We start from the raw sequence: 71,848 nt of genomic DNA, 5'->3' as shown, positions 1-71,848 counted from the left end.
GTGGTGGGAAATCATGACATGGTGGGCAAATGGGTTGTCTTGAGTCTGTAGAGAATCATTGCCTCAGTCCCTCACTTCTTGCTTTAGCCATATCTTTAGCCAATCATTTGCATCTCCCTGGATGCCTAGGATGCAGCCAAGCCAACCTTCCTAGCTGTGCCCAAGATAGGAAGTGGCATGATTTTTTTTTTTTTTGAGAAAGGGATAATATGTGAAAATTGACCAGGCTTCTCTGTATTCTAAACTTTCTCCCATAATCCTCTAGCTAATTGTTGGTGACTTATTCTGATGTCCCCAAAGGAGATTCTTTCATCCAAACCCAGGACTTGGAGAGTGTTTGAGAAACCACTTTATATTGTAGCCAGTGCTGCCAACATGGTCAGTGGAGAAGGGCTGACCCTTCACACAGCTACTGACCAATAAGGATAAGGCAAGCAACAGGGATCCAGTTTGCAAAGGTGGGTGCCAGAGAAATCAGGTGTTGTGACCCCCTGTCTTCTCCCCAGGGGTCTGCTAGGATGGCCTTCTCCCAGCGTCCCTCCCCTGCCTCCTCCCTTTGTGGGCAGGGCTGTACCAGACCAAGAAGACACTGCCCCAGGGGCTTGTAATCTGAGTGAGACAGTCCAATTATCTACAATTTATGGAGCTCAATTGGAGTGAGTTCAGAAAAGAGCAACCTGAACAATTAAGGAACCGGAGGGCTCGGCTTCTGGGGCAAGATAAAAGGCAGGAGGTCTCAGGCAGTATCAGTGGTTTCAGGAGAGCCGGTGAAGGGGGAGGGCCTGCGAGGATGTCTGCCAGCAAAGGAGTGTTAACGGGGCCAACACCTGGGAGCGAGGGGGTGGACGAGCAGGAACAAGGCAAGGGATGTGAGCCCCCAGGAAGTGTGGCCAAGAGGCTTGGAGCACAGACCCAGGTGCTGGGAGCCAAGGCATGTTGAGCAAGTAGTAAATTTTGGCTTTCCTGGCCCAAGTCCTGGCTTGAGGGAATCCCAGGAAGCCCTGGAGAGTGGGAGCTGGCAGCAGGGTGGTGCCTTCACCGAAAGAAACCTAGATTGGGGCTTAGAAAATGCTCAGGCTCCAAAAGAAGGCTGCATGATGGAGAAAAATGATGATTAGGGTTGAAGGCCGAAGAGTTCTGGAATATCCGTTTCAGCCATGCAATCATCCTATAGGGAGAAAATCCTTAGGCCAACACAGTTCTGAACTGAGACATAAGACTCCCTAGGCCGGGAGGAAGGGGGCCTGTTTCAGTCCATCTGTGCCTCGGCCAGGCTGTGTGATCTTGGGAAAGTCCTTTTCTTTCCTATGAATTGGATTCCTCCTCACTGAAAAGGAGAGCATCTAAAGCAATTGAAGGCTCTCTTTTAATGAAATCTTCCATAGAATCCTACTCTGAAAAAAGAGAGAAAGCAATACTTGGTTAGTAGAAAAATGCATTGAGTTCAAATTTACATCATTTACCTTATTACAAAGTCAGCTGAGTCAACAGAATTATGGGGGCATTTGTACTAACTCAGTAGTTTGAAATCAACTGTTTCAGCTCTCACTTACTACCCAAAATCTCCCCTTGAAGCCCAAGGGCACCTTAGAACTCTGGGTGAAAGCCATTCACAAGGTTTATCTCTCTAGAGTGCTTCCATCACTGATGCGTCCATGATGAATACTGAGAATCCTGAAAGGGTAGCTACTGTCCTCTTTCCCTGTGTTCACAGTGCCTTGGGGCCTTTCACACCTGCCTTGGGGCTTGGCTCAACTGCATCCCATTGAACTGTGGGCCTCTGATCAGGCAAAAGAGGCATTGCCAGAGGCATACCATTTGGCTGTTTCAGTACACCCACCCCAGAAGGCTCTAGAAGTGTTTTGTAGGGGGAGGACTCACAGCAGCCTGGTCTCTGGGGGGGACAGCTCTTACCAGTCCCCTTTTCTCTTTGGTGACAGTCCCCAGAAGTCTTCACATCTGGGTGTCAACAAGGTGGCCCACACCACAAAGTTTTAGAGCTTGAGTAAAGCCAACCTGACCAAAGAGAAGAAGTTACCTAGACAAGAAGTTGAAGAGTGGGCCTGCTTTAAACACACGTGGGCACTGAGTACTGGCTGTGTGAATGGCACCACAAAGCAAAGCTCAGAATAGTACAGGTTCTTGGTTGTTTCTTGTGGGGCCTTCCTGGAATGGAAGGTAATTCCAGGTCCCCTTGCAAGAATATTGAAAAGGACTTATTAGAATGAGGTACATTTTTATTAGGTTAATAATACAAAATTCAAAAGGAATATGAAGGCGTATAATAAAAATGTACACGTGTATACATGATTATATTTTCCATTTATTTTCCTTGGAAATGTGAAAGTGTCTTGTCCACACTGCTGTTCATATCCTTTAAAGCGATTATATAATATGCCATGGTATATATTCACCAACATTCATCAAGCCTATCTTCTGTTGATTAAATCTAAGTTCCGGTTATTTATATGACTTACGATCTTACAACAGCGATTATTATGTACACATCATTCAACTGATGTCTAAGTCACAGAGTTCTTGTGCCACCTTTTAAAGTCAACTTGGAGGTGGCCGGGCAGAGTGCTCTGGAATGCTATGGCCTCATTTTGCTACCCTTTACCAGTTTTGATGCTCTCCAAGACCTTTGAGGCTAAATGACTTTCTGCAACATTATGGGAAAGGAATCCAAAAAGCTCAGACTGGCTAGGTAGAGCGGTTCTTGAGATGTACCCACTAACTAACAATTTCCTGTTGGTAAGTGTTTTGCTCCTTGAACCACTTGAAGCCGTGGCCAGAGATGACAGACTACTTTTAGAAGCCAGGCAGATAATGAAAATCCAGGAAGCCAGCTTCACGTAGGATGACAGATGGCAACTGACACCTAGCTCCAGTGAAGGACCAAAGGGGAAGGTGTGACAGTGGGGCTGGCTTCCAGAGCAGACTCAATTCTAGCTGCCAGCACTTCCAGCTATTAATGGAGAAGTCAGTAATTTGACTTTAAATGAACTCTCCCTGGCACGGACAGAAAAATAATAGAAAATGCATAAGCTCAGAGCACGTACTATGTGTCAGGCACTGTTCTAAGGATTTGGACATGGGTTTCACCCCTAAGCAAAAAACTATTTGGAATTGGCACCTGCTGGGAAAATCAATTTTCTCCAATGAGGTGTCATTGGGTGTACCAGCCTTACTTCAGGATAGGTCCCATGCCCAGAAGTAATTGGTAAACATAAAATAAACTCCCATTTAGGCATTTTTTGTCTTGCTGTCTTTTTGTTTGATTTTCTTTCCTTTTTTGTGGAGAGAAAGAGAGAACATAAAGTTGGGTGGTAGGAGGACCTGGGAAGAGTTAGAGAAAAAACATGATCAAAATATATAATAGTATTGATTGTAACCCAGGGAGATAAGAGCACTGTTGTTTAACTCCATATTACAGACAAGCTAGAGAAAGCTCAGATAATTTAAGTAAGCTCCCAAGAGCCATACAGATCAAGTGGCAGAGTCTTGCTACAACCCTAGGCTGTGCTCTTAACAATTATACTATACAACCACTTACTGCAGAGCCCTAACTGAAACCTGAGGGCTACTGAGATCAACACTGCCAAACCATCTATATGTTGCTGGAAGCTTCCTAGGGAGGTCTCTACTTACTCTGGAAAGAGGCTGGCTGTCAGTGATGGTCCTAAAAACCTCAACACTGGCCAAGTTTACTTGCTAGCACTCCTGCCTGCAAGGTCTGTTTCAGGAGCAAGCCTTTTTACCTGGCAGTAGCCTGCAGTTTCAATTGCTCTTGGGAACAAGGTGAGGACATAGAGCTGGGTCAGTTGGCCAAGCCTTGGGACCACAAGAGGCCTCTAAAAGATGATAACACTTGGAGTTACTTTCTTATTCTCATCTTCTTCTTCCTCTTCCTCCTCTTTCTCCTCCTCCTCCTCCTCCTCTTTTTTGGCTGTGCTGCGGATGGACCCCAGAGCTTTGAACATGCTAGGCAAATGCACTCCCATCGAGCTACATCCTTAGCCCTTGAGTTTGGGGGAGAGAGTTTTACCAGGTAGCCCAGTCTGGCATGAACCTCACTAGGTAACCCAGGCTGACCTCAAATTTGCAGTGATCCTCCTGCCTCCCAAGTACTGGGATTAGAGACATGTACCACCATGCCTGGCTAGTTCTGACTCTGTTGGCTTGTTTGTTTGGAGTGGGTGGTGGATCTTTCCGTGTCTGTCAGTCTGTTTTCTCACCTGTAAACCCCGACGAGTAGTCTGTCCTGCACAGACTTATTGTGAGGACCAGCAGGATGTTGTGTGCACATGAACAGTACAAATAGGATATTCTTAGCATTAGGGCTTGTTTATAGACAAGATGCCATTTCCTGGGGAAAGCTACCCAGAAATGAAACCAGGGATGATGAGCTGTCTTCTTCTGTCATTGAGTACTTCCCAGCGCTCTATCTTTGATTCCAAGCCCTTTCATCCACCAGGCCATCTCTATGGCTATATTTGAGCATGGGCACTGATCTCTGGAGTTGGAGGGCTTAGAGTATTTTGAAACTTACCGCAAGTGCTTGTTTGCCAACAAATCGCCCTTTGTCGCTTTTGTTCACTCTCTGTTTCTAAATCTTTATTACATTTATCTGTGTGTGCTTACATGAACACACACACATTCCACAATGCATGCATACAAGGTTTTTCCTTCCACCAAGTGTGTGTTGATCGAACTCAGGTTTGGGAGCAAGAGCCTTCACCCTCTGAGCTATCTTGAGGACTCTACTTGTACAATTTTTTTCATATTAATTTACAGATTTATGTTCTGAGTTCAACAAGGCAAAGCATACACACACAGAGAGAATATATCTTTTCATCATGGAGAACTATCAGTTGTCTTAGAATCTGTAAATATTAGGCTTCGTAAGAATAATAAAACAAAAGCAGCCTACAGAAAGTGAGGCTCAACATGGTGGCGAAACTTGACCATGCACGCCATCAGCAACTTTGTGATAAGATCAATGTATGCTTGCTGAGAATCAGCCCCCACTAAGCAACAGGAAGGGCAGGAGGGGAAGGTGTGGGATGGTCGAGATAACCAAGTCCAGTAGTTCAGGAGGGCAGGAGAGGACAATGCAGAGAACAGAGATGTAACTCTGCTGCTCTGGGGAGACAGGTACGTGTTCTTGGCTTCTGGTGTCCAGTTTTGTCACGACGTACTCCTGAGAAAGGAGTGCCTTGGAACCCCTTCACAGAGTTCCATTGAATAATCTCACTGTTCTGGTCCTACTCGGAGCAGCCCACCAAAGTAGGTAGGTCACCCGGCCAAAATGGTGTGGTCAGAGTGTGGTGGGCTTTGAATGTCAGCTTTTGCTTTTTCCAACCAGTGGGAACCATTTGCAGGGGCAGGAAGCCGGACCGGAGCTCTAGAAGGCTCCTGGCCCTGTTCCAGGGCGTCTTTTCGTCAAGTGCTGGAGGCTGGAGGCAGGTGCGGAAAGAATGAGTGTCTGGGGACAAAATAGCAGACGTGAGGATGGATCAGTAGGAGAGAGGAGGGAGGGAGAGGGGACTGAGAGGAAGGAAGCTAGGGCAAATGGAGAGAGAGAGAGAGAGAGAGAGAGAGAGAGAGAGAGAGAGAGAGAGAGAGAGGGGGGGGGGGAAGAAGGGAGAGAGGGAGGTGGGGAGAGGCGGGGGGGGGGGGCGCGAAACAGAGACAGACAGACACCCAGACACCATCTGGGTCATGTGATGGGAGAGTGGAAGGCGCCAAAGGAATCCCAGATGATGACTGGCTGGCTTCTTGCTCTAATCGCCAGGGGGGAAAGGCAGGCTATTAGCACAAAATTAGTGGCTCTCTTCCTTCTGCACCAGAAGGCTACCCATGCGGCCCGGTATATCTTTTTATTCCAGCCTGGCTGGACGGGGCGGCCGGCTCCCAGGCTGAGGCTGAGGCTGAGGCTCTGAGACTCAGAGCTGCATTGCATGGCATGGGTTCCGGGAGGCCCCAGCCTTCAGGGACTTCGAGGCCGGCGCTCCCGCCCAGCCTCCTGCGCCCCGCCCATGCCCCAGCTCGGCCTGCCTTTGGCCTGACAGGGCGGTGGGAAAGCCAAGGCCGTCAGAGGCGGAGGGGAGCAGGCAACCGAGGGTCTGGGTATGGATGGAGGCGGGAAATGGCCCAGACGTGAGGAAAGCACGAAGAAGGAGAAAGAGGCCAACTAGAGAAGGCCGGCAGGGCGGGCTGCAGCGGACCCCAGCTCCTGGGCCTTGTTCAGCGGCTGGGCCTCCGCCTCCCTGGCGCCTCCCGCCTGGGTAGGAGGAACCACAGCGCCACCCAGCGGTCGGTGTCCGGGAAAGGCAGTTAGGGCTTTTCCGTTGCCCCGAAGAGCTGGGAGCTGGGTGGTACAGAACCCAAGGGAAGCGCCTGTAGGAAAAGTCTGTGCAAAGACTGGACAATTTGTGGTTGATGAGCTTTCTAAACCAGACCCTCCGTTCGCTTCATCCACCAATCCATCCAGAATATGGCACGACTTGAGGCTTACTTCAGGTCAGCTGACAATCTTCTTCTCAGGCTCAACAATCTTCCATGGCTCCCACTGGGCCACGATGTGAAGCCAGCCCAGATTTCCTGGTCTGACTGGCCTTCAAGGCCTTCCATGTTTTTACCTTAGGTAATCTTTCAAGCTCATCTCTTGCCGCCCACTCTACACATCCTAAAGCACTCTCTTGCCCAAATGAACTACTCTTACCACCTCCGCATTGATTCATTCTGTGGGTGTTGACTAAAGCAGTAAAGAAAAGACGAAAAAATGACAACAAGGTCCTTGTCTGCCTTAGAGCTTCCATTCAAATACAGAAACAACAGACAAGATGTAGAAACCAGCAAAGCAGATGCAAAAAACCATTGTCCCGTGTCCATTAGCATTTAACATGCTCCATGCGGTCTAGATGGCATAAGAAGCAGGGTGGCACGTTAGAATATTGGGTTAAGAAAGGCACTATTATGCACTGAGTAGTCAAGAGAAGCCCTCTGGGAAACTGACATGTGGGATGAAACCTGATCATGAAGAGTTAGCCTTGCAGAACTCCCAGGAAGAACATTTGAGCCTGAGGAACTCAAAGATAAGCTCAGCATAGCAGAGAAAAAGAAAATGGGTGGGGTGACTGGAAGTGGGGGGGGGAGTGATGAGGAAGGAGCAGACAGACAGTTGCCTCTGGCTGATGAACCACCGAAAGGAGTTTAGATTTTATTCTGTGTGTGATGTGAAACAACGGGAGTGGTTAGCAGGGAAATATGAGATAGTTTTCATCTTTAGAAGATTTCTGAGGGAAGGATACAAGCTCAGAAACTGAAAGACAACTTCCCCACACCCCCTCCAGCATTTGTTGTCAGTTATTTTGTTGGTCTTTGCCATTCTGACTGGGATTGGATGAAATTCCAAATTTGTTTTGATCTTCATTTCTATATTCACTAAGGATGATGAACAATTTTCTAGCTATTTCTTAGCTATATTTTTTTTGTCTTTTGAGAACTCTCTGTTCCGACATCAGGTCCATTTTTTTTTTTGAATGAGTCATTTGTGAGACGTGTTTGACTCTGGACTAAGAGTCACTAGTGACCTGAACTAGGTGACACCAATGGGCATAGAAGACGTTCTCAGAATCTAAAGGCATTTTGAGAGACTTCTCTTCAAGGCTTTCTCCCTATCCACGCCTGGAGCTCTTGAGGGAAGATGCCATGTCAGAATAACCTGTTGACACTCATCCTATGCTTCAAGGCACTTAGTCTCATGGCATTCAGTACTAAGTGAATAGATTTCTGTGCTACCCACCACACTGCGTGCCACAAGACATAGTAGCAGTGGGACAGACTTTGCGCCTGTTGCTGTGGTGGACTTCTGTCATTTTATTTCTTTATCTCCCAGTGTCTTCTGTGCTAGCAACTGGACCCAAGGCTTCACTTATGCTACTTTGAGTTGCTCTTTATTTGATGTTTAATCTCATCCCTTTGTTTTAGAGACCAAACCCAAAAGGAGAAAAAGGAGTCTATGGCTGTTGGGTAGAAAGTCAAAGTCATCATAGCACAGAATAGTTACTTTTTTGAGTCTACATAAGCTCTTCTTCCTGCTTACCCCAATTGTTTATCTATATCAATTGTGCTAAGATTATGTTTTTAATTGTTGTGTTGCACTGTATAGCACAGTGCGAGTGAATCTCGGGGTGAAGTTGCAAGTCTTAAAGAAGATTCAAGATTTCGTGATGTCAAGGAAAGTGATAATGGAGACCATTTCTAATGTCACACAAAATCCTTGCTAAATGGAGGCTTGGCAGAGATAGACCCGTTAGCTCCCACTGGTAAACTACCTGGGTAATGACAGGATCAAGGTTTCAAAGAGAACAACAACTCAACTCTCAAAGGAATAGAAGCGGTCCTTTGGATAATTGAGGAAGCGCTCTAATTTTAGAAAAACAAAACCTTGCTTATGACTGTGACGCAAAAGTCAACATTGTGCACTTCAGCCTGAAAATTGTACTATCCCGCAACATTTGAGCCATTTTTTATTCACTCTAAGAATTAGTACCCATTTTCAATTGTGTACACATTTTAAGTAAGAAGTTAAGAGCTTTTCAACATGTTCAAGCTAATTTCCCCAGTTCAAGTTCCAATCAAGGCTTTCCCTTTTCTCTGACTCTGCTGTGAAATATCCATCCCCACGTCAAGCAGCTTCATTGTGACCTTTACCTAGCACCACTGCTCCTGAGATAGCAGGGACTTCACGGACCTGCACAAACACCTCTTCTCCGAGGATGGCCAGGCCTGCTTGCACCGCTTGTGGAGTTTGTTAAATATGCTAAAGCTGGGCCCCTCACCCCACACTAATTAAATCAGACTTTTTGCTGATGGGGTCTGTGCTAACATTTTCCAGGTGACCATGGCGCATTGCCAGGGCTTCAGACCACTGAAGTCCTCCCTGCCCCAACCCTTCGTGCTGTGCCAAGAGATGGAGGCAGGCTGTAGTTGCACTGACCAGAGGGAGGGTGTCAGAGTCTGGGTCGAGATAGAGGGGTGCACAGAGAGAGGTAGTTGCAGGGTGATGTGAGCTTGTTTCAGGAGTCAAAGGGTAGTATACAGCTTGTCGAGCTACTTGTTTGGCACAGCCATTGTACCCTGTACTCCCTTTATGCATATTCCCTACCCCTTGACTTTTTGTGGGCTAATAGAGAGTCCATCTCTCTGTCCTATGCCCAAGGCCATTAGAGCTTGGACATGTGTGTGGTCAATGCATAGTGAGCATATTATGGTTTAGATAAAAACATCATGTTGTGCGTCTAGAATGTATCTATCCTGCTACTGCCAGCGTCCAACACAGTCGACAAACATATTGTAATTCCTCCAAAGGTCTATTTTGAACCAATGTATGAGTTGAACACAGGCAGAATGTAATACGCACTATGATTAAAGTACAAAGTGTTATTGAAGTACAGGGAAAGATTACTTCCTGCTGGAGAAAAGAAAGGATGTGAAAATGTTCATGGCAGAGAATCCGTAAACTGGATTTTGAAATCTAGCTTAAGGGAGAAGATATTCCAAGAAGAAACAGAGGAGAGCAAAGGGCAGGAGGTGAGAAGGTGGAGGGCTCATTCAGAGAACAACCTGTGGTGATATTTTGTTTGTGCTGTAACAAATAAAGCTTACCTGGAGATCAGAGTGTGGAGCTAGCCACTAGTTAACCACAGAGGCCAGGCGGTGCTGGCACGTATCTTTAATCCCAGCACTTGTGAGATGAGATGACAGACAGATCTCTGTGAGTTCAAGGCCACCCTTGAGCTCCTGTCTTAATAATAAAAACCCAGAGTCAGATATTAGGGGTTGAAAGCTGAAAGATCAGAGAAGCAGAGCAGCCAGCCACTAGTTCTTACCTCTATGAAATCCTCAGACCAAATGGGGTATCCTGTCTCTACAAGTCCTCTGACTGAATGCCTTCTCTACAAAACCTCTCTCCACCCAGCCATATCCCTTCCTGTCTCCACCTTCCTAGTGCTGGGATTAAAGGCGTGTGACTCCCAAACACTGGGATTAAAGGCATGAGCCACCACCACCTGGCTCTGTTTCTCTTTTAGACTGGATCAATCTCACATAGCCCAGGGTGGCGCTAGTGGGATTCAGGGTGGAAAGAAGGATGGCTTGCTACATAGAACAGAGATGACAGAACTTGGTGACTGAGATGGGAGTGAAAGGAAATGGAATGATCAACGATGGCCGGCTGCTGTGTCAAGTGATTATGTACATCGCCCTATTCTCACAATAAGGTGCTGAGTTGACTTCTGAGTGTCACGTTCTGTAGATTTAAAGGAAACTGGGTGTGGGGTTTATGTGCCCTTAAAGAGTAACCTGGAAGCTCAGCCCAATGCTCGCCTTTTCTCCATTGAAAGCAGCTTGGTGGCATAGGCTGTTCTTTCATCAGCAAGTACTGGGTGTTTCTTACCCTTGCAGAGAGAAGAGGAGCCTGTTGCAGTGTCCCATAGGAAATTAGGTAGGGTGGCTGATTAGCTTTTAGGAATTACGGGACATTATATCAAAATCTCGAGTCGCAGATTCCCTTGCATTCAAAATAAGGCTGGCCACACACCTCACATTCCCACAGCAAAGCCCTGGACTTGAGCTCTGGCCTTCCCACATGCCCTGAAGTTCTTACCACTCCAGGCTGAGCCTGTGCTTTTCCTCAGCTTTGCCCATGTTACAGTTACCAGCTTGACCACTGCCAGGCAGGGAGAGCTTTGTGACCTTCTTGCCTAGAATGGTACACTACAGAAATCTGCACCCACCCCCTGAGATTCAAACCACCTAGAGTGTTGGCATCCTCTGGCCCATTGTCTGCCTCGGACTTTAGACTGCTTTCTAGGGCAGCGAGCTCGATTCCACGGTGTAAATTCATGAAGAGAGACTCACCAAGTTTTACACCATTTATTTCTTTAAGGGGGATAAACAAGAGCAGAGAGCTCCCTGCCCCACAGCGCAACAAAACACAAAGCAGTACACACACAGACACTCTCACTGAAACACAGAGGCAGGGAAGAGGGCAGAGACAACTGAACCATAGCCAGGGGAAGGAGGAAGGGCTGGGAGACTACTAGGGAACCAGCTTGGAGACTCACTTAGAGGAACTAGTGCAAGAAGATCCTACTAATGAAGCACAGTGTAGAAAATGGCATAAGAAAAGCCGCCCAGCTCTGCTTCCTGTGACGGAGGGCAGGGGCAGCTGGGGAGGTGGAGGAAGGTCGGGGGTTGGGGAGATGGGGACAGTCAAATGACTTTGAGGTGGAGTGTGGTGCCCCTTTCCCCTGCCACTGGGCAAGGCCTTGGGCTGGTCTGAGCCAGGGGTCTCCAGGGCACTTGGTGAGGGGGGAGAGAGGGTGGGAGTCTCCAAGGGTCCACTCCCTGGGACCATGTTGTCCCCCTTTGCTGCCCAGTCCTGTTTCCCCTCCTGAGGATGCAGGAGTTAGAAGGCAGTCCTGGGTCTCTCTGGAGCTCAAGCCTCTGCCTTTCTCTAATACATAAGCTCATCTGGGAAGGGTCCAGCACCTCTTACCCTCCCCAGCTGAAAAGAGCACTCTAGGGATGGGGCATGTGGCCAGACCCCAAGTGCTGAGGGCCCAAAGATGGAGGACACAGGGTCCAGGCAGAGGACAGGCTGTGAGATATGAGTAAACCGGCAGAGAAGGGCTCCGTAGGCTCATGAAGCTGAATTGGGATCCAACCACTGCCCTCAGATGAAGGAACCCTTTTTGACTAGGGAGGCATCCGTCCATCTTAAAGCTGGCAAGGTGCAGCTCCTCCTTCCCTTGCCCTCGCTTGTTTTTCTGTAATGCTGCCCTTCGACTGTCCTCCCTTACTCATCCTTTTGATCTCTGAAAGCCCCTGGCCTGCCCCATAAAGAATCCAGTTCGTGTTCTTGTCAGCTTTCATTGGCTTTTCAGTGACCAGGCAATGTGGCCTACCTTTTCCTCAGATCAGTGCAGGCCAAGGGCTTCTGAGCCTCATCTCACTCACCCTTCGAGACTGACTGAAGGTTCTCAGGCAAGGGTCAGCAGCAGCACATTAAATATTATCTCCAGGCAGAGGCCTCTTGCCAGTCTCTGAACTTTGTCCAGCAAGGGCAAGGGGTGGCTAGAGAAAGGGACCCGCTAAAGGGTAAGAAGGAGTCTAGCTGTCCCTTGGTGGGACAATAGGCCACAAGGTTAGGGATGGAAAAGGATGAATACTCTTTGGTAGGCTGGGGATGGACACGGGTTGGTTTAGGGGAGGCTCATCTCTGGAGAGCTCTGGGGTAACACCACCAGGTTCTCCTTCATGGAGGCCTGGGCTAGGACAAGATGGGGGAGTATGGGGACCCAGGCCAGGCCTGACGCACTTGGGCTCAAGTCCCTCCTCCCTGTGGGGATTGGAAATGAAAGGTCTGTGGCCACAAGGCCAAGATTTCCAGGGCAAGGGCAGCCCTAGGGAGTATGTGCACCTTCTGTAAGATATGGCCCTCCAGACAGTGGCAGTCCAACATGTGCCCTCAGCCTTCTGGGTTTTGGCTCCTGGGCTCTTTCCCCAGGGGGCCTCTTTATGCACCTCATTCTGATTTGGGGGGCCTTTCTTGAGCCTGCCTCAATGCTAATTACCCACCTTCCCAAAGACAGGTAGCAGTATTCAACCATCTCCTCATGTTCTCTGTCCACCTCTCTCCACTGTCTTCCCTTCCCTATCTTCCTTCTCTTTTACCACCCATTCCATATCCAGTTCCAATCCCTCATTGCCTAGGATGGTGGGGGCAGCTTAACAGGGGCATCTTCCTAGCTGTGGCCCTGTGGGCCTCAGGCCCCCAGTTGATGCTTCTCACTGTGACGGCCCCACACTCAGGGTGTGCTGAAGTGGCAGGAGGGCGACCACACTGTCTGCCATCACCTGTAGGGATACGGGCAGGAGGGAATTAAGGATCTTGGCAAAGAAAGGAATGTGGAGGGGGGAGAACTACTCCCCTCTGTGTCCCCAACATTCCATGCAGAGATGAGGCTGGGGTAGGCAGCCTCCTCCCCTGGGGTCAGGGCTCTTGGCAGGAGTGGGCAATTCCAGCCCTCACCTCCCCTTTTTCCACTAAGCCCTATGGGCGGGGCTTGGGAGGGGACACCTGCTGCTCCTACCTTTTTCTCCAGGGTGAGTTTTGCAGCCCCTTGTGGGCCTTCAGGCCATTCTGTTGGAGCTGCTTTCAGGAAAGGGGTAGACTGGGGACAATATATGGTCCCACATTTCTCCCCCAACCTCCACCTGGTCCTACGTTTCCCGTGGGAGGTGCTCCTTCCCCCCCCCCCAACCTGGGGCAGGGCTGAAGCTGATGTCAGTATGTGGTGGAGGTCACTCTTCCTCTAGGGCAGGCAGTGTCTCCAGCCCCAGTCCCCCGCCACCCTGGCCGCTAGAGAAGGACACTACGGTATGGAGGAGTATAAGAACAAGGACACAGAGCCGGATCCTGCTGGGACTGAGGCAGGAGCCCCCAGAGACCAGCAGCAGGTCGGGTTTGTTGCTGGCACGGTTGGGGGGATCATGGCGGGGGTGGTAGTGTTGGTACGGTTGGTGATAGTGGAAAAAGGAATGGTGAAATTGCTGGTGGTGGGTTTTGGGGGACTCAGAGTCCTTGAACTTCTTCTTCTCCGACTCACAGGAGACCCACTGCACGTCACAGCACTTGGTTTCCGGCCGCTTTGGTGAAGTATCAACCAACCCTGCCAAGGGATAAGGAAAGTGTGTGTGTTGGGGGGCTGCTTTGGGGGATCATGGCTCTGCCTTATCTGAAAGGGGATGTTCAAAGCTGAGGCTCAGGTAGCCCTACTCAAGAAACCCTCCCTTCCAGCCCTCGCATCTTCCCTTCTAAGTTCTCTTCTTCCAGGGACTACACCAGTTTCTCCAGAGTGACTTGTGGTTCAGTATATTCTGAATAGACATGGTCACTCTGCTCTCTTTATCCTGTTCCATTTGGCCCTATCTCAAACTGGGGACCTGATTGCCCACTGCTCTTGCCACTGACCTCCATCTAGCCTGACTCCCCTTAATGCCTTTCTGTCCCCATGCCCCTAACCTCTTTCACTTCCTCCTTCTTCCCCAGGGCCCTGAGTTTACCTGTACAGACAAAGCCAGGGAGGCCTCCATACACCATTTCTTCATTGTCAGGGAGGAAAAAGGGGCACCGGGTCTGCACCTCCAAGCAGTATTGCTTGCAAGGCACCCAGCTCTGGCATTCCTGTTGGGTCACACTGAAGTATTCTGAGCATAGCCAGGCCTTGTAGACAGCCTGTGGAGGAAAGAAAACAGCATCAGCCCCTGTGCCATGTCGGGGAGGGATTCTTGTGTTTCCCATGGGGCTAAGCCAACTTAATCCCAGAGTTTGGAGGAGGCCTTGTTAGAACTGTCTACATCCCACCCTAAGATGACCCATTTCAAAGCCAGGGCTCCTGAATTCTCTAATTCACCACCATCGAAGATTTAGAATTGTTGGCCCAAATCACAAAATTAATCCTATGTCAGAATAGAAGGAATGTTCCTAACCAATTCATCCAGCTCTATCATTTTACACTTGGTTCAAAGAGGCGTTTTGACCCCTCTGAGGTTCCCTATATATAAAATGAAGCAAATCTCAGTTCCATTCAACTTTATAAACATTTCCTTTGCTGATGGCAGTAAGCATCTAAGTTCAAGAAAGAGATGATAACAATTCATGCTCTACCTCATTGGACTACTTTGGTCTACAAAGTATGGCACATACGAAAATGTTTTATAAATGCTAAAGGGCAATACAAATGCGAGGGGTTATTTTTAATAAAAACTGGAATCTGCCTTTCCAGGGACCACATGTGTCTTTGAGCTCTACTTAATCCAGGCTCTGTCTTGTTGGCTTCAGCCCTGGTCTGGAGCAGACATCATGGCCACTGCTCCATTGCTCCTGGAATCTTTCCTTGTGGCTTCCCTCCATCTGTACTCTCTTTCCTTTATCTAGGCTACTCTCACCCCAGGCCAGTTCTAGTGAGAAAGCTCCCCTGCTCCATACCTTGTCTCTCTTCAAGTTTATGCTTCCTCAGAAAAACTTGAGGCACTTAGGGACAGATAATCATTTATCTTAGGGGTTGTGCTGTGCATTGGTGGGTACTGAGTAGCACTCCTGGCATCCACACATTAGATACCAGTAGCAGTGTCTCCTCTTAAAGAATGTCCCCAGCTTTAGTCCAATGTCTCCTGGAGGAAGCCAAAGGCCACCTTTTTGAAGATCACCATAATCTCTCACCTGGATAACAGATGCCTCCCACCCCTGCTTTTACTTGTTCCAATCTACTGTGCGAGAATAAGAGTGGAATCAAGCTGCTATCAAATTATGTTACTCCGGTGCTCCAGGCCCTGAGATGCATTTAGACTAAAAGCCTAATATCTAAGCACAGACTTCAAAGCCCTGCACACCTCTGCCCATCTCTCTCCAACCTCATTTTCTATCTCTCTTCAAGCCCATCATGCCGCACAAAGCAGGTTTTCTTTTTCTTGAACATGCCCTACTTCTTTCTACCTCTGGGCTTGGCACACACGATCTCCTGGCTTAGAATGTTCCTCACCCGACTGTTGATATACATGAACCCTTTACATCTTTCGGGGCTCAGGATAAATATCCCTTCTGCCGAGTGTCTCTTTCAGTACTCTCATCAAAGGACACAGCCCTAATTATTCTTAACTGTTTATTCACCACGAATGCTACTTGGTCTGCATCCTTGCTTTAGTTTCTGTTGGCTCCACTAAACTGTGAGCTGCATATAAGATCATGAGCTTCTTTATTAACCACTATGCATTCAGCACAATATATATTTTAAAAATCTCATGACTGAATGAACAGGATAAGTAAATGAGGACAGGTCCCTTCCCCCATGAAAATTCCAGTTTCATAAGTAGACATACCTAACAATCTGTGACATATGATTTATTCCAGAACAAGGGTTGGATGGTGGTTCCTGGTGGCTAAGATAATAGTAAAGTGGGAAAACTTTCAATGAGGAGACAGCAGTTGAGATTGGGTGCTATGAATATGGTTTAATTAGTAGAGTCCTTGCACAGAATGCACAAAGTTCTTGGCTGGATCCCCTAGCAAGCCATAAGGTAGGTTTTGGTGGTACACTCTCGTAATCCATCCTGTATTCAGTCCCTAGAACTGTATAAAGTAGCTATGGCGGTGTGCTTGTAATCCCCACATTTGGGAGGTAGAGGCCAAAGGATCAAGAGTTCAAGATCATCTCTCTCTACATAGTGAGTTTTGAGCTCCTGTATCAAAAAAAGCGGTCAAGATTGGGCTCAAAGAAGGATTTTTTGATAAGATGTGCCAACAAGGCGACGGTTTGCGCGAAGATATAGAGATGAATGAGTACACATGGGCTAGGACAAGAGAATGGCTTCAGATGAATGTCATGGACATCTGAGAGTTTCTTCTAAATGGTGACCATAATAAACAGCGCTTCACCGGATATCTTTGCAGACATTTCTAAGTCTAATGCACACGTCTTCGGTTTTATTTATACAAACTCCTAAAGGCGAAACAACTGAGATGAGACATATATCCAAAAGGAGGAAAATGGAATAAAAAAGAGAGTGAAAATGAACAGGCAAAGGTAAGAAGCAGGGAAGGAGCTGGAAGGGTAAAAGAGGGCTGTAAGGAAGGCGCTTAGGGGGTAACAGGAAGTGGCAGTGGTAAATGTAGTAAAAGAGAAGATTGTAAGGAAAAGGATAATAAAAAGTAGGGGTGCACAGGATGAGAGATGATAGCAATCACCAAGGTAAGATGACAGCTGTGATGAAAAAGAGACGGAGAGACAGAGATGGAGGGTGTACATGGGGTACACAGAATAAGAGTGAGGTGAATGTGAGAAAAGTGTAAAAAAGAGCAGGAAGGTGAGCTCGGGCAGGGGCAGAAGGAGTAAGATGGAGGCAAGGGGGGTTGCTAAGAGAAGGGGTCACTAAAAAGATAGGAGCAAGAGAGCATGGGGATGGATAAACAAGGACAGGAATAAACGAGAAAGATACATGTTAAAAGAAGGATCGACAGCCGAGAGGAGGTGATTCCAGCTTTCAACCCCAGCGCTCAGGAGGCAAAGGCAGGCGGATCTCTGTGAGTTCGAGGCCAGCCTGGTCTACAGAGTGAGTTCCAGGACAGCTAGGGCTGTGACAGAGAGAAACCCTGTCTCAACAAAACCAAACCAAACCAAAACCAAAACAAACAAACGAAAAAAGGGTGGACAATTGGACAGAGGAAAGGAGAAGCAGAAGTGAGACAGAAAAGAAACTAAAATCTCGAGAGCCAAGGGCCTCAGCACCCAAGAACTCCCTCCATCCCTCCATCTTCTGGGTCGCTAAGTGCCAAGGTGCGTTTCTGTCCACAGCTGCAATCCCACTGCAGCAGCCTAGACCAAGAGCCCACCTTGGTCTCTCTCTCCCTAAACTGTGTAATCAGCCCCCTGCTCTGTGCTCATCAGTGGAGCTGGGGCTCAGAGGACCCTGGGGGAGTCTCCTTGGCTCTTCCAGTCCAGTGTTTCTGCCTCTGGACAAGGAGTTCCCAGTGACCGGGCCTGCTCTCCTCAGGGGTGACTGCAATTAGCTCAGTAACAAACTACAGAGTCTGGGCGCTCCCTTCATCTGAGAGGGGAGGGGAGGGAGAAGGGGTGGCCTGACAGTGGGAGTATGGCCTTTCTCCTTAATTAGCCGACCCCCCTTCAGTCCTCACACCCCCAGTTGGAGTCACCATGGCAACAAGTGGGTGAGCAGATTGCCTGGGGAGGACACCAGGCCTGTGGGTGGTGAGGCAGGAACAGGCAAGAAGCTAATGAGGGGAATAGAAGTAGAAGAGCCACAGTGAGCTCAGAGGTAATCTAATTCCTAAGCCCCACAGCTGGCCAGCTGAGACACTGCTGGCCCATATGCTTTAAGGTGGACTGGGGACTGTTTCAGGTGATAGTCTGGCGTCCAATGCTACCACCTGGCAATAAGGCCACCTTAGACTCTGAAACTCTGTTCCCAGGATCGTCTTATATTCCTTGTCCTGTCTCACCAGTGTGCTTGATGCCCGTGCCAGGTGGCTGGCTGGTCGGGGCTGGGACAGAAGGCCAGAGCACTGCTCAGGAAGAATAGGAAAGGGCTATATGGGCTTGTTGAGGTGAGCATTGTAGGAAGAGGAGGAAGTGCCTTAGAACCAGATAAAGGAAGTTGGGAGAACCCTGGAGAGCTTTTGCTCTCAGATTATTAACTCTGGCTGTATACCAGGACCACTAGGGAGTTTAAAAATATATATACCCGCCTGGTTCACACGGCATTCAGACCAACAAAGTCAAAATCCCTGCAGGCAGAAGCCCGCACATCTGTAATTAGAAAATGACCGCAAGCAATTTTCACCATGCAGCCAGGGTTGAGAATGTCAGTTTTACCATGATATAGGTGGAGAAACTGAGGTCTAGCAAGGGGAGAAGAACTTGAGTATAACCACATAAAACAATGGTAGAGAAAAGAACTGGAAACCCGCTTTCATAATTCCAACTCCAGGAATCTTCTTCCTACTGAAAAATTCTGTTGGCAACTGGATCCTCAGCTAGGGGCCAGACACCAGGGGCTGGATAGGAGAGGACATCTGACAAGAACAGGCCTATTCTAGAATTTCAGAATCTTCAAACTCAACCCATCAGAATGCTCTCTCCATTATGCCCTGTTCTCTGAGTGGACCCATCCTAGGTCCTTGAGGGAGTAGGGATAGGGAACAACAGGTAGTTAGGAAACCGTGAACTACCAATATCCCCTTTCCCCACCTCAGTAGGGCCACCACAGGTCTCAATCAAGTTCTAGCTGCTACAGCCCAGTTGCTATGGGAACTGGGAGGGGAAGGAAATAGGGAATAACTAGAGGGAACACCAATTAACCCAAAAAGGAAGCTAGGAAGTCTGTCTCACCCCTCCTCCTAGCTGGGCAAGAGAACCACCCCTCAAACAGGAGGGGTGAGACAAAGGAGATCTCCACCCCTCCAGGGCCCTGTAATTGTCAGTTTAGGGAGGAGTGGAATGACCCAGCTAGCCTTATCCTCAACTTACTGGCTTGTAGCCCTGGCCAGAGCATTTTTGTTCTACATTCCTTTACAAAGAAATGTCTGGTTTCATACAAGACTGTGTAAACGCACAGCCACATCCCAAAGTCAGGCCTCAGGGCCAGAAGGTTTAGAGAGAGGAAGCCATTGGCAGCTCCAAGATTTGGGGCTGGAAAGCCCTCCAAGGGGAAAGCTTCAGTTATTTTACAACCAGGAAGCAAGCAGTTTCCTTCCTGATTTCCAGCTCACTTCTCTCCCTAGGGTCTGTTTCCCCATCCAAATCTTCCCCACAGACCCTTTCTTCATGGCTGCTTATTTTCTTAATGTACCCGTGGGACCCCTGGCCAGGAGCCGCAGCTGCAGTGCTTGTAAAAGCAACTCAGCAAGGAGGGCTGAGCTTCGGACAAAAATCTACGGTCTGCAAAAGCTACAGAATACAAGCTACCAACCTAACCTCAGTTTTTACCCCCAGGGAAACTGAGGTCCATAAAAAGGGAATGACTGAGTTAGAGATTTGAGAGACACCCTTACTCCTAACTTGATGCCTTCTTGCACAGAAGAATCTAGGAGCGAACATCGGATTATGAGAGGGGCTCTACTGGGCAGGAGAAAGTGCTTTCCTACTCTCGACTCCAACAGAGTGGGACCAGACCAGAGAAAAGCCAGTGTCAGAGCATGGATGTTATTCTGCAGTAGTCCGCTGAGATTGGTAAAGTCAGAGTCGGATTAGAGGCATTACAAGGCAAATCCAGGTTGTGACAGAGCTTTGCTTTAGGGTCTATAAGCAACAGCTGTTCTTCTTAGTATGAGCAGTTATGAGTCACAGTGGCCTGGTCTGGCCTGAAGGAAAGGTGGGGGAAATAGCTGGAGAGGTGGCCTAAAGCTAGTCCGGTCTAGAGGGTCCTTATATTCCCACGCCTCTTCCACCATCTGCTTGAAGGCCGGATGTGCCCAGTCTGGCCAAGGGTGGACTAATGGAGGAGTATTATCCCTAATCTGGGGACAGTTCGGAAAGGGCCTAGATGAGTGATAGCAATTAGATGAGCAGAGGAGGCGAGTTCCTAACTATTCTGTAATGGAAAGGACTGTGAGAGTCATCGCTCCACCAAATTATCCACCCCATCATCGCAGTAAAGTACCACGCAGCTTTTAATCGTAAACACTGTCACAGAGTGCTCCTGCTTTCATAGGTAGCCCTTAGCTTCAGAGAACTCTGGTGATTCATGAAGCTCTTCCTTCTTTGGCGTCAAAAGAAATGCCTTTCTGTGACTTCACCCATGTATCTTACTAGCTCTTCTGAGGCCATATATAACACTTACAGCCCTGCTCCTCGCTTGAGCCAGCTCTTAGGAATTTGTAAACTCTGAATCTAGTCTCCTCATTCATTTGTTCATTCGATAAGCACACCCTGGATACCCAAGTGCCTGGCTCTATGCTAGGAGTTGCAGATAAAGGGGATGAATAGGACAAGATTCCTGTCTCGAGCAAGGGAAACAGCCATGTGAATTAATCAGTATACGCTTCTGTGTGAAATCGCATGTACTTGCCACCATGGTAGGATAAAGGGAAGAATGATTAACTGTGTTTTGGAAGCTGAAGGACAGAAAACACATTTCCATGTGGGGAAGGCTTGAATTAGAACTTGAAGGGGGTGGGGTAGATGCTCAATAGGTGAACTAGAGAGGGAATAAAGTACTCTTCAGGCACGGGAATCAGCAGGCATAATAACCTGCAAGTAGGAAATAATTCTGGGTTCAGACAATGCAGGTAGCTCAGTGTAATTAGAGGGTGCAGAGAGGTGGTTATGAAGGAACAGGGGCTGCACAGGAAGGACATGGTCATACCAACACGCCTTGGATTCTGGGGAGGAACTAGGATCCTTCCTATAGGCAGTGGAGAGCTTTTAATGGGCCAGAATAACCGCTTATTTAAATATGTTTACTCCTAGCCTGATGTAATCCCTGCTGCTTGGTAGGCTGAGGCAGGCCTACCACAAATTTGAGCCAATCTGGGCAATTTAGTATGACCTTGTTTCAGGGTTTTGAGGAGGTTGCTTATCACTTTTGTAACTAACTTTTCCGACATTTGTCTGCAAGTGCGGAGGACTGAGTGTTAATGTTAAGACTGGAGGCAGGGAGACGAGCTAGACTATTGCAAACGTCTGAATAAAATACTGCGAGGGCCTCGATTAAGACATCAGTGGCACAATGTAAAATTTGAGAGTACAAAAATGTAAGTACTAAAATAAGGTGAAGGTAATAATGGATAAATATATTTTATGAGTGTAGGAACCTCTCCTAACACTGAGGTTGGCAATAATGCACACTAAATGAATGAATGTTAAGATACAATATTAAGGTTTTTTTGTGAGACTTTGGTTTCACAATGGTTATGAGAACGATCCAACAAAATTTAAAATTTTCTTGCCTGAGGGAAAAAAATTGCAAGGAAGAAGTGGACGTGAGAAAAAATGTTAATGAAGTGAAACCGAGAGGATTACTCAGAGATGGAGAAAACAGCCAAGGTAGACGGGTCTGGGGTACCTACTAGACTTCCAGATTGTGTGGTAAGATAAATACGATTTCATTTTAGTCTTTTAAAAATTGTTCTTTTGAGACAGAGTCTCATGTAGACCAGCTGCTCTCAAACTCTCTAAGTAGCCAAGGTTAGCCTTGAAGTCTTGTGATCCTCTCCCCTCTACATCTTTAGTGCTAGGATCGAAGGCATGTGCCACCACACCTGCTGGTTTTGTTTATTAAGGAAAGAGATGCAGGAGGGGTATATCTGAGAATGAAGATGAAGTCAACTCGGAGACATGTGGCTTTGAGGTATATGAGGGTCTACTAAATGGAAATGTTAGGGATGCAGCTGGACGAATGGCCTGAGCTCTAAAAGAAGGATCTGAAAGTGATGTGGTAGCACATGCCAATCAATAATCCTAGCATGTACTTAGGAGCCAGAACAAGGGGGGCTTGCTGCAAATTCAAGGCTAGCCTTGTCTACATGGTAGACTCAAGGAAAATCTGAGCTACATGGGACAATATCTCAAAAAACTTAAGTAAAAAATAAAAGATGGGGATCTTGACAAAGAGCTCCAAGTCATGGGGAGCTAAGGGGTTGGTCATTAGGAACACAGTAGGACTATACTTTCTTTTGGTAGTTGGGCATGGTCATAAGCCTTACACAGGCAATCAAACCTGACTTGAAGTTACACAGATTACTTCTGAGGAGACAGTTGAAGGGCTGACACATGCTTGCCATATTCTTTTTTCTGCTTCTAACTGTGGAAGCAAAGTTGAGATAGATGATTCCTCTTCCCTATACAGTGATCATTATAAAAAGATGCGTCATCCCTGATGACCTGTCTTGGGCATGAATCATGGAAAGAAATAATCATTTGTTGTATTAAAGCCTCTGATATTTGGTGGTTACTTCTTATGACAGTGTAACCTAGTGCGCCCCAGGTGCTAAGGCAATATAGAAGCCTAGGGAGGAGACAAAGAGCTCCTTTGTAGACAGCAGCCTTGGGGAAACACTAACTTGAGTTCAGGTGGGGGAAAGAAATAAGATGGAGATGGAGGAGTGGTTTAAGAGCTTGGAGGAGAACTGGGGGTGTAGCTCAGTGGTAGAATATTTGCCTAACATGCACAAGGCTCTGCTTTGAACCTCCAAAGCAATTAGAGGAGAAAAGAAAGAGAGTGGCATTCTGTAAATTAAGAGAAAAGAGAATGTCAAAGACCGGGGGGGGGGGGGGGGAGGGAGGCGCCAGCAGATAAGGATTTCTGTAGGTGAGAACACATTCGTTTGGGTAATTAAGATCCAGTCTCCTCACAGTGAGAACAGTTCCAGTGGAGCAGCAGGGGAAGGAAGAAGACTGGAGGAATCTGAAAAGGGGATGCAAGAAAAGAAAAGGAGAGGTAAGTATGTGTACACAAAGCTTCCAAGAAGCCAAACATCTCTCCAGGTTTTCCAGCCGTTTCAAAAGATGGAGTTTTTAGTTGCCTCTTCTGTATGGTCATTCAGCCACAAGAGCCACTATTGTCTTTTTTTTTTCTGCAACTGAATACAGTCCCCAGATATGTTTATTGACACAAAGTGGAAGAGCTATCAGGCTTCCTGTCCTAGAAACTGTTTCTGTTACTGTAGCCTGAGATACCCTTTGCTCTCTGGGGGAATATATCTTAATCTATGGATAACTCATTGCAGAAGGAAGGGGGGAAACTTGCCTCAAGTATAAGACCAAAGAGATAACCTAATTCAAAGTCACAGGATAGAGTCCAAGCTTTCCAGTGAGACATAGCTAAGACTTTAGGCTTGTTGAGAACAGAGATCATATCTTACTTTCATGTACAGTCTTTTCAGGGTCTCACAAGGTCTCTTGATATAGACTGGAGGATGTATGCGTAAGAAGCTGTTGGCCAAATACCTGAAAACTAAGCTCCCAGCAGCTAGACCAATGTGAAGAACTCCAAGAAAGGGAAAAATGAAGATAATGGGTTATGAATATGTCTTCATGGATTTTTACAGTGAATGAAGAAATTGGCAATATGTTAGCAAAATGTCAAAGAAAACCAAGCAAAGGGGAAACAAGTGGTTATTGTTAACTGGAAGAAATCAAGTTGACCAAGGAATGAAATATTAATCATACAGTCTTACATTGGTAGATGTAAACAATAGTTATAAAATTAACAATGTAAATAAGTTAAACTGCTAGAATCAGAAATTTGAATGCACACATATTAGATGTATGAAAGGAGGAAAAGTGTGTGCACACATATGGTGCTGCCCGTAGTAAGAGAGCGAAATCTTCCTCTAAACAGATTTTTTTTAAAAAAGTAAATAGATAATTTAAAACAGAAAAAAGAAATAGCATATTGACGTGCCATTTAGAAATGTGAAGAAATATTAGCAAAACAACAACAAAAACAGTCAGAAGAATCATAAGTATTTAACACTCAAGAGTGAGCTGAAGGGTGAAACATAGGCTACTGTTTCAATGACAAGCATTCATATTTACCTATTATTAAAAAGACATATACATGCACAAATATACACATGTTGTGGACTTTTGTCTGCTTTTGTTTTCTGTGTATGTACACAGGAAAAATCAAGTAGCATTGCAATATTGGCATAGCATTTAATACTGTGGTGGCAAAACCAAACACAACCAGGAAAGTTTCAACTCTTTAACTCTGAAGAGCAAATTCAGGAGCAACTGGAGACATATACACATGCATGTGCATATGTGTATCATGTGTATCGTGGCAGTAACTGAAAATTATGAACATGTATTACTTCGATAAAATGAAAAAATAAATAGAAAGAAACTCATCTGCAGTCAAGAGCCTCAAAAACAACAAAGCAAAATACCAAAGACTTTGATATAACCAACGTTGCCAGACTCAGTCCACATGGCCCTTCCCCAGAGGCCCTGGGACATCATCTAGTCCATCACGAGTGTCTGGGCTCCATCCAGGTGCACTTAACAAACTAAAGAGCAAACAAGGAGTCTTATAGACAAAGAGGGAAGCTAAGATGGGGGAGGGAAGTTTCTGAGGTTTTTTTGCACAGTGGTTGTGCTGGCTACCACAGGACTGACATTAGTGTGACACGGGCACGTACAGTATCTTTTGAGTTGCACACAGTCCTCTCTCTGCAGCACACTTGTTTTTTTTTTCCAGAAAGCCATCTTCACCATCACTTAGACCACTGAAAAACCAGCTCCCTTCTCCTTCCTCCCTACCCTCCTCCAGGTAGATGACAGGCTGGGAAGAACAGAAACCTGGTCAAAGGTGACTATGGCCATTCTTTTGCTATAATGAGAATCACGGACTTTGGGAGACCCTTTTCTCTCTCTCCACCTGCTACCTCACCCACTTAAATGGGTCTTTATGCACTTACTAAAATGTCTCCAATTGCCTTCTAGCTTCTAATTCCCACCCCCACCCCAGACACTTTACTTCTTCAAACACTACTTTTTCCTCCTCCTCAGCAGCCCACCTCAGTGTTGGGAATTTCGACTGGGTATTAAGCAATTGTTTGGACTAAGCACATCTAATTAAGATGAGAAAATAGCTACCATTTATTAAGTGCTTACTGTATGCCAAACTCTATTCTAAGCATTTACTCCTGACATTTATTAACTCATTGATTCCCCATAATCACCCACTGAGAGACAAACAAATCTTTACAGATAAGGACAGAGAGGACCAGAGAGTTTAAATAACTTATCCAAGGCTCATAACCAATGATAATCTTAATGGTGGTTTGCATTTCTTGAGCACCTTCTACCACAAAGACACTGTAAGTAGTTAGGATGATGTCTGTCCTTCAAGCCTCACAATGACTCCATTTCTTCGTTTTGAAGGTTAAAAGTGGGGTTCCAAGTGAGAGCAAAGATTACATTAAAGGCTAGCAAAGAGGGTGGCCTGAGGAGAGAGCTCAAACTCCAGGATCCATTTTGCGGAAGAAGATAACTGGCCCCCGGAAGTTTCCCTTGTGTGCTGTTGGATGCGCAATCCCCATTCACACAAATCAATACGATCTTGAAATGTAAAACGCACAATGCAACGACTGGTACTGCAGCTGCTCTACAGAGAACCCCTGCACTGCAGTGTGCCAGCTCTTCTCTACCAACCATACTGCCCTGGGGGCAGTCCCTTCAAACTCTCTTACTCAAATTTCTTTTTGGTGTAATTTCAGGCCCTGTTGAGGAGAGGTTTCTAGACTTGGATAGAGAATGATTTTCCAAAATCAATCTATCCATCCCACTTCCTGTAGAAGTAGAGTTTGATCTGTAAGTGGGTGCAAGGGAAATGACATTCGGATTCTACAAGTGATCACTTCTGCTCCCTATCAAAGCACTCCAGTCAGACTGGAGATGTAGTGCAATGGTAGAGCACTTGTCTAGCCAATGCAAGGCCAGAATTCTGGCTCCAGCGCTGCAAACCAATAAACAAGAAGCAAAACAAAGTCCCAAAGCATTCCTTGTTCCTCTTCCCCTACACATACGCACAATTAGTTCAGGCCTGGAAGCTGTCTCTAGTAGAAATGTTTTGTTGCCCTGAGGGCATGAGTTCTGTCCCCAGTCCTACCATCTGAGGGCTTCTGGGAATCTGGAATAGCCTTGTCCTGGAACACTCAAATGTCAAAGACCAGAGAAAAGGTGACATCTTATGCACCGCACCCCACATAATTGCTCCTTTCCCACAAATATTCTTCATCAAGAAGCCTTGACTCTAACAGATGGGCAGTCAAAACTTGGTTCTGGTTCTGCCTCTGCCTCTGCCAATAACTAGCTTGTCATCTTAGACATATCACTGGAAATGAGCTGTGACCATTAAGTTGCTTATGACTATGAGCCAACTACATCCCCGCCCCAACCCCTGAGCTGCAACTTGAATCCGAGAAGATGGTTGTTAAGTAAGCTGCACGGGTGGTGGGAAGTTGGAGTCAAACATCTTTATCTCAAACAGGCCTGCACTTAAAATCCCAGGTGTGCTCTCGCCAGTAATAAAAGCACAGGCAAGGTTGTGGACCTCCCCGACCCACTTTCCTGATAAACAAGCTGGGTCCTGCTAAAAACAACAGCCCTACCCTCGCCTCTGTGTAAATGATGTCTCCAACACCGAAGTAGAAAGCTTTATCCATATGCACACTAGCACAGATTGAGTAGAAGTGCTGTCTGCCAACATGCAGCTTCCAGCTCCAACTCCATGAGCTAGATGACTCCAAGCCATTTGACTACTCTGCCACTGTAGTGCCCACTGCAAAATGGCAACAGTATGTGCACACTTCACAAGGCCTGCATAAGAATTAAGGAAGATGAAGGACGTGACATGATTGGGATGGCACCCTTCCATTTCATTCTCTCCTTTCAGCTCTAAGACCCAAGCAGCAAGTTCTGCAAATCTGCGACAAATATCATCAGAAAAAGGGTAATATCATTAATCCATATGAAGGGGAGCAAACAAATTGTTAATAAAAACAGAAAACATGAACTAGCAATTCACAAACAAGCATTACAAATGACTTCTAAACAAGAGAAACAAATGTCGAACCAAAGGAATGCCAACGAGAAGCTGAGGTTAGATCATTTTTCAAGCAAATTAGCCTCACATTTTTTGTTGAGGGTATAAACTAGAATAATCTAGTAATTTGAAAGAGATTTAGTAATGTATGCCCGTAGCATTAAAGAGGTTAATAATGTGATTCTGTAAGTCTAGTTTCAAACTTCATTCCGCAGAATGGATGTTTATACTTCCATTTGTATGCAAAACAAAGACAGAGTCATTTTGTGTAGTTGTTTATGTAAGCTTACAGAGAAGAAGAGGATATACACAAAATTGTTAACATTCACGACCTTAGGGCAATGGAACTAGGAAAGACTGAATAGGATTATTAACGTTCTCGTTCTAAATCTCCATATTGTTAGGTTTGATAAAATAAGCATGCATCATTTGTGATTCAAAAAACTCAGCAAAGAACAGGAATAAGGTAAAAGAATTGAAAGTCTTTATTAGCAAAAATCATAGATTGGAAACAAGTCTATGACCAAAGATATCCATCAGAGGATTATATATAATCGTAAAAAATAGGCAGTAATGTAAATATCTAATGGTACATGGCCTGCTAAATCAATTATGTAACTTGTGACCGAATATCATCCACTCATCAAGGATGGAGCTTATGAATATTTAAGTACATGGAAAGGTACTCAGAGTGCCAGCAAGTTAAAAAGACCTACAATAAAATATTAGGAGACCATGTGGCCACATCAATATGGGTATTATCAAAAGAGCCCAGAAAATCCTAAGTGTTAACAGAGATGTAGAGATTTGGACCCTTGCTCACATCACTCCTGGTATGTATGTAAAATGGTGCAGATCGCAAACTGTAAGAACGGAAAGTGACACCGATGCTCTAGAGACCTGGGAGGCGGCCACTCAAAAAGTTAACTATAAGCTGGACACAGTGGTGCATGCCTGTCACGTCAGCACTTGAGGCTAAGGAGGGTGGATCCGAGTTCAGGGATGGTCTAGGCTACATAGCAAGACCCTGTCTCAAAAACAAACCAATACCATTTCAGCATGGAATTATCGTGTGGCCAAGTAATTCTTCTCCTAAATATACTCAAAAGAAGAGAAAACAAGTACTCCAATATTAGTACAACAGTGTTCATAACACACATTACTCATAATAGTCAAAAAGTAGAATAGTTGAAATATCTACTAAGAAATAAATGGATAAACAAAATGTGGCATATGTACACAATGGAATATTATTCAGCCATAAGAAGAAATAAAATACTGATAGATGCTAAAACTTCGAAGAACCTTAAAAGCATCATATAATATAATAAGCCATGCACAAGGACAAATAATGTATGATTCCACTTCTGTATGTTATGCAGAACAGTCAAGTTAAAAGAGATAGAAAGCAGATTGTTGGTTGCCAGGGAATAGAGTGAAGGAGAAAAGAGGAATTATTGTTTAACAGGTAGAAAATTTGTGTTTGGGAGAATGAAAATGCTTTAAAAGTAGTAATGAAATGGAAATGTACTCAATGCCATTGAATTATATCCTTGAAATGCTAAGTTCTGTTACGTATACTTTATAACAATGAAAAACCCCTTTTCTCTATAATAGTTCTTGTTTCTAACAGTTCTCAAAGACCGCATTTTTAATAAGCAAGGAAAAATAAAGATTTTGAGTCTATTATTTGAAGAACCAACTAATTTTGAAGAATTAACTTGGGTTGAAAACTGAACCGACATGCTTCAGAAGTTAGCTGGGTAGATGTGCTAACTTCTTGCCTCAAACCAAGTAAGATGGAGATACCGGCAATGTTCACATTACCACACGCCCTTGTCTCACGCAGAATGTTATGGGCCACCTCTTCCTTTCTGTTTCCAAGGCAAAGACACGGCATCTCCGACTGGGGACTCAACAAAATCCTGGCATGGGAACTGGACATCGAGAGTCCAGGCAAGACATCATCTGGCTTTTAGGTGACAAGATCTCCCTGCGTTTGTTTTCCCTTTCGGTTCTACCAGCTCCCACTGTGTGCTGGGGATGGGGCAGGGCTCCAGCGGGCATTAGGCCTGTGTAGGGCACCTTCTTTTCTCTTCTCTGGCGGATACTTCCAGTAGACTGAGACTGAGAAACTAACAGATATACCTTTTCTTAAGATATGTGTAGCCATGCTCTTCCCTTCTTCTTTGCTAAGCCTGCAGACGAGGAAGGCACAAACCTCCCCTCTTCCGATCTTCCTGTTACTATCCTAAGAGGATACCTCAGTGATTGCCACTGGGTCTTCCTTTGAAATCAAATTTTAATTGATTTTTTTTGAGAACTTCCTACACATGTACTGTATTTACATCACTTCTACCCCTCCTTCATCCTATAACTCCTCCCATGCTATCCCTACTCCCCAATTTATGACCTCTTTAATTATTATTGGCACACACATACACATATAGAAATCTGCTAAGCCCATTTAATGTTGTTCCTATGTTTATGTGTTTAAGGCTGACCACTTGGGATTGGATAGCCTATCATGAGGCAAAATATGGCTGCCAAGAGAGGGAGAAACCTGTTGCTGGATCTTAAGGACAACAAACAGGTACCTTGAACAAAGAGGTTGCTGGGGAATCTGAGCTACTCCGGAGGGTTCCCTAAGTTTCCAATAGCCTCCCATCTAGCCAGCCCAGCTTCTCACCACAGTCTGTTCATAGCTAGCAGGCCATTGCCCCCAACAGCTGACAGACACTATTAACGTCTTCTTTATACATTTGTGCACTGGGGAAAGAACGAGTTTTTTTAACCCAGCTCCCTGTCCTATGTAACTTAAGGAGGTCATTTCTTCTTGCTGAACCTTGACTATTACATTTGTAAAATGGGGATAGTAATGGTGCTTTCCTGCTAGGAACATTGTCAAGATTGAGTTCACACACACACACACACACACACACACACACACACGCACGCACGCACGCACGCACGCACGCACACGCACATGCACACACACACAACATCGTCTAGGTTTTCAAAAGCTTGATTTTTGTTTTTTTTAACTTCCTTTTCTTATCCCTTTCTTCTTTGGAGCCAGCTGGATTCATCTTTTGGCCCAAAAACTTGTGGCTCAGATTCCAGATCTCATTTCCAGAATCCATTTGAACAAGAACTTTGGCTGTGGGAACCCTTCTTCTTTTGTAGTAGCTCCTTCTTGCCACAAGCCTAGCCCACTGAATGCCCTCGCTCTTCCCTCTAAACCCTGCCTGACAAGGTCTCAAATTCAGGCTTCTCTGAACTCTTTCTTCTGAGCATGAACAGAACACTGATATGTCATTCCTTGAATAGATCCTAGTCTGTACCCTGTAACCACAGGGATGCAGACGTACCCATTTTCCAGGGTCCTACCTGACCATTGTTGAAGAAATGTGTTTGTGCAGACTCCCCAAAAGGAGGGGTGGCTCCTAGTATTCAACACACACCTGCAGCTGGCATGCCACGTGACTGAGAGGAGCTGAGGGTCCGGTTAGATGGCCACGCTACAGAAGCATGACGCAGGTAATTAGCCTTGGCGCATGAGGCTCACAGAAGACCTGCCCCAACAGTGAAGTTTTTCTAAGACAACTCCAAACCCCTGAGTCTCAGGTGTTGACCTACATCCCCAACCACATACAGTAGAGCGGGTGTACTTTTTCTCTCAGGTACTAATGTCTACAGAGGATAACAGCACACATTCCCATAGTTTGGGAGCATCCTTACAGCCTTCTCGATGTAGTCAAAGATCCTTGACTCTCTTTTGATCTTGGTCCCATCCACTTCTTTTCTTTCCTCATCCCCACCCCATATTCAGTGGATACTTCCAGCCAGAACAATATTGGGTGGCGGGTTGCTGGGCACCTTTCCTCCCTCTTTACTTCCCACAACCCCATCTTCTGGAGATACCAGTACACCCTTCCTGAAGGTTCCCGTTGCTATGGTGACTATAGTAGTCAGGCCACTAGCTTGTAGGAAAGATGGGAAGTAGCCATGAAGACTAGGGGATGTGTGTACCTGTGTGTGTAGTGTGACGCGGCGGATTTAAAAGAATACAGTTTCCGTGTAATTATTTCGGGTGTAAAGCTAGCCGGTGGCGGGACGCAGCCCCTCTGCTTCACACTACATGTGTGTCTATGTATATGAGTGTGTTTGCATGCCCTGTATATGTATGTATGTATATGTATGTATGCCATGTATATGTCTGCCCTGCTTAGGCTGGAGAAAGGGAAAAGGATAAGAAAGATCAGAGGAGAGGATGGACGGGGAAAGGGGCAAAAGAAGAGAAGATTGGAAGATGAAAGAAAATCGGGGCAGGAAGAGAAATGGAGCGAGGGAGATTAAGTGTGAGTAGAATGTGAGGGATGTAAGGGGCAAGGGGACATGGAGGTGCCAAGGGCAAGAAGTATGGTGCCAAGGAGGGGAGGCAGGGGAGGCAGAGAAGGGTGTGAAACCCACAGTAGAAGTCGGTATGGTTGGAAGTTGGAGGTAAATGGAGAGTGGGCTGGTGCCATTCAGCTGTTGGAGATGAACAAAGTGGGGCAGGAGGTAGTTGGGCCAGGAAGACAAGGGGTAAGTTCTGGGATAATGCAGAAGTGTGCAGATACATGGATGAGGGTTAGTGTGGTGTGGGATGTGATCTGGGAAGGGCCAAGGGTCATAAAACACTGTCCGGTTAGTGCTCACTGAAATCTGGATAGGAATGTCGAGCCTGGACTACAGTGTAGGCAGAGCATGAGGGTTGGAGTAGAGGGCGTGGTCAGGATCTAGAGGTGTATTTCAACAGGTGACTACTTTGTCACTCCCAGCTGTAATTTACTAGCCCTTGGCCCAGCTGTAAGCATTGCCTCTTCTCTGTGCCTGCTCTGAGATGCTGTGCCCCTGACCTCTCCTAGATCACCATGTGTGCAGTCCTTAGTGATGATGAGACGAACTGCTCTGGATCTGGAGGCCCCGCCCCTAGGGCCAGCTTTGCTGCGAATCCCAGGAGGCTGCTTATTAATGGCTTCCGTTTCCCTCTGCCTCCAAACAGGGGCCGGGGGCCCCCTTTCTGGCTTTAAGAGTTCTGGGTCAGAGAGAATGCCTGGGCAGTAACAAGAACTACCACTCGACTTAAGACTCCTGCCCTTTGCCCAGTACTTCAAGCCCCTTGCCTTTAGTTCCTATTATCTCCAGTGTTAGCCCGACAGTCCTGCTTGGAAGGAAAGCTGTGGCAGGTGGGAGGAGAGAAGGCAGTGAGGCAGAAACAGCTGCCAGGCCGGACTGGAGGAAGAGCAGGGCCCCAGTGGGTATGGGCAGAAGGCAAGGTGCTGGCTTTGGCAGTCCCCGCCCTCTCCCTCAGTTGGGGTGTTGAGGCCAAACCTCTTTCCCTAGCCTCTCCCATCCAACGCTGTTGATCAGGGAGCAGGCTCTACTTTAACGTCTAACCTCTGTTCTGAAGCAGACCTCTGAGGTCACCTGATCCAATTCCTTCCTCTATGCAAATAGAGTCCTCAGGTCATCGCCTTGGTTTTTCACCCAGCAGTGCACTTGCATTGGGCCAGATACCTCCTGGGGATGGGAGCTCTAAAGCAGTCTCTTTTCACAACGAAAACCAGAAGGGAGAGTGTCTGATGTGCTAAGCCCAGATGCTGTACAGATTTCTCATTAATACTGAATTTACCGAGCTTTCCTGATGAATAAGCCCCATTTGACAGATGAAAAAGTGAGGCTCAGAGACTTGAGGTTCATAGGTTCAAGGTTACATTTGTAAGAAGGGAAATCTAGGTTGGAATGCAGGACTTTCTGTGAAGTCCCTCGGGGCTAATCAAGACATGCATATAAGGACAACCCCTTTGAGGCGTTAAATCTGAGATCACACCTTCCCGAGCCCCCTCTTTCCCAAGTCAAACTCCTTTAACTCTCTCCGGGAACTCAGGCTCTAGCCTCCTTCTCAACCTCATCAGTTGATCCGTCCCAGTATCAAAGGAGCAGGCTGCCAGGTGGGTGTCAGACAGTCTGGAGTGGATCAGCACTAGCCCATCCGTCCTCAACTAGCTGATTAGTGCAGCTAATGGCTGCCAAAAGAACTGACGATGTCTCTCCTTTTGGGCCTCTCGGGCTTCTTGGAGGAAGAGCTCTGAGAAAAGAAGCCAGAGTTTGCTCCCATGCCCTCATTCTCCTCACCCTGAGTGTTCTGAACAGAGAGGAGGAAAGAGACAGAAGTGAGAGAAGCAATCAGCAGCAGGCAGGGGCATGGCAAGATTAGGAGGATGGAGATGTGGGAGGGGATTTGTATGGTAACCCTGGGCAAGGCCCAAGGGAGTGACAGTGTGTGTGTGTGTGTGTGTGTGTGTGTGTGTGTGTGTGTGTGTGGAGGAGGAGGAGGAGGGGATTCACAGGGAAATAAGGAAGTAACGTATCATCCTTAGACCTAGGAGAGGCCAGTATGGGGATGGGCATTGGCTCGGGTTAGCCTCATCTCTGTTATGTGAGAGGAAGTCAGTCGCACATTAAGGAAATGTTGCAGCTGGTACTAAATTGGGAGGTGTCACAGGCAGCAGCGAGGACAGGTATGATTCCTGGGGCCCTCTGTGGCCCAAAACAGGGGCAGACATCTCAGACGCAGAGAAAGGGGTTTCTAGGGTCACATAGGAAGGATCTGACCAAGGCACTTAGAACAAGGGCCCTGGGAATAGGGGGTCACTTGGCTCAAGAACCAGTCTCCAGATTTGGTTTACAGACATAGAAGAAAACTTCTTATCCTCCTGGGATTTCAGTTTGTCACTTAAGAGAATTGTGGGTGTGGGGCATTATACCCATGAGATCCCACTTGGGGTGTGGGCTGGAAAGGAGGGCTCTGAGCTCAGGGGAAGGCTTAGTATAGATGAAGAAGGCCTGTGAGAAGTGGGGTGAGTGGCTGAGGAAATGGGGACCAGAACTGCCTTTTCCTTTCATGCCATCAGAAAACGGGACTAAAGACTACAGGTTTGGGCCTCAGCTGGAGGAGAAAGCTTTGGAAGAGGTGGAAAACACAGAGGAATCGAGGAGTTGCCACAGCCCAGGTGCCAGCATAAGACAGGAAGAGCCTGAGAACTCTCACTCTGGAAAGGAACGAGCCAGGAGAGAGGGCCTGGGGAACTTGATAGGAAGCGAGGGCAAAAGCAAGGGATTAGCATGAGGACAGGGAGCTGGAGTGCTGGAATTCCTGTTCATTACTGTGGAGCAAACCGTACGACCCTTATGTACCTCAGTTTCCTCATCTGTAAATGGAGTAACCTAGGCAGTTGTACTCTCATAACGTATGCAAATGCCTGAAACATTTACATCTATGCCAGGTGTTAAATTCTTAGCACAAAATGCTATTAGCCATGCATTCCCATGCAAATATCACAAAACACTCGGGACTTTGGCAGGGCAAGGATATTTTTCCTGCATTACAAACGAGGAAACAAAAGATTAGAGGAAGTGAAGTAATGCGCCCCAAAGCAAGCTGCTAACTAGCCCTCGACAGCAGTGATAAGACCCCGAGAATCAGAGAGAACCACTGCCTCCTCGGACACCAAGCTGCTTTGCATCAGCAACCAATGTGAGGGATTTTAATTCAGTGTGAGGTCAGATGGAGATTGGAGCCAACTATAACAGGGAGAAAACCCCATAGAAAAGTTGTGCCATGGTTTTCATTCATTTTGGAGATTGAAAAAGAACGGTTGTGGCTATAGGCTTGGAAAGAGGACTGCAAGATATCATTTATTCTGTCTGCTAGGGGACAATATCTCTCTGCTCTCACCGAGGGTATGTCGGTGGCAGGCAATTAGAGTTCGTGTCTCTAGCTCTGTATGACAAAATGTGTCTTTCCTCATGTGATTGTATGCATGTCTCTGACACCATAGGGAGATGTATGTGGCATGGTGCCTGCTTTGACAGCACTGCTTCTGAAAGTGACAACCTCACCGTTTCTCTGGATGACTTAGTCTGGAGTATTGCTGGTGGTGCATGGCTGTGTATGTTTGTCTCTCTGTCTGTACACCTTTAAGAAGTGGAATATCTCATTTGGTAGTGTGAGTGAGGCAGTGAGTCAGCTGAGGCTGAGAGAGGCGGGAGGAGACTGCTAGGTTACGAGAATAGGAAAAGGGAGAAGGAGAAAGTGAAGTCAGGATCTAGGAGCTACTCCTTCCCTCCCCAGCCCTCCACCCCAAATCCCTAGGGGGCCCACAGAGAACAGCAGAACCTTGCACAAGTCCACAGGAGCAATGCTTGCGGGAAGTGCTTGCTGCCCCTTCTCAAAGCCTGGGGAGGAGACGATCTAGACCAGGGGGCAACTGCCTTACTCTCCAGCTGGTGGTCCCCAGCTCCAGAATGTGTGAGACCCACCTGGTCTTGTTGTCACTTGACCTTTTTGACCTTGCTGTGCTCTTTCTTTTCAAAGCAGGCCACCTGGCCAGGCAGGAAAAAAAAAACCAGGAAGCAGCTTCAGGCCCCAAATTTGCACAGCCCCACCTACCTACTATAGAGAAAAACCCGATTGAGGGTCAAGAAATTTCTCAACACCCAGTTATTCCGGAGGAAAGTCCCTTCCCTTCTACAGTTGTTTCCCCCTGGTTTCCTCTAGATGCCCATCCCTAGCAGCCAGAAACCCAGCTTTTCTAGTCACTAGCCAGGAGCCCTGGGAGTTTTGCTTTGTGTTGCACCAATCTTTCATGGCCCCTCCACAAGCTGAAAAGCCCTGTTCCCCGTGCGTTCTCTCATCAGAATTCAGAAGCCTACAGGTTCTCTCCTTAAGAGAAGACAAGCATCCCTGGGCTCCCCTGCCTAGGATCTGGCCAGATATCTCAGGTTGTATAAGGTCAACAGTGTGGTGTACCCTGTCACCAGGCGTGGCCTGGCCTCTCATCCATTGGCAGGAACCAAAGGGTGAGGATTAGGTAGTCAAATATTCTTCCTCTTGCTGTACACCCCCCTCCTTCACGGACAGTACCAGAATTAATCTAGTCGAGGAATGGGGTTCAGGGCCAACCAGGATGCTGGAGACTGGGGAGCACACTCTCAATCTCCCCTCAACCACTTTGTCAGTCCAGGGCCCCGCTCCCCACTCATGCAGGAAGGGGAGCAGTGTATCAGAAGCTCCAGCCTTAAAAGGTTCAAACCTTAAACTCGAAGAAGTTGACCTGAATCCCTATGGGTCCCTCTCTAGGGAGGGGTTCCAGGTGACACAGTGCTACACTGGGAACGGTGGGAGTGGTGCGATGGATAGAGAGGGAGACCCTTTCCCCCCCCCCAGTCCCACGGCCACAGAAACTGCCTCTAGCCAGGTAGCTGTTGTGGCATGGGTCGTCAATCCCTACCTTGCAGCCTTTTGTGCAGGACCGGATAGAGTACTCTTTTGCCTGCAAGTATTTATGCAGCACGAGTTCGAACTCGTCATATTTTTCCTGAGCATGTCGGTCCAGTCGCTGGTACGCCTCGATGCAGTTGCTACATACCTCCCAGGTCCCGGAGCCCGGGCTGGCCATAAAGGCCAGCAGGTCCCCCAGCAGGGTGTCCAGACTGCAGTCCAGTCTTTCTGGGCGGTCCATGCCAAGCAGCAAGTCCCAGACCGTGTAGGTGTCGCAAAAAGAGAGAGTAAAGTTCCGAAAGTGGCCTTTGAGCAAGTTCTTTTTGGCGGAGGGGAACTCAGCCGGGGTACGGAAAGGGGCGTCGGGGGGCCGCAGAGGGGGAGCTGGGGTGGTCGGTTCAAAAAGTGTCTGCAAATATTCCAATTTGGTGCAAGCTGCGTCCAGCCCCGTGGGCTCTGGGACGGCGCCGCAGACCGGCCCGGGGCCGACGGCTGGGGCGGCTTTGGTCAGGTTGCTGTATCGCGGGCCGCAGGTGCCCGAGGACGCGCCGGGCTCGCCCGGCGACGGCGGTGACAGCGGCTGCACCGCGCGAGGAGGCACCGGCTGCCGCTCGCGGCCGGCCCCCCAGGGCGGCCGCATGGCGCCGCTCAGCTCCCTGCCCTGGGGCCGGTCCCCCGCGCACAGCCACAGATGGTCAGCGAGCAGCACGGTGAAAAAGAGCAGGGACGCCAGGGACAGTCGCCATCGCTGCGCCCGCTCAGAATCGGCGCAAGGTTTGTCGCTCGGCCTGGGAGCCCAGGAGCAGCAGCAGCAGCAGATACTCAGCGCGGCGGCGTCTTTCCCGGGCCACATCCAAGCGCCCCTGAACATATTTCAGGGGGGTCCGGGTTGGAGGGAGTAGGCAGGCGCGAGGCCGGACGGCCGTCTCGGGAGGGCGGGCTGCGCACCGCTCCGCGCTCCTCAGCGCCGTCCAGGCTCTACCTCGGGGGCTGCATGGCGAGGCAGGCCAGCCAGCCCGGGGGACCCCGCTCAGACCGGAGTCGCGGGGCGCTCTCGGGTTGTCTCCGCGCCCCTCCCGCGCTCCCTCGCTGGCAGTCGGGGCGCTACCGCCGGACCCGCTAAGCGCAGCCCGCCGTCCCGGCGGGGGGCGGTGCTGGGCACTGGGGCGGTGGTGGCTGCGGCGGCAGAGCCGCACTCCTCATAGTGTCGGGCCCCTCGGCTGCCCCGGGCTCCGCGCCACTTCACTCCGTGCCACTGGTGCCCTCCCCGGCTCGCACTCCGTCCCGGCCGTCTCGGCTCAGCAGCGCGGCTCTGCGCCCCTGAGCGCCGCCGTGCGGGCCCCGCCGCGCTCCGCTCCGCTCCACTCCGCTCCCGTCGCCCGCGCCACTCCTCTCCCGCCCGTCTGCCCGCTGCCCGCTGCCCGCTCAGTGCAGCTCCCTGCCTCGCTCGCTCGCTCGCGCTTCTCCTAGGCCGGCCCTTCGGGCTTCGCTCGTGCTCCAGCCGTCCGCCGGGGGCCGGTCCCGGGTCGCCTCTGCTCCTGCCTCGGCACCCGCGGCTCCCGGGAGTTCCGGCTCGGGCGGGCCACCTGGCTCCCCGCAGCGCCCCAGACGCCCGGACGCGGACGCCCCGGCTTTACTTAGTGCGCCTCTCGCTTCCGCCTCTGCTTCGCACCGCTGTGGCGGCCGCCCAAAGGCATGGCCCCGTGGCTCCCGATGGCCATGCCCCCTCAGTCTGTCGCCATCTTCCGCTGTGCGGAGAACACCTTGAGAGCCCGTGTGCGAGTGTGTTTGGAGGGGAGCAGGGCGGAGAAAGAGGCACCGGGAGGAGGAGGGAACGGGACTGGGGCCCCGACTGCGCCTGCGCCTCAGGACTCCCCCCTCCCCAACCCCAGCCCCCGCCGGCCGCAGCCTGTGCTGTTTGGGGATGTTTCCAGTCCACCCCCAACTCCATTCACTTCAGCGCCTCCGTTCATCCGACCGCTCCCCGCGTGCACACGCCACACGCTGAGTCCCAGGCCTGGCGCTCCCCTTCCCCCCACCAAGCCGGCGCCCGCCTCCCTCCCCAGGACCGCCCCTCGCTCCCCCCGAGGGCTAGGGGACTTCTGAGGGTGATTCTAAGAAGCAGGAGGCATCTCCTTAGGTTCTTGCTACCTCTCTGGGTAGCTTTGCCCTCGTCCTCTTGAGTAGGGGACACTGGAGCAGGTTGCGGAAAGGACCGGTCCAGACTCCCTAACTCCACTGACGCCCTCACTGTCCTGCCTGAGGCCAAGGCTGCCCTGGTGCTGAAGGACAGCTCCCAGTTTAGCTGCAGAATAGTACTGAGCTAGGAGTGCGTCCTGAAGGAGGCAAGGCAGTGCACTAAGACCGGTAGTAGTGGTGGGGTGTCGTTTTTTTGCCCTTAGGAAGATTTCAAGCAGCCTCCCCCAAAACCCCGTCCTAGCTTCCTGGCTCCCCCTACAGGCTGCTGAGAATAGCTGAGCGCCAGAGTTAGAGAAGCTGCGCCGGGTGGAACCATGTGCTCGGGGCTCATAGAGTCACATGGCTCTAGGAACTCGGACATACAAATGTCCTGCCGCGCTACTAACCTTGTTTGGACTTCACAGAAATCTCAGATCTCCAGTTGTCTACGTCCTTTCTTCATTCCCTTTCCTCTGTAACTCTCTCCTTGTAGTTTTTAAGGGATCACTGCAGCAGAGATTCCTCACTAATCATAATAATGGAGAAAAGAGTCTTTATTGAGCAGCGTTCAACTTGCTAGATACTGCACTTGGCACTTTAACTTGCTTTATTCTTCTAAGCTTACTTATGAGATGGATGTTAGTGTTCCTTCATTTGCATACTAGGAAGCTGAAGATAAGTGTCCTTAAACCGCCCAAGACAACCAGTGCATCACAGACCAAAATCCAGGGAGTCTAGCCCTAGAACGCTCTACAGTTCCAGGAAGGCTATAGAAAGATGAAGGAATAGAAGACACAGACCAGCCCTAAAGGAAATGACAGTCTTCGAAATAAGGAAATGAGACTTACATATTGACTAGTAGAATTCATGGATAGAGTTGAGTTCAAGTACTACTTCTAAAACTGGCCATGCTTTGTCCTCATTTTGACAACGCGAGGGGATGGCAAGGGCTAAATGAGATGGGTGTGAACTGTTGGCACTACTCAGAGGAAAACTGAAAAGCATGCATGGAAATTTTCTGAGTGGGGATTGGGAGTGGAGCTGGTTCCTAAAGAAGTGGCGAAGTATGGTTGGCTGAGTGAGAAGGATATTCCAGATGAAAGAAATGAGAAGGAAAATTTTTTTCAGCGGTAGAAAGCAGCCATGTATGTGTGTGAACGTGGTAGTTTGGACTTTCGAGGCAAAGTAAAGCAAAAGGAAAAAACTGTCGGACATTCACAAGACCTATCCATTCATTATATTTGAGCACTTCCTGGACCTACATAGGATACTATCCATTCATTATATTTGAGCACTTCCTGGACCTACATAGGATACTGTAATTGTTCAGACACAGCCTTGCTATGGGAGTACTTGCAGTTGAATTGTGGAAGTAGACATTAAAGAAGGGATTATAGCCAAATACAAAAGAATGGTATCAATGAGAGGTCTCCTTCCCATAGAGAGACGAACTAGTCAGCTCTGAAAGCTTTCCTCAGAGGCGGTTTTGCCATAGCCAGGCGAATTGGAAAACATCTACAGAGAATGTATTAAATTCCATGTGCCATACTGCGTAACAGTGATATAGATGTGAGTACAATGTGTGTCTTAGGATGGAAAGGTTAGTTGAAGTGCTAAGGGATAAATGGGTTTAGACTAAAGAGAAAGTAGAGAACGTGGTGATGATGGATATGGCAGGAGAAGGGAAGTCATGTATAAGGGTGTAGAAGCAAAGCTAGGAAAGGCACAGTAGAAACCTACAAAGTAGCTTGCTGCGGCTAGATGCAAAGTGGGAACACAGCCAAAATGGAGACTGAGCATTTTGCGGGAACCTAATCATGAGGTTCCTGGACTTTATCCTAACCAAGGATACCTGAAGCCACAGAAAAGGCTGGACGGTTTTTGCGAGGAGATGTCGCGGCCAGATTTGTATTTTCAAAGGATTGATTTGGTTGCGGCATGGAGACTGCATTGGAGGGGGCAAGGCTGGCCACAAGGAGACAAGTTAGAAAACTGTTTAGGAGTCCAAGTGAGAGGCATTGAGGACTGGATAAAGACAGCATCAGCTGGAGTGGGAAAAGAAATGCGCTTGGGAGGAGAATGAAAGAGGTATAATTAATGGAGAGGACCTGGAACTGGCCTAGATCTGAGGAGTAGAGACAAATTGTGTGGAGAAGGAGGGCGAAATTAAAGAGCTCCATTAGTGACACCAGCAGACCTGTTCCTTCCTACCTAGGAATGGTCTTTGGGAGCTCTTTTCTGTTTAGTGTCTGGAAGATTCAATATTGTGATTCATAAAGAAGGCGAATGGCTACAGATGCCTAGTTTAGAGCTGATTGGCAGGCCCATGGTGATTGACACCCTCTCTTGCCAATTGAAAGAGCAACCTGCCTGGCCCAGGCTATTAGCTCTGAGCTCCTCTGGAGCTTTCTATGAGAAGTCACTCAGGCAAGACTCCCTCTGTCCCTGTATACACAAGGAGAAAAGTGTCTCGCAGAGGTCCATTTATCATAGGAGCACAATATCACAATGGCTTCCGCACACAGCCCCTGGCACACACAAAGGAGAGGTGGTAGCACACTAGCAGTCAGAGGGCGATCTCATTCTCTCACTTTCCATTACACTGGAAGGCGAAATGGGGGTGGGGAAAACATTGGCCTCTGCTGGAGCAATGAAGCCAAGGTGAGAAGCGGGAGTGCAGCACTCTGATCCTGGCAACCGGTAGGCTCCAGTCAGCCTTCTTTTCTAGCTCTTGCTATCTAGACACACTCCAAGCAGAGACCAGAGGCTGAAGGATGGCCATGACTGAGGGGATACACACTATCCAGGAAGAGCATCCTTAAGCTAGACAACTTGGAATAAAGGAAGGAGGGAAAGGTTTCCGTGGTGAAACACTTGCAATGGGAAGAAGACAAAGTGGAAACCGTTTAAAGAGATCAGGTCTGTTAACAGTCATGGGCACAAGCAGGAAAGACGAGCATGCAACAGAGGGCGAATTCAAAAGGAGTGTCAGGGTGGCTAAAGAACAGCGTGGGTTAAATAAAGTTTGTCACACTCTGTATCACATTGCGGGTTCCTTCCATGATCCGAGGACTTTTTTTTTTCTGTCTACACCCCACACCTATACAAAGATGAGAAGGCTTCGAGTAAACACAGTGTGCCTCAACTCCCAACCTGGAATACAGCATCAGTTTGTCCTTTTATTGCTGTTCTGAGTTTGGTTCCAAGTTTCCCAATTTTCTGCCTTATTCTCCCCCATTTCTTCTGACTTCAACCTTGAGTCTCACATCCTACACCCAAGCTCAAGCTTCATACTGATTGCCTAGCAAGTCTCAGTCCTGGTCATGCTCTTCTCCCCCACCATCTAGGGAGGAAGTACTGACCCTAGATGTACTGACTCCTTTGCAGATGCCTCCTGCCAGGACCAGTTGCCTATGTATTGCCTAAGTAGCCCCTTTTTTGATTTCTAGAGTCCTCTTTGCCTTCATTTGGATCCTTAGTTTGGTATTACTTTGTTCCAGTTAGGAATGCCTTTGGCCACAAATAATAAACAAGTCTACAGCGGTAGCTTAAACAGATAAATATTTATTTGCTTCATTTAACAATGTTTCCTTCGTCCAGGACTACTGGGGCAGTTCAATAGCATTCTTGACACCAGGGCTTTTGTCAGGTATGGTGGTGCATTCCTACTGTCCCATTACCTGAGAGGATGAGCCCGGAGGATAATGCAGTTGTAGCTAACCTGAACAGTATAGTGTATTCTCAACACTCACCCCAGCAGAAAGATCCCTGCTTTTCATTTCTACTATTCTTAATGTAGGCTTCCATTCATTTGCATTGTGCTTTAGGATGGCAAGATAGCTGCTTCAGCACTGGGTTTCTGGTCTGTATTCTAGACAGGAGGAAAGGAGCACATTGGATGGGAAGAAGACTAAAGGCAGAGGTCAGTTGACAGAGCCTTTGCTTTTTAATTCACAATGATGTCCGGCATCCAGTGACATCCACCTGCACCTCTTTGACTGCAACTAGATTATACGGACATTCTGAACCACAAAGGAAGCTGAGAAATGCAGTATTTTATTTTTTAATATTTTTTTTTTTGCTTAGCACGTTGCTGCTCTGAACAGTTGTGGCATTCTGTAACTAAGGAAGATGAGGAGAATCCTTAATGGACAGGAAACTGGTAGCAATCATCCATGACCTCCAACCATCAACAGCTTGCCTGTACCGTCTTTTCTCTGTAACTAAACTCTGTCAATACTTGGCTATGGTTGCTGCACTGAACTTTCTCCTAGCAATTCCAGCTGGTTTGTTCCTCTAGCATAGGCTAGAAGAGACCTGCCTGGTTTAACAACAGCATATGTGAAAAAGACCTTGATTTGATTGTAAAGTCAATGTGAGCCAACAGAGTGATGATGCTGCCAAAAAAGCTAATTAGATTTTTAGGCTGCATTAATAGAAGTATAGAACCAGAACAAGAGAAGTCATGCTCCTGCCCTTCCCTACACTTGCCATATCCTACCCGGAGCACTGTGAACCATTCTAGACAGCCCATTTCAGCTGGGGTACAATGACAAAGTGCAAGATGTCCAAACGTGAGTTACGAGGCTGGTGTAACAGCAGCAACACCATATGGAAAACTGTTGAAAGCTCTGGGCACGTTCAGTCTAGAGCTAAACGGACTCAAAGAAGAACACAGCATAACAGAAGGTTGAGAAGAAGTGCTCACTTAGGTTAGGGTCCAAAGCCTTGGACATGCTAGCAATCCGAATGGTATAAAGTGATTAAATGGGAAGCCAGGAGAGAAGATAAACATTAAAACAAGTATTTACACAGAACATAACACACACCCACTAACCCAATACTGTTTTATGTATTTGTATATATTGTCACTTAACTTTCCTTTTCTTTCCAAAAGAAATGGTTTACTAGTATATAATAATTATATAAAAGAACAGATTTCATTATCAAATTTTCACATACATAAAGCATACTTTTATCATATTTTCCCTTCATTGTCCTCTTATATTTCCCTCTACCCCATCCTTTTAGTTTCCCCCAAATAATCCACCTTTTCTTTCGCATTTTCCTAAAATATAGTTTCTGTACATAAGATAAAATATAGTATTTTTTTGAATTCTGACTTATTTTGTTTACCATGATTGTCTCCAGCTCCATCCATTTTTCTGAAAATGACATAATTTTGTTCTTTTACCAAATAAAAACTCCAGTGAATGTGGTGTGTGTGTGTGTGTGTGTGTGTTGTGTTTTTTCTACTAATAATTATTCTTTGATGGGTACCTAAACAGATTCCATAAGCTGTCTATTGTGAATAGTGCTAAATATAGGGGGTGCCCCTTAATTTTCTATGACAATAATTCTGCAAAGTCGGAATTATTATTGCCTCCATTTTCCAGATGAAGAAATTGAGGTACAGATAGGTTATTTGTCTGAGGTCACACAACTAACAAGTGCCTGAAGTAGAATGTAAACACATGTAGTCCCACTCCAAAGTCCATGCTTACCCTAGCTCCGTTCAGAAGAGGTGGGTTGTGGCTAGTCTGACATCTCAGTTAACATTTTCCACTTCTTGCTTATTTAGTATTAGTTTGATGTATGCAGGGCTTAGAGGTATAGAGTGCTATTTTTAGGTCTACAGCCTAAATTCCAAGTAAAGATCTCGATATCTTCATAGTCAAAAGCCATAGAAGTAAATGTCTATGCTTTAGCTCCCAATGCGCTCTTCCTCCTGGTGTGCTCTTCCATTTTTAATGAGGAAGGTAGCAGATCCTTAGATACTGATAGAGTGGCCTCATCCCAAAATCCACTTCAGGACACAAAGGAGCAGAGGTGCCTGTCCCTCAGATTGCTAGTACTCCAGAGACTATAGGGTACACAGTCTGAAGGGACCGCAGCTTCCATCAACTCTGACAGACCGTGACACATTTCTAGCCACTAGGCTTAGGCCCGGAGCCACCTCTTCAAAGCTCCTGTGAATAACTTCATTCTGCCCTACATGTCAGCTCCCAAAATGTAAGCCCTATATCTCCCCTCACACTTATTCACAAACTGCTCTGCTTTTATCTTCTCAAGCTGCCACTCTGTCAGCTCTTCCCAACTGGTATTCTCAAGCCCTTTGACCTAACTGAAACCTAGCTCTAGCTGGAGGACTCTGCTTCCCCCAGCCTTCCTCTAGGAGACCTACTAGTTGTCTTTCCCAGCACTGTGTGGTCCTCTAAAGAGATGTTTTGAGATCCTAACCCTAAAGTACCTTATGAAGTACCCATGACCTTATTTAAACATACGTTCTTTGCAGATGAGACCAAGGTAAGATGAGGTCATACTATAGTAGAGCGAACCCCAGTCCCATGATTAACGTTCTTAAAGAATGGAGAATTTTGAACACAAGTGTGCATAGAGACAACACATTTATGTGAAAACAGAGGCAGACATCAACGATTACTGGTGGCCACCAGAAGCCAGAAGAAAGTCATGGACATATTTTCCCCTTGAGACCTCTAGAAACAGGCAAGCATCCAAACACCCAAACTCAGAATTTATAGCCTCTCAAATGACAAAGGAATAAACTGCTGTCTGAAGGCATCCAGTTTGTGGCAATCTGTTAGGTCAGCTATAAAAAAAAAATACACCTACTCTCTCAGTGAAGACTCTGATTTTTGTCTCCTTTCATTCCCCACCTGCAGCCACAAGGACTGCCATCATCTGAGGTGATATCACCTGAGTCTCCTGGTTCTTAAGTTTCATCATGTTATTCCTCTGCAACTGTTACCTCCCCTGACTGTCACCAGCTGTACCCCAACAAAGTCCTCATCACTGCTTCGCAGCCCTACTAAGAATTTTACGTGCCTCTCATTCTCTAGGTTAACTTTTTAAAGGCTTCTTCACTGTCTTCTCAAACCTTCAGTCCCCAGGCCCACCTTCTTACCCTTAGCAGATAACCTTATCATCTATTTCGTTGAAAAAAAAATACAAGTATCATGCAGCACTTCCTCTCCCTGCCACCGTATTTACACATCACCCCGTCTCTCTCCTCTGTATGGCCTCTTGTCTGAATTGGTGGAGGATATCCTTTCTTTTCAGGGACCATGCTTTCCATGGGTGCTTCATATGTCTTCCTAGCTTCCCCTTTTCTCTCCAATATGGTAAACCTCTTTCTTTCACACAGGTGTTCCTAAGGGAGAAATAGTCCCTCCTATCTTATCCTATCTTAAAGTGATGCTACCCCCAAGTCTGCATTCCTTGAGTTATCAGTCTTTGCTTTTAAAGAAATTTCTCAGAAGAGTTATCTCAGCCTACTTCAACCTCCCATAAACAGCTAGAATCTTCTTTCTCCAAAGTCACTAGTGACCTTTAGGTTAGTAAGCCCAAAGGATGGTTTTGTAATGATATTTCATTTGTATTTTAATAAATAAATCTTGCCTGAAGATCAGAAAGTAAAACAGCCACACTGGTCAGCCAGACAGATTAGGTAGTGATGGCACACACCCTTAATCCCAGTACCTACACTAGTTAACCGTAGAGGCAGAGCGCTGGTGGTGCACACCTTTAATCCCAGCATTAGAAAGGAATATAAAACAGGAGGAGACAGATATCAGTTCAGTCTCATTCTGAGATCCCTGGAGGTAGAACTGCCTTTTTGGTCTGAGGTAGAGGTAAGAGCCAGTGGCTGGCTGCTTTGCTTTTCTGACCTTCAGGTTGAACCCCAATATCTGTCTCTGGGATTTTAATATTTGTGCTACATGTTTTCAATTCTTAGTTTATCTATATCTTCAGTCCATTTTTTCCCTTGTTGAGCTTTCTTCCATTAATTTCATTTCTTTGTTTTCTACTACTTCTTTGAGAATGTCTTAAGGTGTCCTTTGAAACCTGTTTCTCTCTCCCACTGATCTGTATCCCTGGACCCTTTTCTACTTTTTTATGAGATAGGGGTCTCACTAAGTTGTCCAAGGTAGCCTTGAACTCAGTCTGCAGCCCAAGCTGACCTTGAACTTCAGTCTTTCTGCCTCTGCCTCCTGAGCCACTGGAACTAACTGTTAGGGTTCTCAGAATCTGTCTTTCTTATTCTCTACTATTTCCTTGGGAAATCTCATGCATCCATGCTCATGGTTTGCATCCCACATCTTTGTGTTTACTGAGATGATTGAAGTATGGCTCAAATAAGACTGCAAGGCTAAGGCATAACCTCCCTTAGAACTAGGTCCTCTGCCATTTCCCTCTCTTTTAGTCGGTGGCACTCTCAAATATTCAGTTATGCAATTCAGAAAAATAACAATCATCTTAGTCCCCTCTTTTGCATATTCAGTGTGTCTAAGTTTTTCTGTATTTGGAAGTCTTTAGTCCAGCCATGCATATGTAGTTACACTTCTAGACACCAAGTTTAGCATGATCTTCCCACCTCCCTACTCACCCATCATCATGCTGTTGTATGTTCTCTCTGTGTTTTTATTCCTCAAAAATAAGAAAAATAACACAACACAAAATGATGAAAATCAAAACTAAAGAAGGAGATCAATAATAAAATATACCCAAAGAAAACAAAATGTGCACAAGGGAAAAAAAAAAACCATGGAGTTTGTTTTGTGTTTGCCTGCTACTACTGGGCATGGGCCTGCCCTGAAGTGTGGTTGATATATTTAGTGACACTTCAAGTGAAAATCAATTTCTCTTTTCCAGCAGCTATCAGTTGCAAATAGCTTCTCTGTTAGGGATGAATGTCCATGTGTCCATGTGTCCTCATGTCCATGTCCCCCTCTTAGTACTGGGATACAGTCTGTGACTTAAACCTGTACAGGCCTGTGTGTGCCGTCACAGTCTCCATGAGGGACTGTATATCAGTACTGTTGTATCTGTAAGGTGTTGTCCCCTTGGAGTCACCTGCCACCACTGGCTCTTACACTCTTTCTGCCCTCCTCTTCCACATAAATCTCTGAGCTTTGAGGGGCGGGGTTTTGATGAAGACATACCATTTAGGACTGGGAGCTCTGGTGTCTTTTACTCTTCTGCACATTGTCCAGTTATCCCCAACCACTTTTTAAAACCGTAACTTCTGGAGTAATGTTTTTAAAAGTTAAACCTCATAATATTATCATGTTGTACCAAAAGTCTCCAATAATATGTATTACTCTCAAAAGGAGGAATCATTAGTGTGGTCTACAAAGACATGTACAGTCCTGACCAAACACTTCTCCACATACTACACTTTTCCTCATGGTAAATGCTTTTCCTTTCTTCATAGCATTTATTTGTATTTTCACCCATATTTGTATAATTCCTTGGATAAGTACTATCTCTCCCACTATATCCCAAACTCTGTAAGAGTAAGAATCATGTCTTGTTTTGCTTCTCCTCATTTCTCTATTGCAAAAAGCAGTGCCTAGCACATATTGCTCCATGTTTATTGAAAGAATGAATGAGTTAGTGAAGAGATGCATCAAGTTAAATGATCCATCATGTGGTAGGGCTTTACCCTAATGCACCTGCTAACGTGACTGTTGTAATAATAACCATGAGCTGCAACGTGTAGGAATATAATCATTTCCTCTGGCTGCTTCCAGAGTTACTGAGTGCATGGAGACAGTAGCTTCTGCAAAGAGGATTCAGACCCTCTTGCACATAACTGGACACAGGTGTACCTCTAAACTAAATCCACAGCCTTTAGTTAAGGCTGAGTGCAAGTTCCCACATTGCACAGCAGAGAGACATAAGGTACTATCCGTGGAAGCATCAGTTCCTTGTTGTACTGGAGTGGTGGTTTGAATAAGAATGGCCCCCATAGACTCACAGATTTTAGTGCTTGGTCACCATGGAGTAGCACTGTTAAGAAGTGTGGTCTTGCTGGAGCAGGTGTGGCTTTGTTGGGGAAGCGTCACTAGGGGTGGGCTTTGAGATTTCAAAAGCCCAAGCCAGGCGCAGTCTCTCTCTCTCTCTATTTTTCTGCTGCCTGCTGATCCAGGTGTAGAACTCTCAGCTCCTTTTCCAGTACCATGTCTGCCTGCGTGCTTCTTATCAGAAAAATCATGGACTAAACCTCTGAACTGTAAGCCATCCATCCCAAATTAAATGTTTTCCTTTATAAGAGTTGGTGTGGCAGGCAGACCTGGGTTAACACTCCAGCCTAATACTTGGGTGTCCCATCCCAGAAATAGAAACTCTAACTAAGACAGCTGTGTATCGGTAATTCTTGGTATTTGGATGTTAAGGAATTGCAAAAACCAAAGTGTTGTCAAACTAAATAGCCCAATGTGGGCGTTAGTTCTCACCTGAATGTAGATTAATAAATTGTATCGATTGTAACTGAGATGTGAGGATGATCTTCAGAAGATCTGTATTCCTTATGGAGGGAATCCAGGCTTGAGTGGGGGATGAGGAGGAGGCTATGAATCTGTGGACGCTGGGCTGCTTTTGGCTTTGCTGTGGTCCTTTCTTCTCAGAGTGGTTCAGGTAGTTCTTTGTGCTGATGCTTCCTGCTGCCCACACTGTGCCCAGGAAAAGTCAGGGTTGGGCTCTGTGGCCCGCTCAGGCCAGAGTGTTAAAAAAAAATAGTGACACACACCTGAGGCTCTGCAGGGGGCAGCAGGGGCCATGAGGCAAAGACAGAATCAGTTCTCTCTACTATGACTTCCTCCCAAAGATCTTTTTCATTCTGACCTGGAGGTCCCTGTGTCCCAGTTACCAAGGGAGTGAAAGTGTTAAGGTCATAAATAGATCCAGAACCCTATAGGGAGACTAGAGATTCAAAGGGTCCAAGCTGAAAGAGTGTCTATGGCCTCTTTCCCCATGGAGCTTCTCTCTTGAGTCTCTCGTCTCACATAGTACTTTGTCATAGGTCAACAAGAGAACTACCCATGTAGACAGAGGTGGACCTCCTCTCTAGCAGCAGGTGGATGGGGCCCCACCAGTACCGCTGTGCAGATTCTCTTCAGAGCCAGTCTCTAAGCAAAGAAAGGCCCCATGGCTCTGTCCAGGCCAGAAAGCTCCCTAGGCATCCCATTTCATTGTGGCCGGGGACACCGTCTCATGGAGGTAGTGATAGGTGGGCCCAGGGGAACAGAAAAGGAATCTTATCTTCCATAAACCAATACAATATCACTGTTTCCCCCACCTCCTGCCACTACAAAAGCTGTCTGTAAGTTTTAAGACAGCAGACGTGGGTGTATGCTCTCGAATCCATGGAGGTTGACCCATTCGTGAACTGGGAAATTGTTCTCAATGATGGTTAGTTTGGTTGAAGTGAACTCAGAGCTTCAACTCAGAGCACCTCCAAGAACCTGCTTTTCCATTGTCCCTGGGTGGGTAGGAGGCATAACCTGATACACGCTGCACTTTGGCCCTGTGGCTTTCTTGTGATCCCTAGGGCCTGTGGTCTTTCTCCTGTGATTTGGGTCATTATCTGTTTTCTTAAGCTTGCCTTTTTAATCTAGCCTGGTAGGCTTTAGTTTATGATTCTGAGAGTCCCAGACCTCCCACCCTCTTCAGGAAGCAACCAATTATGGGTAGTGGATTACAACATTCACTTTGGAGTCAGGCAGACCTGGGTTAACACCCCAGCCTATTGCTTCTGTGCACCAATGATAACAGCCATTTTCCCCATCAATAAAATGAGGAAATATCTGCTTTATAGGGTTGGTGTGCACCTTAAACATTATGATAGCTCTATAGTATGTTATACAGAGACCTTGGTACATATTAGTCCACCTAAAACTATTCTTTGTAGGACAGGATAAACACTCCATTTTCCTCCCCTCCCAGTGTCTTTCTGTGCTGTTCTGTTGCTTGAGACACATTCACAGGCAGGTTATTAAGTCTGAGTCTCTGCTGGGAGGAAACTCCCTAGAGGGGACGATTTCTATGTATAGCTTGTGGGCTGAGTGCTTCTTTTCAGCACCCAGTGCAAATAGCCTCAGAGATCTAGATTCCTTATGCAAAGAAGGGAGGCCAGCACAGCTTTGCTTTGGGTGTGTATTAGGAGGATTGTATCTGTGTAACTGGGTAAGGGGAGTGTGTTGTATATTAGGGAAGAAGTGACTCCCATCTTCAGGATAAGGAAGGTGCAGAAAATAAGTCAAAATGAGCTCCCAGTGGCCATCTAGGAGATAGATTCCGAATGCCAGCTATCCTGTCCCTGGAAGATGGAGCCTTTTGTCATTTTATATTTATTCCAGTGTAACAATTTACCAAACCCAGCAAATGCAATGTTTTTTTTTTTTTTTTTTTACTTTGCGACCTCTGCTCTTCTTTGATTTCATGGTGGCTAGTAGATTCCTTTACCTGAAGACTGTCTTTCGAGTTAGCTGTGGGGAGTATGTTAAAATGGTTTTATCTCACTCTAACCCAAAGGAGAAGTGTCTTTCACACAAAGAGATGGGCTGTTACCAGAAGCTTTAAGGAGAAAAGGAAGGGACTGGATACCTGGGCCTGTTGTAAGGAAGCCAAAGAATTGGCTTGAACCTGGCGCATGGTCAGGAAATTTAAGAGAAAACACATATGAAAAACCATAGGACCTTTCTCTGAGAATCTCAGAGCCCTCCTTTGTTGATCTGATCAAAGTTCCTATCTGGACCAGTTTGTCGCATTATCTGCGTGACCTCCAGAGCAGATGATGTCTGGGGCTTGGGTATATCAGTTAGTAGCCTTTTTCTTCCTCTTCTGAAATCTTGGCTTTCCTTTTGACTTTCCTAGTTCAGAAGTGTTTTTGGCTTTCAGCTCATTCGTAGGGTTTAAAGAGTCAAGTCTTTTGAATTTATAACTAAACAAGGTAGCCTGTGTAACTACCCTCATTTCCCTAAGACATTGCTTATGACTTGCCCCTCTGGTGTATCAGAACAGGATGGAATGCTTCCCAATAGCAGCAAATTACATCCTCACAAAACCTGAATACCCTAAATTCATGAGCTGTAAAATTAAGAAGGTAGATCTTTCATGCCAGAAAGGCCCAGCATGGTGAACATGGAAAAAAGTTGCTGCCAATGTAATCTGGGGCTGAAGCTGAGGCAATTCTTCGGAGCAGTTTTAGGCTAGGAGAGTTTAGCTTAGAATATCAAAAGGAGGGAACTAAAAGGTAGGACTGAGTCAGCTGGGAAAGAATTCCTATGCACAGATACAGTGAGGATGGAGCTGAATTGTATGCAAATAACGGTTTCCTTTCTTACCAGACATTTCTCTATTGCAACTTTTTGAGTCCCAAAGACTGTCCGGCTGTCCTGGAACCTTCCTATTCTTAGACTTCTCTGCCTGCTTTTTGGATCAGTCCTCTGCCCGCCGGATCAGGTCCATGTTGGCCAGCAGGAATGTGTGGAATGGGGCTGATCCCAGACATGAGTTGGAGCACCCAAACAGCATAACCCAGGCGTTCTTGGTCTAGGTTTAAGGTTCTGTAAATTGGCCTCTGCTGCCCCCCCATGGTAACCGAGGTTACTTTTCCTCATGTGGGGTGACTTCTGAGGAAAGGCCAGCAGACTCCCACACTTCCACTCACTTCACCAGTGTCTTTATTCAGCACAGCACCTTTAGGAACATGACTTCTTCCTGGGAGAAGGGCAGGACAAAACTCAGGAAAGGGCTGAGATCTTGGTTGTAGCAGAGGTGTTGATGCCCGCTCTGGTCTGCACCCAGACTCGCCATCTCTGCGCTGCTCTGAGGATCGGGAAACTGTGCAGAGAAAGGGGAGGTTTCTAAGCACTAAAAATGGAACCGCTCCCCTTAGATTCTTCTTATGTTCCAAATCTGCAGGCTGAAGCTCCCGAGGACCTCAAGCACTCAGCACAAAGGGACAGTAAGTGTCCAAATTTCACTTCGGAACCATTATTTGGATTCTACATCTCTCTGCCTGGTAGTCCAGAATTCAAGTTGTCCCACATTCTGCCCTCTGGTCTTAGTTTCCCTTTGGGCATTGTGGTAGTGTAAATGAGAATGGCACCTATAGGCTCAAAGGTTTGAATACTTGGTCCCCAGTTGTTGAAACTATTTGGTAAGGATTAGAAGGTGTGACCTTGTCAGAGGAGGTGTGCCACTGGGGGTGGGCGTCGAGGTTTCAAAAAGCCCACACCAGCTGGGTGGTGATGGCACACTCCTTTAGGTCCAGCATTCACTCGGGAGGCAGAGGCAGGCAGATCTCTGTGAGTCTGTGGTGAGCCTAGTGTACAGAGCTAGTTCCAGGACAGCCAGGGCCACACAGAGAAACTCTGTTTCAAAAACCCAAAAACCAAAACCAAAACAACAACAAAACAAAAACAAAAAAATCCCACACCATTACGAGTTAGCTTGTCCTGCTTCCTGCTTGTGGATAAGATGTAAGCTCTCAGCTACCCACAAGGGTAAACAGAGACAAGAATTATGGGTTAATTTAAGTTGTAAGATCTAGTTAATAATAAGCCTGAGCAAATAGGCCAACCAGTTTATAATTACTATAAGCCTCTGTGTTTCTTTGGGAGTGAATGGTTGTGGGACCAGACAAGACAGAATTTTTTTGTCTACAAGCTACTGCTCCAACGTGATGTCTGTCTGCCTGATGCCAGGCTCCCCACTATAATGGTCATGGACTCACTTTATGAAACTGTAAGCCCCCAACAATCTCTTTTGTCTCTATGTTACTTTGATCATAGTATTTTCTTGTCTTTATAAAAGTAAGACATAGTTTCAAAGGGTTTTCTGTCTATGGAGGGAATGTATGGTAGAAGAGTTCACAGTGTCAGGAGTGGATGGGAAAAGTTGTTTACATCACCGCAGACCAAGAAACAAAGAGCAAGGCAGGAACCATGTGGCCATGTCTGTAAGGGATTGTCTGATTGTTAACTGCTGTAGGAGGGCCCAAGCCAATATGAGTGATACAATTCCTTGGACAGGTGATCTTGGATTGTGTAAGGAAGCCGTCTCAGTTAGGGTTTCTATTTCTGTAATGACACCATGACCACTACAACTCATATAAAGGAAAACATTTAATTGGAACTGGCTTACAGTTTAGGAGGTTTAGTCCACTATCGTCATGGCAAGAAGCATGGTGACATGCAGACAGACATGGTGCTGGAGAAGGAGCTGAGAGGTCTACATTTTGATCCACAGGCAACAGGATGTGAAATGCCACACTGGCCAGATTTGAGCTTATAAGAGCTCAAAGCCTGCCTCCACAATGAGGCCACACCTACTCCAACAAGGTCACACCTCTTAATAGTGTCACTCCCTATGGACAACCATTCACCCACATGAGTCTATGGGGACCATTCTTTTCTTTTTTCTTTATCTATTTATTTATTTTATGTACCAATTCCAGTTTCCATTTTCCTCCTCCTTTCCCCTCTCCCCCACACCATCCTCATCTGCTCCTCAGAGAGGTAAGGCCTCCCCTGGGAAGTCAACTAAGTCTGTCCCATCACCTTGTCTGAGGCAAGACCAAGCCCCTCCTCTCCTTGCCTAGGCTGAGCAAGGTGTCTCTCCATAGAGAATGGGCTCCACAAAGTCAGGTCATGCATTAGAGCTAGATCCTGGTCTGGGGGCCATTCTTATTCAAACCACCACAGAAGCTATCTGAATGTGAGCCTGCGAAACCAGCAAGCAGTCGATGGTTTCTGCGTTCAGACTTCGGACTTGATCTCCTGCCCTGACTTCCTTCATGATGGACTGCGTTTAAACACTTTGCTCCTCTATGTTGCTTTTGGTCAGAGTGTTTGATTACACCAACAGAAAATTTTCTGTGTGTAGCAGATACTTCATTCTATTTTTTGGTAGTAGTTTCATTGATACAAAATCCATGTGCTGTATGATTTACCTACATAAACGTAAAGTTGAGTAGTTTTTAGTATGTCTAAAATACCATGTCGGTGCTGGAAACTGAACCCAAGTCTTCTATAGGAGCAGTAATTCTCTTAACAGCTGAGCCAATTCTTCATCCCATGGAGGGTATTTTCTTGAATAACAATCTGTATTAGAGAGCCCAGACCAATGAAAATGGCGCCACCCTTTGGCATATGGTCCTAGGTGGTATAAAAAAAGCAGTCTGAGCAATCATGAGGAACAAGCCAGTAAGCAGTTCTCTTCCATGGTCTCTGCTTCACTTCCTGCTTTTAGGTTCCTGCATTTAGTTCCTGACCTGTCTTCTCATGACGATCTGTAAGCTGTAAGATAAAATTAACTCTTTCCGTTCCAAATTGATTTTGATCATGGTGTTTATCGCAGGATAAACAAACTAAGACAGAAATTGATACCCAGATCTGAGGGAGTTCTGTGACTGACCTGACCATGTTGTCTTGGGGAAAATTGTGGAAAGAGATTGAAACTTTGGGCTGGAAAAGCCATTGAGTGTTCAGGACTTAATGGGTTGTTGTGGGAGCTTGGGAGATAGGAGTTCTGAGAGAATTGCCAATGATAGAGGCCTGACTTGTGAAGTTTCAGAGGAAAGAGGCCATTTGTGTGGTATTTTGAGGATAAATATGTGACTTTTGGTCAGCTGCAGAAAGGAATCAGCTGTGACGAACAAGTGACCAGAATCACTAAAATGAAACTTTTGCTTTCCTGGGACAGAGATTAGCTGAGGCTGAGACAGAGGCCGGCATCACTGAGGTGAAGCCTGAGAATATGTCCTCTCGGTCTGCACACAGAAGCTGTGGTTCTGGGGTGGATGGGGGTAGGTTGGAGGGTGGAGAGAGCAGAAGGAGGGAAGGGGGGACTGTGGTTGGTATGTAAAAAAAACTTAGAAAACCCCTGCATTTGGCACTAAAACACTTTTGATTGAAATATTGTCAGTATTTCTAAGGTAGAAATATTTATGTTAACAAAACCAGTTCTTACTCTCAAGTTTATTCTTTAAACAAATTGTGGAGAATGGTGTAGAGGCATTTCAATTCTATTTTAATAAAGCCTGCCTGAAGATCTGAGAGTAAAACAGTCCCATTGGTCAGCCTTACAGACCAGGTTATGGTAACACACACCTATAATCCCAGTAGCCACACTGGCTGCCATAGAAATCGGGTGGTGTATGCCTTTAATCCCAGCCCTAGAGATGAATACAAGACAGGGGGGGGTGGAGAGAGCCTGCTCTCGGACATAGTCTTATTCTGAGATTGTGGGAAGCAGGATTGCCATTTCAGACTGAGGTAAGAGCCAGTGGCTGGCTATTTTGCTTTCCGGATCTTCAGAATGAACCTCAATTTCTGACCCTGAGGTTTTATTAATCGTGCTTCAGAATGGAGAGAAAAAATATGTTATTTACAGAAGATATCTGTTGTATATGTACTCAGGAACAGACTTGGTGATAGAAAAGACCAGCACATGCTGGCATCTCAGAAGCAGTTCTCAAAGGTTTAGTTTTCTCAGATTCTAGCAATACCTAAGATCCTTCTTCATCTTCTGTCTTGGAAGCTAAATAATAACGTGTCCCACATCAGCAATTTTATACCCTACAACAAGGGGTCCATCTGCAGACACGCTGAGTGTTAATGTAGGAGACAGAGGAGTGGCTTTTGTAAAACAGTTTATGTACCTCAGTGAAAAGTTAGCTGAACTGGCTCATTTATCTCTATGGTTACAGTATCCTCCTCTTTATCAGCATTACTTGTTTGTGACAACTTAATGTTTCCATTTCTAAGCGCCCCACTTGCAGAAAACTTCACCCTGCCCTTTGCAGAGGATACAACAACAAAATCTCCAGTATGGCTAAGGGCTAGGCATCTAATTGCAGATTCACCAGAAGACATCTTAATTGCACAGCTGTATCCCTCTTCTGGGATACCAAGTTGCTTAACATCTAAGTCCATTAACTTCATGTCATAAGCTGAAACTTTCTCTTGATTTGGTGCTTCAAATACTAGCCCTAAGGCATCAGCATTATCCTCAGTCCTTAATATAATGACGTCTTCTTTGCCAGCACATTTTAATATTTCGGACATACTGGTGAGGTTCACGCCCACAGCCAGGTTGTTTGAAGCAGCCTTTGTGGAAGCCTTCAGAATGCAGCATGAGAGATATGTAAGGAGCATCTCTTCTCAGCAGGTTCATACCATACAAGCTGATGACCCAGCAGCTGCCATTGATGAGGGTTTTGAGTAACCAGCATCTTCTTCAGGATGGAGCCCTGGACCAGATGTACCTCAGAACATGGAGGTGGAGTTGCAAGGACTAAAAACTGGAGACTGTGAGAGGAATACAGTCTGGCTGCTAAGGTCTCCCGGGTCATAGTGTAGACCCAGAGTGGATGGCTAACTTGGATTTTAAAATGCTGAAATTTTAAAAGACTATGGGATTTTTAGGGACCAAAAAGATGATGGTTTAGTGGTTAAGAGCATGCATTGCTCTTGCAGAAGACCTGAGTCTGATTTCCAGTACCCATGTCTGATGCCTTGAGCACCTGAATACATGTGCACGTATCCTGGCACAGACAAACCCATAATTAAAAATAAAAAAAAAATCTTAAAAGAGATCGTAGGACAAAAAGACCAGATAGGCTGCCCATAAACATTCTCCATTCTCTCTGTTCCCCCAGACCCAGTTCTCATGGTTTCCCCTAGTACTGCAACAGAGCACCAGCAGAAGGCTTCCCTCCTCTCTCTACACCTCCTGTGGATCCCACAGACCACCCCCTTGGCCTCGCCTCTCCCACCTTGTCACTGTATCCCAGTTCACAACTCAACCACACCACCTGCTCAAACACAAGCCACACCTGCCAGACTACCAGGTAGGCTGCCAGTGGACCTTCTCCACTTGCTCTGTTACCCAAGAGCCAATTGCCAGGGTTGCCCCAGCACTGCAACAAACCATCTCTCCCTGGCCTCCCCTTCCCCCACCTTCCAGCACCAGCAAGCATTCCCCTTGAACACACCAGCCAAGCAGGTCAGTAAAACACACAGGCAACCCACTCTGAAACTCCAGAAAAGAAACAGAAACCAAGGAACAAAACACCCACCCAATAAAGACCATTCCAGATATCAGCAGCTAGATATATAATCATCTCAAACCCAGATACCTAGATGCCAGTATAAGAACACAGTCAGTAACGCTCAGGGCAATATGTTACCAAGAGAGTTTAGCTATCCTACCACAGCAGGCCCTGAATATTCCAACACAGCTGAAGCATAGGAAAAAGACATTAAACCCAACTTTGTGAAGATGATAGAGATCCTTAAAGAGGAAAATAATAAACTCCTTAAAAAAAATCTGAGAAAACATAAACAACTGGAGGAAAGGAATAAATCATTTAAAGAAAGCCAAGAGAAAACAAACAGTTAAAAGAAATGAATAAAACTGTTAAAGTCCTGAAAATGAAAATAGAAGCGATAAAGAAATCACAAACCAAGGGAATTCTGGAAATGAAAAATTTAGGAATTCAAACAGAAACTAAAAAGGCAAGCCAACAGAATACAAGAGATGGAACAGAGAATCTCAAGCATTGAAAATTCAGTAGAAGAAATGGATATATTGGTCAAAGAAAATGTTAAATCTAAAAAAATTCCTGACACAAAACATTCAGGAAATCTGGGACACAATGAAAAGACCAAACTTAAGAAGAATAGGAATGGAGGAAGGAGAAGAATCCCAGCTCAAAGAGCCAGAAAATATTTTCAATTATTCATAGAGAAAATTTTCCTAACCTGTTAGAAAGCAACGACTTTATGAAATTCACTAGAAAAAAAAACATCCTGAGTGAGGTAACCCAGACCCAGAAAGACAAACATGGTATATACTCACTCAAAAGTAGATATTATGAGTTCAAGGCCAGCCTGATTTACAGAGCAAATGCCAGGACAGGCTCCAAGGCTACACAGAGAAACTGTCAAAAAACTAAAAAAGTGATTATTAGCTGTAAATAAAGAATAACCATGCTACATTCCACAGACCCAGAGAGGTTAAGCAATAAGGAGGCCTCAAAAGGGGGAAGCATGGATCTCCCTGGGAAGGGGAAATAGACGAGATTTCACTGGTGGACTGGGGTTAGGTGGGAGATCAGGTGGGGTGCGGGGGGACTGTAACAGCTGACTGCAAAAGGGGGCATTTGGGGGTCAGATACCAGCAAGGGAAATTTCAAGGATTCTACAAGGATGACCCCAGCTAAGACTCCTAGCAATAACAGATACATAGCCTTAACTGACCATCTCCTGTGACCAGGCAAGACTTCCAATGGAGGGATTGGGACACCAACCCAGCACATACCCTTTGACCTACAGTCTGTCCTGTCTGTGAGATATGCTGGGGTAAAGGTGGCACAGAGATTGTGGGAGTGGCCAACCAATAACTGGCCCAGCCTGAGACACATGTCACAAGAGTGAGCTTACCCCTGACACTGCCTGGAACACCAGGATCCAGAGGCTGAATGGTCCAGAGACCTAGACTAGCACCAACACAACTGGAGAAAAAAATCAATGTCATGATGCCTAATGATATTCTACTATACTCGTAGATTGGTGCCTAGCCCAACAGTCATCAGAGAGGCTTTATTCAGCAACTGGTGGAAACAGATGCAGAGACCCACAGTCAAGCATTAGGCTGAGCTCAGGGAATCCTGTTGAAGAGAGGAAAGAAGGACTTTAGGAGCCAGAAGGGTCAAGGACGTCACAAGAAAACCCACAGGATCAACTAACCTGGGCTCATAGAAGCTCGCAGAGACTGAACCAACAACCAGGGAGTCTGCATGGGACTGACATAGGCCCTCTGAATATATATGATGGTTTTGTGGCTTGGTCTTCTTGTGGGACTCCTAATAGAGTGAACAGGGGCTGCTTCTGACTTTTTTGTGTGTCTTTTAGGATCCTTCTTCTCATACTGCATTGCCTGTCCAGTCTTAATATGAAGGAAGGTGCCTAGTCTTAGAACTGTATATGCCATGCTTTGACAATATTCATGGATCCTTTTCTGAATAGAAGCAGAGGAGTAGATGGGGGGAAACAGAAGGGTGTTGTAGGAGGGTCTTCTTTCTATGTGTTGCTTTTATTGGTTAAATAAAGAGACTGCCTTGGCCTTTTGATAGGACAGCAGCTTAGATAGGCAGAGTAAACAGAACAGAATGCTGGGAGAAAGGAGGCAGAGTCAGAGAGCCGCCTCCCATGAATCTTTCCCAGTAAGCCATGAGCTCGTGGTGACGTACAGATTATTAGAAATGGGTTGAATCAAGATGTGAGAGTTAGCCAATAAGAGGCTAGAACTAATGGGCCAGGCAGTGTTTAAGTTAATACAATTTGTGTGTGGTTATTTCGGGGGTTAAGCTAGCCGGGTGGCGATACGCAGCCCACCGCTCCTATTACAACAGAAGGGATGTTAGGGGAGGTGAGGGACTGGGGGAGAGGAGGAGGGAGGGTAAACTTCGGTCTTCATGTAAAAAAAAAAAGAGACTAACAGAATGGATTTGAAAACAGGATCCATCTTTCTATAAGAAACATACCTCAACATCTGGAATAGACATTTCTTCAGGGTAAAGGGTTGGATTTTTCCAAGTAAATTCCAAATAAATGTACCTAAGAACCAAGCTGGTGTAGCCATTTTGTCTAACAAAATAGAATAGACTTCAAAACAAAATTAATCAAAAGATAAGGAAGAACACTTCATATAATCAAAGGAAAAATCCACCAAGACAACATTTCAATTCTTAATATCTATGTCACAAACATGAGGGTACCCACTTTTGTCAAAGAAACACTACTACACACTACTACAGCTTAAATGATATTTGACTCTCACACACTGATAGTGGGAGACATCAATACCCCATTTGCACCACTAGACAAGTCACGCAGACAAAAACTACACAGAGAGATGCTGGAGTTAATTGACATTATAAACCAAATGAACCTAACAGATATTTACAGAACATTCTACTCAAACATGAAAGACTATGTTTTCTTCTTAGAATCTCCTGGAACTTTCTCCAAAACTGACCCCATACTTGGACACAAAGCAAGTTTCAATAGATGTAGGAAAATTGAAACAAATCCCTGTGTCGTGCAATATTAGTTTAAGATGTGTTGCATTCATTTATGATGTGTAATATTTGTTTAATGGTACAAATATGTGTTGCACTCTCTTATGTCCCATTTGTTTAACTCTGTAAAGCTGTGTTACTTTACCTGTCCTAGAAAGCCAATTGGTCTAATAAAGATCAGAACAGCCAATAGCTGGGCAGAGGTGAGGGATAGGTAGAGTTGCTAGGCAGAGAGAATAAATAGGAGAACTCTAGGCTTGAGAGAAGAACAGGAAAGGTGAGGAGCAAGAAAGGGAGGAGAGGAGGAGACCAGAATCCAGCCACAGAGCCACACAGTCAGTCTCAGAGTAAGAAGGAAAGAAAGATATATAGAATAAACAAAAGTAAAAAGCCCAGAGGCAAAAAGTAGTTAAAGAGAAATGGGATAATTTAAGTTAGAAAATCTGGCTAGAAATAAACCAAGCTAAGGCTGGGCATTCATAAGTAAGAATAAGCCTCTATGTATTTATTTGGCAGCTGGGTGGTGGGCCCCCAAAGAGTAAAACAGAAAAAAAAGCCAGCTACATCCCTGCATCCTTTCAGACCACCACAGATTAAAGCTGATATCAACAACAATAGAAAGAACAGAAAACTTAAAACTCATAGAAACTGAACAATTCTTTACTGAATGAAAAAATGGGTCAACAGAGAAATAAAGAAATTAAAGCCTTTCTAGAACTGAGTGAAAATGAATACACAACGTACCTAAACTTATGGGACACAAAGAAAGCAGTGAGATCTCATAGTAGCAACTTAATGGCACATCTGCAAGCTCTAGAATATAAATAAGTAAGCATACCCAAGAGGAGTAGAAGGCAGGAGATAATCAAACTGAGGGCTGAAATCAATAAGATAGAAACAAAGAGAACAATACAAAGAATCGATGAAACAAAGAGCTGGTTCTTTGAGAAAATCAATAAGATAAACCCTTATCCATACTAACTAAAAGACAGAGAAAGAGAGTGACAGCTGGGGAACTGGCATAGGCCCTCTGAATATGGGTGACAGTTGAGTGGCTTGGGTAGATTGTGGGACCACTGACAGTGTGATCAGGATTTATCCCTAGTGCATGAACTGGCTTTTTGGAGTCCATTCCCTATGGACGGATACCTTGCTCAGACTAGATACAGTGGGGAGGGCCTTGGTCCTGCCTCAAGTGATGTGACAGACTTGTTGACTCCCCATGTCAGGCTTCACCCTCTCTGAGGAGTGGATGGGAATGGGGTGAGTGGAAGGTGGAGGGAGCAGGAGAAGGAAAAGGAGAGGGAACGAAAATTGGTATGCAAAATAAATAAGGTTGTTTTTTTAATAAAAAAAGACAGAGAGAATTAAAAAAATTAAAACCAGAAAAGAAAGGGGTGACATAAGAATATACACTGAGGGAATCCAGAGAAACATAAGGACATCCTTTAAAAACTGTACTCCACGAAACTGGAAAATCTTGAAGAAATGGATAATTTTCCTTATAGTTTCCATTTACCAAAATTATAACAGGATCAGATAAACAATTTAAATAGACTTATAACCCCTAGAGAAATAGAAGCAATCGTTAAAAGGTTCCCAAACCAAAAATGCCTAGGGCGAGACAGTTTCAGTGCAGAATTCTAGCACACATTCAAAGAAGAGCTAATACCAATGCTCTTCAAATTATTCCACAAAATAGAAACAGGAGGGACATTGCCAAATTTATTTTTGAGGATACAGTTACCCTGATACACAAGCCACATAAAGACAAAACAAAAAAGAAAATTACATACTAATTTCCCTTATGAACATAAATGCAAACATACTCAACAAAATACTCAAAAATTGAATCTAAGAACACAGGGGAAAAAAAGATCATTCAATATGATCAAGTAGGCTTCACCCTAGAGTTGCAGGGATGGTTAAACATATGAAAATCTATCAATGTAATCCACCATATAAATAAACTGAAAGGAAAAAACACATGATCATCTCATTAGATGCTGAAACACCCTTGACAAAACCCAACACACTTTCATGATAAAAAGTCTTGGGCAGATTAGGGATACAAAAGACATACATAAACATAATAAAAGCAACATGCAGCAAGTCAATTGACAACATCAAATTAAATGGAGAGAGGCTCAAAGCAATTCCACTAAAATCAGGAACAAGACAAGGCTGTCCACTGTCTCCATATCTATTCAATATAGTACTCAAAGTTCTAGCTAGAGCAATAAGACAACTAAGGTGTAGAAAGAAGCGGCGGGGTTGCATCCTGCCACCCGGCCGCCGGCTAGCTTTACACCCGAAATAATTACACGGAAACTGTATTCTTTTAAAACACTGCCTGGCCCATAGTTTCAGCCTCTTATTAGCTAATTCTCACATCTTCCTTTAACCCATATTTAGTAATCTGTGTAGCACCACGAGGTGTGGCTTACCAGGAGAGATCTTAACCTGCGTCCATCTCAGAGAGGAGAAGCATGGAGACTTCTTATGGTGACTGCCTGAAGCATCTCCCCAACTCTCCCAGAATTCTGTTTGTCCTACTCCACCTACCTAATTTTCTGTCTCTTAAAGGGGCCAAGGCAGTTTTCTTTATTAATTAACCAATGAAAGTAACATAGACAGATAACTCTCCTCTATCATTTCCCCTTTTTCTGTTTAAACAAAAAAGAAAGGCTTCACACTTTAACATAGCAAAATTACATATAACAAACAGTTATCAAGCAAGTATTACAGTTACAATATTAGATTTATTTATCTTTTATCATAACTAAGGAAAGCTATAACTATCTATTTATTCTTCAACTCCATCAAAGACTCCAGAAGGATATAATATTACCTAAGTAAACAAGTCATATGCAACTTTCAAACTCTAGAAATGACAGAGACAACTCGCTGCCTGGACAGTCACCCAAAGTTCCTCTGTACCGTTGGGACATCCATCTTCGGCCTTCAGGCCCATAGTGTCCAGTAGACATTTCCATGAAGCAGGAAATTCCAAAGACAGTTCAGTCACTTTCTGCTGTGTTCTGCAGAACATCTCGCAGACTCATGAATCAGGAACCCCGAAAGACCATCTCACCTTTAGGCAAGTTCAGCAGTCCTCTCTCTGTGGGTTCTTTGTGTCCACTTTATCAACAGTCCAGGCAAGTGCAGTTTCTTGCCCAAATGGCTATCAAACTCCATAAGGAGCCTCTTCGATGCCCATCTCCTCTTGAAGTAGATTGGTGCTGCCAGAAGCAGACGTGTCTCATTGTCATAAAAACCCTAAGTTATTAAAACATTAAATGCCATATTCTGCAGTCTTTGAGAGATATGAAGAATGCCTATCTGAAATATATCTATGCACATCTAGAAAATCTAACTAACATGACTACCAAGCTTGACTATTATCGATGATTATCCATTAAACAACCTATATTTCCTAATTATACATTACATTTTTAAATGAATTACACAATTAAAATAGCTTAATCAAGATCAGAAATACATATACATATAACAAATTGACCTTAAAAATCCATACCAATGCAAATTATTCATATCTAATCATCTCCACCTTTAAATGTAAAAGAACATTTATAAACAATATTTGGGAAAATGGGCGCAGTTTTTTCTCTCCAACTGCTTCCTGCTGAATGGGGGCGTTGTTTATTTGGGTCTTTTACGGTATAACATGTCTGCTAGGTTCATCTCAGTCGGCAATTGAGCGAAGTAAATTTTTTGAGGGTGTTCACAGCAACCTTTCAGGAGGGCGTGGTCTATCATACCATATTGGGAGAGAAGCAATCCACAGAGTCTCGTCCTCTGTGAAAAAAAAAGAAGAAACTCTTTTCCAAAGCATCATGTTCTTAGATCCAAATCCTGAAGTCATACCGTAAGATGTCCATTCTGGTCTAGACTGGGCAGCCCATATAATGAAATGTCTCTCTGTACTGAGCTCCTTTACAGTCAAAAAAATCAAGAAAACACAAACAAAATACATAATCCAGACTCTCTGTGAATTTTCCATTTTCATGTGGCTTATTTTTACTCTATCACTTTACTTCTTTTAATCATAACTATCTCTACTCTGTCTCTTAAAGACTTTACCCTTTTTTTAGGCATTAACCTTATTCTCTATATTTTTTCTTCTCTCTCAAGCCTACGTACAGCCATCCAACATGTGACCCATTTACAAAGTCTTTTATGTCTGAATCTGTCCTATTGTGAATCCAAAATTTTTTACTATCCAGGAGCACTTCTTAAAAATGTTAAGCACTTCTTAAAAACTTAAGTTGTGCCAACGTAGAGGTAATACGGTACCGCCTGTTTTCCAGCCAAGTCCTAAACCTTAACTGCGCTGTTTATCATGGTATTACGATAGTTCCTGCCTGAGGTCAGCACCGTTCAGCATGGCGGAGCAGAGCCAGAGCCGCTCCTGCCTCAGTCATTTGTGCCCCTGAGCAGCACAACAGTTCCAGGGACACACGGCAGTCGACATTGGAGCCGCACTCAGCAGTTTAATTCTGAGACTGAGCGTGCAGCACAGAAACTCTTTCATCCAAGTTACAGCCAAATCTGATGCGCAGTGCACTGCGCAGTCTGAAAACATCTCTCTATGGCGGCAGAAATCCCCATGCTCTCCCGATAGGCCTAAGCCTGATTCCCCAGGTGCAGCAGGGAGCAGGGAGCCATCGGCATGGTCTCAGCTCACTCTCCTTCCGATCCCAAGTGGGAACACAAATATCCAGGCCCATAAAAGCCACTGAAATGCTTTATAGCCAGAGTTTGCACTGGCAGCACAGCACCAGGAAGCAGCGTTTTAAAATGACTCAGCTTTTCCTCTGCCGCTATTGCCGAAACAGGAAATCTCTCTACAGCACGTCCAGGCAAACAGCAAAAAGCTGTGTTAAACTCTTTCTCTCCTTTATTTAAAGCTCTCTCAGGTTTTTAAGTGGATTTAGTCACCACGTTGGAGCGCCAATCTGTAGAAAGGAGCGGCGGGCTGTCTATGTTACTTTCATTGGTTAATTAATAAAGAAAACTGCCTTGGCCCTTTAAGAGACAGAAAATTAGGTAGGTGGAGTAGACAAAACAGAATTCTGGGAGAGTTGGGGAGACGCTTCAGGCAGTCGCCATAAGAAGTCTCCATGCTTCTCCTCTCCGAGATGGACGCAGGTTAAGATCTCTCCTGGTAAGCCACACCTCGTGGTGCTACACAGATTACTAAATATGGGTTAAAGGAAGATGTGAGAATTAGCCAATAAGAGGCTGAACTATGGGCCAGGCAGTTGTTTTAAAGAATACAGTTTCCGTGTAATTATTTCGGGTGTAAAGCTAGCCGCGGCCGGGTGGCGGGACGCAGACCCCGCCGCTTCTTTCTACACTAGGGAAATCAAATGAATACAAATTGGAAAGGTAGAAGTCAAAGTATCATTATTAGCAGAGGATATGATCATATATATAAGTAATTCTAAAAATTCTACCAGGGAACTCTTATAGCTGATAAAGACCTTAGTCAAGTGGCTGGATACAAGATTAACTAAAAAAAAATCAGTAGCCCTCCCTATGTACAAATGACAAACAGAATGAGAAATAAATCAGGGATACATATTTTGGCCCCACACAACACCCTTCATAATAGCCCTCAAATAATATAAAACATCTTGGTGTAATTCTAACCAAGCAAGTGAAAGACCTATATGACAAGAACTTCAAAACTTGAAGAAAGAAGAATTGGATAACGTATCAGAAGATGGAAAGATCTCCCATACTGATCATTAGGGTTTACATAGTGAAAATGGCCATCCTACCAAAAGCAATTGACAGATTCAGTACAATCCCTATCAAAATTCCAATACAAGTTTTTTACGTATTTTTTAAAGTACAACACTAAATTTTATATTAGAAACATACACACACACACACCCCACACCACACACACAGGATAGCTAAACATCTAAACAACAAAAGAATTACTGAAGTATCACCATCCCTGATTTTCAAGTTATACTACGGAGATATAGTAATAAAAACAGCATGGTACTGGCACAAAACAGACACATTTATCAATGGAATCTAACTGAGGACCAGACATAATCCTTACACATATGGAAACATGATTTTTGATAATTAGCTAAAAATACACACTGGGAAAAAAAAGCATTTTCAACAAATGGTCCTGGTCAAAACTGGATTTCTGTGTGTAGAAGAATGCAAATACATCCCATATTTATCACCCTGAACAAAACTCAAGTTTTAGTGGGTCAAGACCTTAAAAACCAGACACAACTGAAACTGATAGAAGAGAGAGTAGGGATACCCTTCAATGATTTGGCACAAGAGATAATTTTCTGAACAGAACACTGATAACACAGGCACTAAGAACAACAATTAATAAATGGTACCTCATGAAACTGAAAGTTTCTGTAAGACAAAGGACAAAGTCAATTGGACAAAGCAGCAACCTAGAGAATGGGAAAAGATTTTTTTTACCAACTCTACATCTGATAGAGGGCTAACATGCAAAAATATATAAAGAACTCAAGAAACTACACATCAACAAACCACATAATCCAAATTAAAAATGGGGCACATATCTAAACAGAGAATTCTCAATAGAGGAATCTTAAATGGCTGATATGTTTCAGCATCCTTGGCAATCCGGGAAATACAAATCAAACTACTTTGAGATTCCATCTTACATCCTATGTGTCAGAATGGCTGTGATCAATAATGCAAGTGATAGCTCATGCTTATGAGGATGTAGAGCAAGGGGAACACCTCTGTATGCTGGTGGGGTGTGCATATTTGTAATGGCCACTATGGAAATTAATATAGAGGTTCTTCCGAAAATTGGGGAATTGATCTACCTCAAGACTAAGCTATACCACTCTTGGCATATACCCAAAGGGATTTTCCATCCTACTACAGGGACACTTGCTCAAACTATGTTCATTGTGGTATATTCTAATAGCCAGAAACTGGAAACAACTTTGATGTCTCTCAAGAGAAGACCAGATAAAGAGAAATTGTGGGCTAATTTACACAATGAAGTATGACTCAGCTCTTAAAAACAATGACATCATGAAATATTCAGGCAAATGGATGGAACTAGGAAAATCATTTTTGAATGAGGTAATCCAGACTGAGAAAGACAAAACTGGTATGTATTTCACTTATAGTGGACATTAGCTTACAGATAATATGCTACATCCACAGACCTAGAGAGCCTAGTAACAAGGAAGATCAAGGGGGGACACAACTGGAATTGGGGACATTTCGGTGTTGATGTAGACCTAGTGAATGGAAACTCTCAGAAGTCTATGACCCTAGCAAAGACTTCTAGTACTGGGGGGGGATACAGAGCCTGAATCTGCAATCTTCTGTAGCAGATAAGGCCTCCAGTGGAGAGACTGGAACACCAATCCAGCCACAAAACCTTCAACTACAATTTGTCCTGCCTACAAGCATGTACAGGATAACAGTGGCACAGAAACTGGGACGACCAACCAATGACTGGTCCTTAAGATCGAATGCCATGAGATGGGAGTCCATGCCTGACATTGCCTGGATGACCAGGAACCAGAGGCCGGATAGCCCAGAGACATAGCACGAACCAAACACATCTGGCAAAAAGTCAAAGAAATAATTCCTACTGATATTCTGCTATACTCATAGACCAAGAGCCTAGCACAATCGTCATCAGAGAAGATCTATCCGCAACTGATAGGAGCAGATGCAGAGACCCACAGCGAATTAAAGCAAGCTCTGGATCCTGTAGAAGAGAGGGAAGAGTACTGTAGGAACCAGAAGGGGTCAAGGAACACCATAGAGAACATGGCCCACAGACAATCACCTAACCTGGACTCACAGAGGCTCCCAGAAGACTGAACTGACAGTTCAGGAAGCCTGTGTAGATCTGAACGAGGTCCTCTGCACATATGCTATGGTTGTGAGGCTTTGCTGTTCTTGTGGGATTCCTAAAAGAGGGAGTGGGTGCTGTTTTATGGAGTATCACCATTTAACTATCTAAAGACGTATTGCGCTTATTTGTGCTGCAGAATATTACTTTAACTGTGTAAAGACATGTTCATTTGTTTATGCTGCATTTGTAAAGCGTGCTGCGTTTGTTTCCACCTTCCTGCCTAAGGCAGGTGTTCGATGTGACAAAAAGCTGAAGGGCCAGTAGCTACACAGGAGAGGGATAGGTGGGGGCTGCTAGGAGAGATAATAATAGGAGGTGAGGGTCTAGGCTTCGGAGAAGGAAGAACAAGAGGAAAAAGGAGGCTGGGCCAATGGTGGCGCACGCCTTTAATCCCAGCACTCTGGAGACAGAGGTAGGTGTTTCTCAGTGAGATCAAGGCCAGCCTAGTCTACAAAGTGAGTTCCAGGACAGCCGGAGCTGATACACTGAGAAACCCTGTCTCGAAAAACAAAACCAAACAAAAAAGATGAAGGAGGAGAGAAGGAGGAAGAAAGAGAGGGACATGCCTGGGCGAGAAGCCAGGCTGTTGCCAGACAGACAGACATGAGAAGCAGTGAAAGTAAGTTACACAAAGAAGAAAAAAGAAAACCCTGAGGCAAAGGTAGGTAAAGAGAAACAGGTTAATTTAAGGTAAAGAGCGAGCCAGAAAAGGACTAGCTAAGGTTGATGCCATTCATATACTAATAAGAAGTCTCTGGGTCATTATATGGGAGCTGGTTGGTGGCTCTAAAGAAAGGCCTGGTATACTGTCTCTGACTCTTCTGCCTGCTTTGGGGACCCTTTCCTTATACTGGGGCTGCCTTGGCCCAGCCCTAATATGAGGGTTTGTTCCTAACCCTTATTGTAACTTGTTCTGTGTGTAGGTTGATGTCCCTGGGAGGCCTGTTCTTTTCTGAAGGGGAAAAGAGGGAAAGTGGATCTGGGGGAAAGGGGAGGCGCAGGTCGGGCTGGGAGGAGAGGAGGAAGGGAAAAACTGCTGTTGGGGATGTTAATAGATGAGAGGAGAATAAATGAATAAATAAAAATTTAAAACGTCTTAATTTCTTCTGTGTACAATCTTCATTTGCGCACTTGACACAGTTTTGATGGTCAGGCATTTTCGTTAGCATTGATTATAAGTATTTCTCATTTACATACGGTGTCCTTCTTTGATACAAGAGTTAACCAAATATTCATGCTTTTACATTAATATGTCTGTCTTCCTCTTTTAAAAACAAAACAAAGTTCAAACACGCAACACAAAACAAAAAGGACAAAACAACGAAGTGAAACAAAAGGCTATGACACTCCACTGGAGAACACTGATTTCCCTTTCCCAGCGGGTATCACTTGCAAATAACTTCTTGGTTCGGGGTGGGACTTTGTGTCCACTTCCCCTTCCCAGTGCTGAGATTGCTGGCTGATTGGGACCAGTGCAGCTCCTGTGTGTACTGTCCTGTCTCAACCTCTGCGAGTTTATGTGCATCAGTCCTGTTGTGTCTGAAAGATGCTGTTTCCTTGGAGTCATCCACAGGCCCTTACAACCTTTCTGTCTCCTCTTCCTCATAGATCCATGAGCCCTGAAGGGAGAACTTTGATGAAGACATCTAATTTAGGGCTGAGTGCTCTGAAGTCTCTCACTCTCTGCGCATTGTACAGTTGTGGGTCTCTGTGCTGATTATCAGCCACTGAAAGAAGCTTCTCTGAGGAGGGGTGAGTGCAGCAGTACGCTATAAGAAGTTATTTTATTGTTATGTTCTTTTAGTAAAATAACAGAAGTAGTTTTCTCCCTAGGGTCCATAATTTATCTAGCATCAATTTCTCACTTTAGCAGTCTCGGGTTCGGATTCCATTTCACGATGTGGGCCTTAAATCCAATTAAAACGTGGTTGCTTACTCCCATAATATTTGTGCCACTATCGCACCAGTGCATCTTGCAGACAGGTTGTATTTATAGGTCACAGGGTTTATATCTAGGTGATCTTGATAATTGTTTTTTTTCCCTCTAGGAGGGTGGAGAATACTTTCCAGAATATGGACGCTAGTCAGTAGGAATGAAGCATCCAGTTGGGTACCAGCTCTACTCCTCCATATTTGATGACTTAAGTAAGTTGTGTCTTCAGCAATAGGGCCTTACCACCAGGTTATGGAGAATAACCAACAGTCTTGGCAATGGCCTGTAATGTTTTGGGAGTATATAAGGACCCTTTTGGCCAATGACCCAATGACTCTACATGCCGTAACCCATTTCTGGTACTAGAGGTTGTATTTGGAGGTATAAGATGTCTAGTTGGGACAATTGTCTCCTCCTTATATGGTGATTCCATTTAAATTCCTTTAATATATGTATATAATTTAGGAAATGTCTACAGTTGCAGGTTTCCATGTGCCTTTTCAAAAGGCCTTTAGTGTTAGTTATCCCTCCCCAAACCCCTCCTTAGCCCTGTCCTCCCATACTCTCCTCCTTTAATCCTCCTAAACTAGTATCACTTCTATCTATTTATAACACTATATTCTATTTCCCATTCCTTGGAAGATTTCCTCCTCCTCCCTATGGAAAACTTAAAAGCTAACATCACATACAAGAAAAAAACATGCAATAATCTGATTTTTGGAGTCTGGGTTACCTCAGTCACGATAATTGTCTAGATCCATTAATTTACACGAATTTATAATTTCATTTGTCTTAGTAGCTGAATAATGTTCCTTGGTGCAGGGCACCACATTTTCATTATTGCTTCATCAGTTGTTGGACATCTAGGCTCCTTCCAGATTCTGGCTATTATGAATAGAGCAGCAAGGAACACAGGATGAGCCAAGTAATCTAGGGAGTAAGATGTAGAGTCCTCTGGGTATAATGTCCAAGAATGGTAGATCTAGATCGTGAAGAAGATCAAGTTTTAACTTTTCTGAGAAACCTCCATACTGATTTCCATAGTTTGATTTAATAGTTTTGTACTTCCACCAGAAATGAATGAGTATTCCTCTTTCCCTACATCCTCATCAGCATATGCTATGATTTATTGTATTGGTCTTGGCTATTCTTACTGGCATGAGTTGAAATCGCAAGTACTTTTAATTGCATTTTTCATGACCGTGAAGGATATTGAACTTTTAAAAAGTAGGTGGATCTGAGGAAGGGGAGGGAGGAGAGGGAGGAGAAATTGGGGTTCAGGATGTAATGTATGAGAGAAGAATAGAAAAAGTGTTTCTCAGCCATTTGTGTTTCATCTTTGAGAACTCTGTTTAGTTCCATGCCCCAATTTTTAATTGAGTTGTTTTATTGAGAGTATTTTTTTAAAAATATTCTTTATATATTCTAGATAATAAGCCTCTCTAAGATGTA

General features: G+C 45.5%; 1 protein-coding gene and 1 pseudogene across 1 annotated transcript; both read right to left on the bottom strand.

Annotated features, from left to right (window-relative positions):
• Nucleotides 1-13,377: 13,377 nt before the first annotated feature.
• On the bottom strand, nt 13,378-37,340 carry Nalf2 (NALCN channel auxiliary factor 2). Its single transcript, XM_038315748.1, has 3 exons — nt 36,480-37,340; nt 14,140-14,311; nt 13,378-13,745 (listed from the first exon to the last, which is right to left on the bottom strand). The coding sequence occupies exons 1-3, from the start codon at nt 37,338-37,340 to the stop codon at nt 13,378-13,380; spliced, it is 1,401 nt and encodes a 466-aa protein (XP_038171676.1).
• Nucleotides 37,341-55,964: 18,624 nt separating this feature from the next.
• On the bottom strand, nt 55,965-56,810 carry LOC119804282 (annotated as a pseudogene).
• Nucleotides 56,811-71,848: the final 15,038 nt, after the last annotated feature.

The sequence above is a fragment of the Arvicola amphibius genome, chromosome X (genome assembly GCF_903992535.2).
Source record: "Arvicola amphibius chromosome X, mArvAmp1.2, whole genome shotgun sequence".
Lineage (NCBI taxonomy): Eukaryota > Metazoa > Chordata > Mammalia > Rodentia > Cricetidae > Arvicola > Arvicola amphibius.
This window is presented reverse-complemented; position numbering and strand designations above follow the sequence as displayed.

What these genes read in the sequence shown, in the direction of transcription:
- Nalf2 (XM_038315748.1), bottom strand. Translation starts at nt 37,340, where the DNA reads ATGTTCAGGGGCGCTTGGATGTGGCCCGGGAAAGACGCCGCCGCGCTG. An exon ending in CCTGCACAAAAGGCTGCAAG is followed by an intron (nt 14,312 to 36,479) that starts GTAGGGATTGAC and finishes TTTCCTCCACAG; the next exon opens with GCTGTCTACAAGGCCTGGCT. An exon ending in CCCTGGCTTTGTCTGTACAG is followed by an intron (nt 13,746 to 14,139) that starts GTAAACTCAGGG and finishes ATCCCTTGGCAG; the next exon opens with GGTTGGTTGATACTTCACCA.